Source organism: Aotus nancymaae, unplaced genomic scaffold (genome assembly GCF_030222135.1).
Source record: "Aotus nancymaae isolate 86718 unplaced genomic scaffold, 86718_ANA_hifiasm-v0.15.2.pri h1tg000021l, whole genome shotgun sequence".
Taxonomy (NCBI): domain Eukaryota; kingdom Metazoa; phylum Chordata; class Mammalia; order Primates; family Aotidae; genus Aotus; species Aotus nancymaae.
The window spans coordinates 26,817-89,157 of NW_026988433.1; the positions used below are offsets into that span (position 1 = coordinate 26,817).

Consider the following 62,341-nt stretch of genomic DNA (forward strand, 5'->3'; position numbering starts at 1 on the left):
TCACAGATAAGGCTGCTGTGAACATCCTGTGTGTGTATAGTGTGCACACTCGCCTTCATTTCTTTCTCCTGGTTCATGCCTAGGAGTGTCGTGGCCATGTCACGTGTTACATTTGTGCTGGCCTTGCTGAGGAACTACCAACCCTTGTCCTGAGTGACTGTGCCGTGCATCCGTGTTCTCCCTCCTGCTCCCCGCAGTCTTGTCTCCACACCCCAGGCCTGTTCCTCCTTTGAGATCTCTGCTTCCTCCACATTTCTGCTCACTGGCTCCATGGGCCTGCCCTGAGCCTTCTGTGCAGTTGCCCCTATGACCCACCAGTTGACCCTGCTTTCAGTGTAATATATTCATTCCCCTCCTAACACCCTACATACATGACAGCCCTGCAGAAAAAGAGTCTGTTCTGATGAGTATCAGGTATTAGAATGGTTCCTGATGAGGAAGAAAGCACAGCTGGGTGGATTTTGTTACCCAGTGTCCCCTTGAGACAGCCTATCCTTACACTGTCTCTTTTCCAGCCCTCCAGAGCTGGCTCCAGCCCCATCCGCCTTCCCCAGCCCTGTGTCTGCCATGGAGCTGAGCCAGGCCCTGCCCTCCAGCCAGGTGAGGCTTCCCTATGAGCACTGAATGATTCCCTCTTTACTCCTGGATCTGCAGCTCATAGTGCTGAGGAGAACTCAGCTGGTGCCACACCAGGCAAAGATGAACAGGGGCAAGGATGATTTGTGGCTGGACGTTACTGGACCTGGAGCTGGGGTGAGGGGTGCTGTCGAGCAATGTTCCCTCCTGAGTCCAGACTGGAGGGGGGTCTTCCAGAGGTCAGGAGGTGCCCAGGAAGGAAGGCAGGTCTCTAGCCTGGCACAGGCAGCCTCTGTGTTTAACCCTGTGTTGTCTTCCAGGTGCAGTGTTCCGACAGCCAGGCCTCTGGCGATGCCTTCTGGGGAGCCAGGATGCTCCTTGAGTTTTCAGGGAGCAGCCTGGGCTGAGCTGTCCTCAGGAGCCAGGCAGCATCCCAGGAGGAGTGTGTGTGGATGGTCTGGTTGTTCAACAGAAGGAAGGCCCCCAGAGTTCCACTCGGGGCTCTGCTGAAAAGCATTGAGAGATTCTTTCCCACTGTCATGTTTGAATAGTTTGGTTGGCAATTCCCTGTAATAGAGAAAGCATTTGAGAAATGTTCCTGAGATCAGAAGTCAAAGGTGGGTCTGTCACACTCAGGCAGAACTGGATCAGAGTCAGGCTTCTGTGCACTTGTGTGCAGGGAAGGCCATTCTAGAGGGGAGTGTTCTGCTGCTGGCTGCCTTGCCATCTGCCCGTACACAAGGCCCAACTTTTCCACCAAGTTTACTGAGTGTTCTGAGATTCCTGTGTGTAGGGGCTTCTCCCTTGAGTACTGGGAGGCAAACGTGTCAGGATAGCCCACACAGGGCACAGTAGGGTGGATTTTCCCTTCGGGTTGTAAATCACTGTGTCTATGACACAAATGTTGTAGTCAATTAAAGTTTAATGTTTTGAACTCCCCCTTTTATTCACTTAGCCATGTATTCTGGGCATCTGTCCATGTCAAAGTACAGAGATGAACATCATCCTTTTCACCTGGGGCCAGTGTTTGATGATGCGAGTGTACATTAATCATGCAGCCGTGCCTGACAGATGAACATCTGGGTGGTTTCTAGTGTGTCTGCTTTAGATGCAGCATTAGGATGGGCATCCCTGTCCTCTGCCCTTTGCCCTTCACCTGGTTATTAGGATAAATTCCTGGAAGCTCAATTTGTGAGTCACTTGTGGTAGCCCTCTGGCCTTGATTTTGGAATGCCTGTGCCTGACCTTGTGCCCACCTGACCATGTGCCCATCTCAGGGGAGACCCACACGTGATCTGGGCTGAGGTCAATAGCCCTTAACTCAGAGAATTCAGACTCTGGCCCTGCTCTCAGGAGCTCCCAAGCTGCTCTGTGGAGACAGAGGCACAAATACCGACTTTCCTGTGGGGTCATGGGTGGAACAGGAGGAGGAGCCATGGCTGGGAGACCTGACAGTGGGGATAGGGGGAGCAGGAGAATCTTGACAGTTGGAGAAGGGCACTGTGATAGGAAGGGAATGGGGTGGCACAGCAAAGAGAACAGGAGCCTTGGGGTCTGGAGGCCATCGCATTGCTCACCTGTGGCCTCACACATCCTTGGTAGTCCCCAGGTCTATAGGAGAAGCAGGCAGGTACTGGGACCAGCCTCCCAGGGATACTGCACTCAGAGGATGTGCTGCCAGCATGGTGGTATGAAGTGGAGGGCACAGCCACTTGCCTACCTGTAGCAGGAGAACCACCTCCATGTCCACCACAGGCTGACTCCCCAGACTCAGAGAGCAGAAGCAGCAGCAGTGACTACCATGCCTTGGGCTGCTGTGGGAGGAGGCACCACCTCTTGACCCTCCCAGGAAACATGCAGAGCCTAGGCCTATCTCAGCACCTGTGAGGAGGGGCTGCTGCTCACAGGCCGTTCCTTCCCGTCTCCTTGCTGGCTTTATCCCACATCTAACAATGGGATGTGGCCCCACAGCCTGTGCTGCCCTCATCCCATTGTAGGACCAGCCTGGGTCCAGTGGACACAGGTAAGGTGCCATGACCAGCTGGTGTGGTGTGACTCCTTTCTGTGCCTTCCTGTGGCACCATCTAGAGAATGAAGGGACATACGACTGTTCCAATGGATCGATGGCTGGGAGGAGGGGCCTAGAGAGGTGTGAGGGGTGGGGTCTGGCCAGCCCTGTGCTTTCTGGACTCCAGGGACAGCAAGGTGGAGGCTCAGGACAGCTCCAGGAGACTGAGAGCTGAGGCCAGGACTTCCCGACAGAGTGGAAATGACCACCCAATAGCAATGGTGGCCCATGAAGGGCCTTAATTCCCTGACTCACCCTCAGATGGGCTTGGGGTGGCAGCTGTGGTCTGAAGAGAGTAGTGGTTGGAGCAGAATATGTGTGTGTTCCTTTCTTAGGGCTGCTGCAACAAAGTACCACAAACTGAGAGGCTTAGAGCAATGGAGATTTGTTGTCTCTGAGTTGGGAAGTCTAGGAAACTGAACCATGCTGTCTCTGAAGAGGGGGAAGAGCTCTCCAGGCCTCTCTCCAGCTCTGCTTCTTTCTTGGCTTGTGACATCAAAGCTTCAGTCTTCACAACCGTCCTCCTTGTGTGCATTTTTGTGTCCAAATTTCCCCTTTTTATAAGGACAGTCATAGTGGACTAAGGGTGGCTGTAATTACTTCTCACATTTATCATCGCCAAAGACTCTCTTTCCATAGAAGGCCATATTCACAGCTATTGGGGGTCAGTACTTGAACATATGAATTTAGGGGCCATAATTCAACCCCAGCAGTGTCTCTGTCTCTGCTGGTGATCTCCATATCCCTGCTGGTGCCACATAACCATGGCCCCTCCCAGGGTGCCCCATCCTTGTACCTGGTGCTCCAGGCAGTTCACAGGAGGGCCTAACTTCTAGGTTTGGGGCTGGCATTGGGATCCCCTGCCCAGTAAGGGTTAGATCAAGACTCTTCTGCGAATGGGGTGCTGAAGTTTTGAAGGCAGGAAAATCCAGAGGTTGGTTCCTCTCTGGATGCTGAGCCAGAACAGGGGACCTCTCCTGGGGGCTCCAGTGCCTCCTGTGGTCTGGGCAGAAAGTACTTGCAGTCCTAGGCCCCTAAAGGCAAAAGCCCCTTGTGACTCAGATAGCATCCCTCCTGCTCTGCTTGCCTGCAGAGCCCCCAAGGTTTTGTGGGGAGTCTCCGTGGAGCTGAATCATCAGGGTTGAGGCAGGCCCTAGAATTGATCTTTAGCATACAGAGAGTGGGAAAGGTGTGGATCGAAGTGAGGTGCAGGTGGCCTCAGTTCTAAGAAAATACTACAATACTAGCCTGATTCTACTTCCTCGGGGAGCCCCAGGCTAGTGTATTTATAATAGGGTCTGTGTGGCTCACAAGGCTTTACAGCAGGACCTGGGCCATCTCATCACAGGGCAAGTACCCCCATAGCTGGGACACCTCTCCTGTGTGTCCTGGACACAGGTTTCTATGACTTACAAACTTTGAGTGGCACCTGGAGACCAGGTTTTGGGCTGAAACCTGAGTGTGAAGCCACTTAGAGGCTGTGTGATTGCAGGTGACTCACTCAACCACCTGAGCCTGGCTGCCCGCTCAGCACAAGGAACTAGCCATATCTGGTAGACTGCTGTGAGTCACCTGAGCAAGACACCTGCACATGATGGTAAGAAAACACTGATTTCTCCTTATTGAAATGAGACAACCATTGGAGACCATGTACTGAGGTATGAATTACAGCAGAGCAAATTTCAAAAGACCTTGTGTGCCCTGAGGAGGCATTGCTGATCACGAGGTGTCTGTGAAGGCATCAGAGGGAAGGTGACCTGAACCTGGAATGATGAAACAGCCATGGGTTTAGGAGATGGCAGATAGTGTAGCTGGAGCACGTCTGGAATGTGGTTGGCCAGGCCCGGGCAGCACTGGGCTGTGGAGGGAATTAAATGCCAGGCTATGAGGGCTCACCCTGGTGAGGGAATGTTGTGGACTAGATTTTACTTTTTTATTGTAGTAAAATTTACACAATATAAAATTAACTTTTAAAAATGTACACTTCTGTGACAGTTCATGCACAATTGTGTAGCCACCACCTCTTAGTTCCAAAATATTTTCATCACCCAAAAGGAAATCCTGTCACCATTAAGCAACTATTATTCCATCCTTCCACTGACCCCTGACAACCACTAATATGGTGTCTCTTTGGATTTACCTATTCTGGGTATTTCATATAAGTGGTATCATGCAGTATGCGACTAGCACAATGTTTTTATTTTTATCTTTTTAGTGGTGGGGTCTTGCTATGTTGCCCAGCCTGGACTTGAACTTCCTGGCTCAAGCGACCCTCCTGCCTCATCCTCCTGAGTAGCTGGGATTACAGATGTGTTCCCTGTGCTGGGTTCTCAGCACAAGGTTTCTGAGGTTCCTCCATGTTGTAGCAAGTGTCAGCCACAGCAGCTGCACCATTTTACAGCGATGTTCACATTTCTCCACTTCTTTGCCAGCACTTTTTAGTTTCTGGTTTGCTTTTAAAATAGTAGCCATTCTGGAGAAGATCCAAGATGGCTGATTAGGAGCAGCTCAGGACTGCAGCTCCCAGTGAAAGTGCAGAGGGTGAATGGACGCTGCATTTCCAGAGAGATTTTTATTGCCCACAGACCAGGAGATTCCCAGGTGGAGGAGACCCATGGGTCACGAGTGCGGCTGTTTTAGCCTGCTTGGCTGTTTTGGTCAGCACGGCTGTTTTGCCGGTGCCCTGGTGTGGCGGTTCTCTGTACAAAATACTCTGGACTGGGTGCCGTTTTAGCTGACCAGAGGAACTCTGGGAAGGCACAGTCGCCCATTCAGCTGATTAAAAAAGGGGACTGAAACAGGGAGCCAGACCAGGAGATTCCTGGGCAAAAAAGCGCCACGAATCTCAGCGTCGCTGTTTCAGCCAGCACAGTGGGTCGCCACATGAGAAATCAAACAGATCCCGGCGCCTTTTCAACAGGCTAATGGAACACCTGGGAGAGAGTCAACCATTCAACTGAAAAAAAAAAAAGGCTCTGAGGCAGGAAGCCAGGTGATCAGGCTTGGCTGGTCCCACCCCCACCAAAAAAAAAAAAAAAGAACAGCAATTGGAAGTGCTCTGGGTTGAGCGTTTCACAGCAAGCACAGCTGAACCCAGGACGGTCCAGCTCTGTGGGGGAGGGGCGTCTGCCATTACCGAGGCACTCCACCTCTACGGAGGTAGTCTGCCATTGCTGAGGCAGCCTGCTGTTGCCAAGGCAACCCGCCATTGCCGATGCAACCCACCATTACAGAGAGAGTCCGCCATTACAGAGGTGGGCCACCATTGCTGAGGCAGTTCTAACTATACCCATTTAAACAAGACTGCAGGGAAGTTCACATGACAGCTGGGCGGAGCCCACAGCAGCTCAGCAAAACCTCTGCAGGCAGACAGTGACTAGGCTGCCTCCTTGCTGGACAGGGCAGCCCTGAGAAAAAGGCAGCAGCACAACGGAAACACATAAAGAAAGCCCTAACTCCCTGAGACAGAACACCTGGGAAAAAAAGGGGGTTTATGAATTATGCTGTAGAAGACTTAGATGTACCTGCCCAGCAGCTCTGAATGAACAACAGAGCTCACAGCTCAGCACTCAAGCTCCTATAAAGGACAGACTGTTTCCTCAAGCAGCTCCCTGACCCCCATATATCCAAAAAGTCACCTCATAAAGGAGAGATCAGACTGATATCTGGTGGGTATCCTTCTGGGACAAAGATAGCAGAAGAAGAAACTGGTGGCAACCCTTACTGTTCTGCAGCTGCTGCAGGTGATCCCCAGGCAAGCAGGACCTGGAGTGGACCTCAGCAGTCCTACGGCAGAGGAGCCAGACTGTTAAAAGGAAAACTAAGAAACTGAAATAACTTCATCATCAACAAACTGGACGTCCACTCAAAGAGACCCAATCTGAAAGCCAGCAACTACAAAGATGACAGGTGGATAAATCCACAAAGATGGGAAGAAACCAGCGCAAAAAGGATGAAAACACCAGAAACCAGAATGCCTCTCCTCCTACAAGGGATCACAACTCCTCAACAGCAAGGGAACAAGGCTGGATGGAGAATGAATGTGATGAAATGACAGAATCAGGCTTCAGAAGGTGGGTAATAAAAAACTTGTGTGAGCTAAAAGAACATGTTCTAACCCAATGCAAAGAAATTAAGAACTTGAAAAAAGATTTGATGAAATGCTAACGAGAATGGACAACTTAGAGAGGAATATAAGTGAATTGATGGAGTTGAAAAACACAACATGAGAACTTCACAAAGCATACACAAGTTTCAACAGCCAAATTGACCAAGCAGAAGAAAGGATATCAGAGGTCGAAGATCAATTCAATGAAATAAAACAAGAAGGCAAGATTAGAGAAAAAAGGGTAAAAAGGATTGAACAAAGTCAACAAGAAATATAGGACTATGTGAAAAGACCTAATCTACATTTGATAGGTGTACCTGAATGTGACAAAGAGAACGAATCCAAGCTGGAAAATACTCTTCAAGATATCATCCAGGAAAACTTCCCCAACCTAGCAAGGCAGGCCAATATTCAAGTCCAGGAAATACAGAGAACAGCACAAAGATATTCCTCAAGAAGAGCAATCCCAAGGCACATAATTGTCAGATTCACCAGAGTTGAAATGAAGGAGAAAATGCTAAGGGCAGCCAGAGAGAAAGGTCGGGTTGCCCACAAAGGGAAGCCCATCAGACTCATAGAAGATCTCTTAGCAGAAACCCTACAAGCCAGAAGAGAGTGGGGGCCAATATTTAACATCCTTAAAGAAAAGAACTTTCAACCCAGAATTTCATATCCAGCCAAACTAAGCTTCACAAGTGAGGGAAAAATAAAATCCTTTGCGAACAAACAAGTACTCAGAGATTTCATCACCACCAGGCCTGCTTTACAAGAGCTCCTGAAAGAGGCACTACACATAGAAAGGAACAAGTACCAGCCACTCAAAAACATACCAAATGGTAAAGAGCATCAACACAATGAAGAATCTGCATCAACTAATGGGCAAAACAGCCAGCTAGCATCAAAATGGCAATATCAAATTCACACATAACAATATTAACCCTAAATGTAAATGGAGTAAATGCCCCAATCAAAGGACAGAGACTGGCAAATTGGATAAAAAGCCAAAACCCATCAGTGTGCTGTATCCAGGAAACCCCTCTCACATGCAAGAATACACAAAGGCTCAAAATAAAGGGATGGAGGAAGATTTACCAAGCAAATCGAGAGCAAAAAAAAAAAAAAAAAAAAAAAAAGCATGAGTTGCAATTCTTGTCTCTGACAAAATAGACTTTAAAGCAACAAAGATCAAAAGAGACAAAGAAGGACATTACATAATGGTAACAGGATCAATGCAACAAGAAGAGCTAACGATCCTAAATATATACGCACCCAATACAGGAGCACCCAGATACATAAGGGAAGTTCTTAATAACTTACAAAGAGACAGACTCCCACACAATAATAGTGGGAGACTTTAACACCCCATTGTCAATATTAGATCAACCAGACAGAAAATTAACAAGGATATCCAGGACTTGAACTCAGATCTGGACCAAGCAAACCTAATAGACATTTACAGAACTCTCCACTCCAAATCCACAGAATATACATTCTTCTCAGCACCATATCACACCTACTCTAAAATTGACCACATAATTGGAAGTAAATCACTCCTCAGCAAATGCAAAAGAATGGAAATCATAACAAGCAGTCTCTCAGACCACAGTGCAATCAAAGTAGAACTCAGAATTCAGAAACTAACTCAGAACCACACAGCTTCATGGAAACAGAACAATTGGCTCTTGAATGTTGACTGAATAAACAATGAAATGAAGGCAGAAATAAAGATGTTCTTTGAAAACAATAAGAAGGAAGACACAATATACCAAAATCTCTGGGACACATCTAAAGCAGTTTCTACAGGAAAATATATAGCAATAATTGCCCACAAGAGATAAAAGGAGAGATCTAAAATTGACAACCTATCATCAAAATTGAAAGAGCTAGAGAGGCAAGATCAAAAAAACTCAAAACTTGGCAGAAGACAAGAAATAACTAAGATCAGAGCAGAACTGAAGGAGATAGAGACATAAAAAAACTCTTCAAAATCAATAAATCCAGCAGCTGGTTTTTCAAAACGATCAACAAAATAGACAGACCACTAGCCAGATTAATAAAAAAGAAAAGACAGAATAACCAAATAGATGCAATAAAAAATGATAAAGGGGATATCACCACAGATTCCACAGAAATTCAAACCAGCATCAGAGATTATTACAGACAACTCTATGCACATAAACTAGGAAACATGGAAAAAATGGATAAATTCCTGGACACTTGCCTCCTCCCAAGCCTAAACCAGGAAGAAGCCAAAACCCTGAATAGACCAATAACAAGGTCTGAAGTCAAGGCAGCAATTAAGAGCCTACCACCCAAAAAAAGCCCAGGTACAGATGGGTTCACAGCCAAATTCTACCAGACATACAAAGAAGAGCTGCTACCATTCCTTCTGAAACGATTCCAAATAATCCAAAAAGAGGAAATCCTTCCCAAATCATTTTATGAGACCAACATCATCCTGATAACAAAACCTGGCAGAGACTCAACAAGAAAAGGAAACTACAGGACAATATCCATGATGAACATAGATGCAAAAATCTTCAATAAAATACTGGCAAGCTGATTGCAACAGCACATCAAAAAGCTTATCCACCATGATCAAGTAGGATTCATCCCAGGGATGCAAGACTGGTTCAATATATGCAAGTCTATAAAAGTAATTCACCACATAAACAGAACCAAAGACAAAAACCACATGATTATCTCAATTGATGCAGAGAAGGCCTTTGACAAAATTCAACAGCCCTTTATGCTAAAAACCCTCAATAAACTAGGTATTGATGGAACGTATCTCAAAATAATAAAAGCTATTTATGACAAACCAATAGCCAATATCATACTGAATGGGCAAAAACTAGAAGCATTCCCTTTGAAATCCGGCACTAGACAAGGATGCCCTCTCTCACCACTCCTATTCAATATAATACTGGAAGTTCTAGCCAGAGCAATCAAGCAAGAAAAAGAAATAAAGAGTATTCACATAAGAAAGGAGGAAGTCAAATTGTCTCTACTTGCAGACGACATGATTGTATATCTAGAAGACCCCATCGTCTCAGCCCAAAATCTCCTAAAACTGATAAGCAACTTCAGCAAAGTCTCAGGATACAAAATCAATGTGCAAAAATTACAAGCATTCCTATACATCAATAACAGACTTAAAGAGAGCCAAATCAAGAATGAACTGCCATTGTAAATGAGTTTTTTTATTTACAAAAAAACTCTTTGTAGTTTTTTTTGCTACAAAGAGAATAAAATACCTAGGAATACAATTAACAAGGAACATAAATGACCTCTTCAGGGAGAATTACAAACCACTGCTCAATGAAATAAGAGAGGACACAAACAGATGGAGAAACATTCCATGTTCATGGTTAGGAAGAATCAATATCATGAAAATGGCCATACTGCCCAAAGTAATTTACATATTCAATGCTATCCCCATCAAGCTACCAATGACCTTCTTCACGGAACTGGAAGAAACCACCTTAAACTTCATATGGAACCAAAAGAGAGCCCGCATAGCCAAGTCAATTCTAAGCGAAAAGAAGAAAGTGGGAGGCATCACACTCCCAGACTTCAAACTATACTACAAGGCTACAGTATTCAAAACAGCATGGTACTGGTACTAAAACAGAGATATAGACCAATGGAACAGAACAGAGGCCTTGGAGGCAACACAACATATCTACAACCATCCGATCTTTGAAAAACCTGACAAAAACAAGCAATGGGGAAAGGATTCCCTGTTTAATAAATGGTGTTGGGAAATCTGGCTAGTCATATGCAGAAAGCACAAACTCAACCCCTTCCTGACACCTTACACTACAATTAACTCCAGATGGATTAAAGACTTAAACATAAGACCTAACACCATAAAAACCATAGAAGAAAATCTAGGCAAAACATTCAGGACATAGGCATAGGCAAGGACTTCATGACCAAAACACCAAAAGCATTGGCAACAAAAGCCAAAATAGACAAATGGGACCTAATCAAACTCCACAGCTTCTGCAAAGCAAAATAAACAGTCATTAGAGTGAATCGGCAACCAACAGAATGGGAAAAAATTTTTGCAGTCTACCCATCTGACAAAGGGCTGATATCCAGAAATTACAAAGAACTAAAACAGATTTACAAGAAAAAAACAAACAAACCCATTCAAAAGTAGTCAAAGGATATGAACAGACACTTTACAAAAGAAGACATTCACGAGGCCAACAAACATATGAAAAAATGCTCATCATCACTGGTCATTAGAGAAATGAAAATCAAAAATACATTGAGATACCATCTCATGCCAGTTAGAATAACGATCATTTAAAAATCTGGAGACAACAGATGCTGGAGAGGATGTGGAGAAATAGGAACACTTTTACACTGTTGGTGGGAGTGTAAATTAGTTCAACCATGTGGAAAACAGTGTGGCGATTCCTCAATGACCTAGAAATAGTAATTCCATTTGACCCAGCAATCCCATTACTGGGTATATATCCAAAGGATTATAAATCGTTCTACTATAAGGACACATGCACACGAATGTTCATTGCAGCACAGTTTACAATAGCAAAGACCTGGAACCAACCCAAATGCCCATCGATGATAGACTGGACAGGGACAATGTGGCACATATACACCATGCAATATTATGCAGCCATCAAAAACGATGAGTTCGTGTCCTTTGTAGGGACCTGGATGAACCTGGAAACCATCATTCTCAGCAAACTGACACAAGAACAGAAATCAAACATTGCATGTTCTCACTCATAGGTGGGTGTTGAACAATGAGAACACACAGACACAGGGAGGGGAGCACTACACACTGGGTTCTGTTGGAGGGGAAAAGGGGAGGGACAGCGAGGGTTGGGGAGGTGGGGAAAGATAGCATGGGGAGAAATGCCAGATATAGGTGAAGGGGAGGAAGGCAGCAAATCACACTACCACGTGTGTACCTATGCAACAATTTTGCATGTTCTTCACATGTACCCCCAAACCTAAAATACAATAAAAAAAGATAAAAATAAAAAAATAAAAATAAAATAGTAGCCATTCTGATGGGTATGGAATGTTATCTCATTGTATTTTTGATTTATATTTCCATAATGGCTAATGATTCTGAGCATCATTTCATATGCTGTTTGCATATCTTCTTACAGAAAAGTCTCTTCAAGTCCTCTGCCCATTTTGAAATTGGACTTTTTGTTGTTGGGTTTTACGAGTTCTTTATATATTCTGGATACTAGATCCTTATTCGGTATATTATTTTACAATGTCTTTTCTCCCATTCAGTTGGTTTCATTTTCATTTTCTTATTTTTATTATTATTATTTTTTTTTTTAGACGCTCTATCGCCTGGGCTGGAGTGTAGTGGTGTGATCTTGGCTCATTGCAACTTCTGCCTCCCAGGTTCAAGTTATTCTCCTGCCTCAGCTTTCCTAGTAGCTGGGATTACAGGCACATGTCACCACGCCTGGCTAATTTTTGTGTGTGTGTGTGTGTGTACTTTTAGTAGAAATAGGGTTTCACTATGTTGGTGAGGCTGGTCTTGAACTCCTGACCTCAAGTGATCTGCTCACCTTGGCCTCCCAAAGTGCTGGGATTACAGGCGTGAGCCACTGTGCCTGGTCACTTTTCATTTTCTTGATAGTGTCCATTGATCCCAATGGTTTTTAATTTTGATGAAGTCAAATTTAGTTATTTTTTGTTTCCCATGCTTCTGGTGTCATGTCCAAGAAATCACTGCCAAATCTAATGCCAATAAGTACATGAAAAGATTTTCAACATCACTAGATATTAGGTAAGTGAAAATCACAACCACAATGAAATACCACTTCACACTTGTTAGAGTGCCTATTATAAAAAATGTGGAAGAAAAAAAAATATGGAGGCCAGTTGCTGCGGTTCATGCCTGTAATCCTAGCACTTTGGGAAGCAAAGGTGGGTGGATCACTTGAGGTCAGGAGTTTGAGACCAGCCCAGACAACATGGCAAAACCCCATCTCTATTAAAAATACAAAAATTAGGTTTGGTGGCACATGCCTGTAATCCCAGCTACTCAGGAGGCTGAGGAAGGAGAATCACTTGAACCTAGGAGGCAGAGGTTGCAGTGAGCTGAGATGGTGCCACTGCACTCCAGCCTGGGTGACACAGCGAAACTCCATTTCAAAAAAATCAAACTATCTCGGTGTAGTGGCATGCACCTGTAGTTCCAGCTACCCAGGAGGCTGAGGTGGAAGGATCACTTAAACCCAGGAGGTTGGGGCTGCAGTAAACCATGATAATGCCTATGAAGTGAGAGAGAGAGAAAAAAACTAATATTGGCAAGTATGTGGAGAAAGTGAAAGCCTTGTGCACTGCTGGTGAACTGTAAAATGATGGTTGCACAATAATGGGAATGTACTTCATACCACTGAAGTGTACACTTAAAAATAGTGAAAATGACCTGGGTGCGGTGGCTCATGCCTGTAATCCTAGCCCTTTGGGAGGCCAAGGCGGGTGGATCACAAGGTCAAGAGATTGAGACCATCCTCACCAACATGGTGAAACCATGTCTCTACTAAAAATACAAAAATTAGCTGGGTGCGGTGGCACGCACCTGTAGTCCCAGCTACTCGGGAGGCTGAGGCAGGAGAATCACTTGAACCTGTGAGGCAGAGGTTGCAGTGAGCCAAGATTGCGCCATTGCACTCCAGCTTGGGCAACAGAGCAAGACTATATATCAAAAAAAAAAAATTAAAAGGGAAAATTGTCATATATATATGTGTGTGTATGTATATTTTACATGTAATATATGTTTATATTATATGTATATATATATATTTTAAAAATCACACACAAAAGTCTTCCTTGGAACTGGTCCTGAAATAATTTCATGTGTGATGAAAGAAGACACTTCTCTCCTGGAGTAGGAAGTTGCCTTTTTGTTCATGCTGGCACTGTACATCCCAGGCTCTTCCACACACTCCCAGCATAATTTCACCAAGCAGAGGGGGTACACTCTCCAAAGGCCCATTTGTGCCTGCTTCCATCATTATATCCTCCTATTGAACTCACTCTCTGCCCTCCACCAACCACCGTCAATCATAAATATGTCTGCTATCTCTGTAGTTTCTATTTTGCCATAACCTCATAGAAATAAGATCATATAGTATGTAGCCTTTTCATACTGGTCTCTTTCACTTAGCATATACATACCAGATTCATCCATGTCCTGCATGGCATTAGAGCTTTCTCTTGCTGAATAGGATTTCATTACATGGATGTACCTCAGCCTGGTTATTCACTCACCTACTGAAGGTTATCCTGACTCCTTAAAGTATTTGTCTATTAGGAAAAGAGCTGCCGAACACAAGTACATGATGGATTTTGTTTAGTTCAGACTCCTACGTTTTCAAAGCAGTTATCTAATACCTAGGAGTGTGATTGTTAGCTCATATTGTGAGGTTGTTTAGCTTTGGGGAAAAGTCAAACTGTCTTCTAAAGTGGCTACACTATTATGCACTGCACCAGCAATGAATGAGTTTGTTGCAATTGCAAATTTATTTTTAGTTTGTAGCCATTTTAGTGGTGTGCAGTGCTATCTCATTGTTTTAATTTGCTTTTACCTCATGACAAGTGTTACTGAGCACTGTTTGGTATGCTTATTTGCCATCTGTATATCTTTTTGGGAAGGTGTGTATTTGGATCTGTCCCCATTTTTAAATGAATTGTCTTTTTCCATTTTAGCTTTTTTTAAAATATATTTTGCATATAAATCCTTTTTCAGATTGCTTTTTTGAATGATCTTTTTGATTACAAATTCCAGTTATTCCTAAACTTTATTTCGAATATATAGGAAATCACTTCACTTTTGTCTACTGGCCATCTACTTTGCCTTTTATTATCTCTCTCCATTCCAATTAAGGCATGGAATGGTAGACTCTATTTCAGTTTTATTTTCCAAAATTATGGCATGGAAAATCCCTGAATTTCAGGGATTCACTGGGGACTGCAAGAGGGGGCACATGGCCATCACAAAACAGGAAGCATTAACCATCCTGGACTGCCTAGGTAGTAAGGAAGGGGTGCAGAACCACACCTTGTCTAGTCTGCTTGTAGTACCTGCATTCTGCTCACAGACCTCTGGGCTGAAACCTGAGCACTAGACCTTCCTTCTACTCAGGACCTGGGGATCACTAGGGGTTGCATCAGTGAGGAGCAGAGCTGCCATCTCCTCAGGACTGACCTGGGAACCCTTGGCAGCAGGGAAATCCACAGTGACAAATAGACCTACCTGCTACTCAGGACCTGAACACCCCTGGGGGGCACTTCATAGTGATGACCAGAATTTACTTCATCTCAGGACCAACCTGGGGGGTGCATCACAGTGAGGCCCAGAGCTGCATTCTCCAGGGGCCAACCTGGGGACCACTGTGGGCCACAACTACAGTGAAGACCAGAGTTTGTTTTTCTTCAAGACTGACCTAGGGACCCTTGTGGGGCACATCCACAGTGAGGTTCTGAGCTTCCTTCTCCTCAGGAACCCTGGGAAGTAAATCACAGTGGTAACCAGAGTATCATCCTCAGGACTGACCTGGTACCACTGGGGGGGGCGGTGCATCACAGTGAGGACTAGGCCTTCATTTTCTTCAAAACTGGAGACTCCATGGGGTGCATCCACAGCGAGTATCAGAACTTCCTTCTCCTCAGGACCTGGGGACCCCTAGGTGGGGCTACATCACATTAAGCACCAGAACTTCCTTCTCAGGACCAACCTGGGGACCACTGGCGGGGGATGCAACCACAGTGAGGATCAAAGCTTCCTCTTCCTCATGACCTGGGCAACACTAGGGGTGCATCACAGTGAGGTCCCGAGCTTCCTTATCCTGAAGACTCCTGTGGGGTGCATCCACAGTGATGACTACTGCTTCATTTTCCAGACCAATCTGGGGGATGTCACCTTACCTTTGGGATACGAGGGCCACAGGAGGAAAAGTGGGGCCTCTCTGAGACCCTGAGTGCTGAGAGATCTTTGCTGGGTGTTTTACTTTGCCCTGTAATATTTTGAAAAGATTTTAGAAAATCATACCTCTATTGAGGTTTCAACTGGTCATCTTTATAGCAAGCCAAACTACTTTTTATAAATGTGGGTTTGTTTCTGGGGAGAAATCCTGGTACAAAGAAGGGAGAAACACTGAGACAAAACTGGAACAGTCCAGGTCAAAGTTGGGGATGAACAAGCACCTGTGGGGTCACCCTGGATCCTGAAAGGGAAGGGCAAATGTGCACCCTATATGCTTGCTTTTACCAATTTTTTTTTTTTTTTTTGACGGAGTCTCACTCTGTTGCCCAGGCTGGAATGCAGTGGCGCAATCTCAGGCAACTTCCACGTCCCGGGTTCAAGCAATTCTCCTGCCTCAGCCTCCTGAGTAGCTGGGATTGCAGGTGCACACCACCACGCCCAGCTAATTTTTGTATTTTTAGCAGAGACAGGGTTTTTCACCATGTTGGCCAAGCTGGTCTCAAACTCCTGACATCAATGAATCTGCCCACCTTGGCCTCCCAAAGTGCTGGGATCACAGGCGTGAGCCACGGCACCTGGCAACCCCTGGCTAATCTTTTTAAAAAGTTTTTGTAGAGACAGGGTCTCCCTATGTTACCCAAGCTGGTCTCGAATTCCGAGGATCCAGCAGTGCTCCAGTCTCAGTCTCCCCAAGTGCTGGGATTACACATATGAGCCACTGCACCTAATTTCAAAGGAATCTTTTTACTTTTATCATTAAGTATGACATTTGTGTTTTTGGAACATATTCCCTATCAAGTTAATTTTTATTCCCAATTTAATACTATTTTAAAGTCATCTATAGGTATTAAATTCCATCAAGTGATTTATCAGCACATACTGAGATAACCCCTATGAGTTCTATCTGGTAGTGAAGTTAATCAGAGTATTTTCTAATATTAAATCTTCCAAACATACTATTATATTTTTTGAGACAGGGTTTCACTCTGTCACCCAGGGTGGAGTACAGTGGCACGATCTTGGCTCACTGCAACCTCTGCCTCCTGGGGTCAAATCCTGCCCCAGCCTCCCCAGTAGCTGGGATTATAGGCACCTGACACCATGCCCGCCTAGTTTTTGGTATTTTTAGTAGAGATGGGATTTTGCCATGTTGGCCAGACTGGTCTTGAACTCTTGACCTCTAATTATCTGCCCACCTCGGTCTCCTAAAACGCCGGGATTACAGCTGTGAGCCTCCGCACCCAGCCCAAACATACTGTGTTTCCATTAGGATCAGGTTTAGCCCAATTTAACAGCACCAACTCCCCTCCAACCCCAAAGAGAAAAGGTGTCTTAAGATAGTCCATTTCTCTTTCATGTAAAAGATACCAAGATGTAGGTAGTCTAAGGCTGGCAAAATACCTTCCTGGTTATCAGAGTTACATCACGTTTTCTGCTGCACATTCTAGCAGATGGCCTACATCTTCAGGATAAATTTAAGTGCTATGATAACTGCTGAATCTCCAAACACCTTTGGAGATTAAATGATGCAGATAAAAAAGAAAAAATGTTAAAAGACACAACAAGGGGGCTTTCCCCAGTTGTCTGCTTACCTTTTTTTTTTTTTTTTTTTGGAGACAGAGTTTCACTCTTGTTACCCAGGCTGGAGTGCAATGGCGTGATCTCGGCTCACCGCAACCTCCGCCTCCTGGGTTCAGGCAATTCTCCTGCCTCAGCCTCCTGAGTAGCTGGGATTACAGGCACGCGCCACCATGCCCAGCTAATTTTTTGTATTTTTAGTAGAGACAGGGTTTCACCATGTTGACCAGGATGGTCTCGATCTCTTGACCTCGTGATCCACCCGCCTCGGCCTCCCAAAGTGCTGGGATTACAGGCGTGAGCCACCGCGCCCGGCTGCTTACCTTTTTAAGGAACCCTCCCACTACACCTCAACAGCTTCCGTTTCCATTAGTCAAAACTTAGTAGCATGATCACACTTAGCAACAAAGATAGTGATAGACAGAATGATAGATAGATAGATCTTTTCAAGTGGTCACACTGCCATTATAAATTATAGTGATTCTGCTGGTAATGAACAAAGGATGGATTCACTATAGTCTGTTAAACCTAAAAATATCATGACTTTCTTGTTGTTAGCTATACATTGGTTTGCGGTAATCCCACTTAGAATTGTTAAATTTATGTTCACAAACATGGTTTGCAAGTCATTTTTTCTCCAAAATTTCTATTTGGTGGGAAAGTTGTAAAATATTGGGATTATCTCTCCTTGGTTTTTCCTTATAACTAATAACTATTCCTGAAAAGTCTGGAATGTCTTTCTTTTCTGGGGTGGGGTAAAGGTAGAGGGACTAGGTAGATTTACAAACCAGTAATTCAATTTCTATTCTGTAAAATTTTCATTTCATTAAAAACTGTAAGTCCTAATCAAGTCTTATTCTTTCCCATAGTATTTGATTGCTATCCTCAATACCGTCAACATTTCTGGCTTCTGCCAGGCAAGGCTACATGTAGCTTTTCATCTGAAAAAACAACAAACTAAAATCTGACCCTAGGTACTAGTCAACTGAACATAAACTTTCTCTTATGAATTTATTCTGACTTCTTTGGTACATCAGTAATAAAATACACCTTTACAATATTTCCCAGATTGGGGGATACACTTTAGCAAATATCTGCAATTCTTTGTTTATATAAGATTTCTCTTCCCTTCTGTGAATCATCATTCTTCACCCCAGTTATCTTGAGATTGGATTCTGTATAATGAGCAGAACACACAAAAACATAAGGCATTTGGAAATCATTAAATTCCTCCCTTTCAAGGATAAAAGTTTCTTTGGGGTTCCCTCCTCTAATAGCGTACACAGCAAAAGGTGTTTCAGAAATATTTGCTGTGTTGAACCCTTATATTCCAAGATAGCCCTAATCTAACTGGCAGGGTCCCACTCATCCGATTAATGCCAACTCACATAGACTTGATGAGATAGTGAAGAAAACTAATTTTGTGAGTAGGCAACTGGCAGAATTTATCACCACTCTGACTCTGTAGCTACACACAAGTATTTTAAGCATCATCTTAAATTTAGGTTTTAAGATCATTATTCTCCACGTTATAGATGGCATCAAAAGCATTCCCCTCTTGACCACACTCCAGAATTGTTTGAAATTTTTCAATGACAAAAACTTATCCATTTCCCTAGAGGCTCAGTGAGCATATGATGCCAACAATAAGTTTCATGACTTCATAGCATAGGCCATGTTCCTCCCATGGAATATAAATGGAGACTTGAAAGACTTCCATTCTGTCTTGGGAAATAACCATTTCCAAATATCCACATATCCTTGCAAGCTCTCTCTAGCCCCCATTTCTGAAGCAGTCTGATTTAGTAAGCTGTATGCAATATGCACACACAATGGCTAATGCAATCAAACAAGGAATGCATTAAAAGCACACTCGGTAGTTCAGATTAAAGGACAAGTGAACAAGGTTAAGAAAATGACAGTAACAAAAGCTGTTCTGGGAACCTCTATTGAAATAGCTACTTATTACATCAAGATGCTACCATAGAACGGAAGCTCATTTTGCTTTTCTGTACTTGAAAAAGCCATTAACAATGTACAGTTGAGTCTCAGCTGACCATAGCGATCATGCCAAATCCTTGGCAGGGCATCTTGAATGGTGGTCCTATCACGACTGCATACGCTGTGAGGGAATGTTTCTCTAAAAGGAAATCAAGACGTTCTCACCAGTGAAGGCAGAATAGATTCCAGGCTACACAAACACATAAAATGTGCACTATATTGATTGCTACAAAGAGGTTGCTGCCAAGACTGCTTCCAAAGGGTAGAAGATAACACAAGAAAATGTCTGCAATGTGGAAATGCATTCTTAATAAGCCATTATCCTAGTAACAAGTTGCATTTGATAAGACACAAAGAAACAATGTTGGTATGCAGAGCAGAAATCTCTGTAAGATGATACTGTATTTACTTTTGTCTGTCTCACAAATGGCATTCACAAGTAAACTGCCAAACTGCAAAATCATATTATGTAGTACACATAGGAAGGTATCTAATTATCCCTGTAGGCTCTGGGATGTATTTCTTATTGTTAACCTCATTACTAGATTTGTACATTGAAATAATCTGTATCTTATTATTTATAACTGAGAATTTTCTCGAATCTCTTCCTGAAATTCTAGAACATAATTTCTCTTAAAATGATTCCTAGTGGCTCACACCTATAATCCCAGCACTTAGGGAGGCAGAAGCAGGCAGATCACAAGGTCAAGAGATCAAGACCATCCTGGCGAACATGGTGAAATGCTGTCTCTACCAAAAATACAAAAAGTAGCTGGGCATGGTGGCATGCACCTGTAGTCCCAGCAACTTGGGAGGCTGAGACGGGAGAATCACTTGAACCCAAGAGGCAGAGGCTGCAGTGAACCAAGACTGCGCCGCTGAACTCCAGCCTGGTGACAGTACGAGACTCTATCTCAAAAAAAAAAAAAAGATTCCTAAAGGAAATTGTTTTTCCTTAGAATGAAGCTTCTGATACAAAGTGAGGTCAACAGTCTATATATATATTCACCCCAAGGGATTTGTCATTTCTAGATTTAAAACTTCCCTTATAACATAGTTCCTCCAAAGTATAAGCTTCCAGTATGTAAAATGTTTGTACTTTTGTTAATTCTGCCATTCATTAGCTCAATAATTTCTCTCATTAAAATCCTGTAAACTATGAACTTCAAAGACTATTCTATATTCCTTTGGTTCATGAAGTTTCCTCTTTGTCAATCTTATGTTAATAAAACAACTTTACAACATTCGTTTAACATGGTTCCTCACCTGTATGAACGTTTTTTTAAAAAAAGATATGATTTGATGCTGAAAATTTTCAGAGGAGTTAAATTCATAGTTTTCCTGTGTATTTTCTACTATCTATTTTCACGTAAAGAACAGCTTTCTGTGGATGCCTTTCCATATGCTGTGTATTCACAAAGTTTCTATTCAGTATGAGTTTTCTGGAGGATAACAAGATGACTCCACTTATAGAGTTTCTCTTTTGTATACTTTTGTTGGTATCTCTTGTGGATTCACTTTTCAGAGTTTCATAGTATCATCAATGTTTGTCATCTATATGAGTTTTCTGATGCATAATGAGCTGTGACTTCCAACAAAAGGCTTTCCCACATTCAGTGCACTTACAGGGCTTCTCTCCTGTATGTGTCCTCTGATGTGCACTGAGAATTGATTTTTGAGAGAACATTTTCCCACATTCATTGCACCCATAGGGTTTCTCTCCTGAATGAGTTCTCTGATGCACAGTGAGCTGAGAATTCCTAATGAAAGCTTTTCCACATTCATTGCATTCATATGGTTTCTCTTTTGTGTGCATTCTCTGGTGTACAAGAAGCTGTAATTTCCCACTGAAGGACTTCTCACACTGACTGCATTTATGAGGGTTCACCGCTGCATGAGTTCGCTCATGTACAATGAGTAGTGATTTCCAAATGAAGGCTTTCCCACATTCATTACATTCATATGGTTTCTCACCTGAATGAGTTCTCATGTGTATAATGAGGTATGACTTGCTGCTAAAAGCTTTCCCACATTCACTGCACCCATAAGGCTTTTCCCCTGCATGAGTTCGTTGATGTGAAATCAGCTGGTCTTTCCTATTAAAGGCTTTCCCACATTCACTGCATTCATAGGGATTTTCTCCTGTGTGAATTCTCTGATGCACAACGAGCTGTGAATTGAAACTAAAGGATTTCCCGCATTCACTGCACTCATGTGGTTTCTCTCCTGTATGAGTTCGCTTATGTATAATAAGGTATGACTTGCTCCTGAAGGCTTTCCCACACTCACTGCATCCATGTGGTTTTACTCCTGTGTGACTTCTCTGATGTACAATGAGCTGGGACTTCAAACTAAAGTTTTTTTCACACTGACTGCATCCATAGGGTTTTACTCCAGTGTGCACTCCTTGATGTACAATGAGCTGTGACTTGAACGTAAAAGCTTCTGCACATTCATTACAACCATAGGGTTTTTCTCCTGTATGCGTTCTCTGATGTACAATCAGGTTTGACTTTGTATTAAAGGCTTTCTGGCACTCACTACATTCAAATGGTTTCTCCCCTGTATGAGTTCTCTGGTGTATAATAAGCTGTGATTTTAAGCCAAAAGCTTTTCCACATTCAACGCATTCATAAGGCTTCTCCCCTGCATGAGTTCTCTGGTGTGAAATAAGCTGGTATTTCCGACTGAAGGCTTTCCCACATTCATGGCATTCATAGGGGTTCTCTCCTGTATGAATCCTCTGATGTATAATGAGCTGTGATTTAAAACTGAAGGCTTTCCCACAATCATTGCATTCATGGAGTTTTTCTCCTGTGTGAGTTCTTATATGTATAATAAGGTATGACTTGCTCCTGAAGGCTTTGCCACATTCATTGCATACATGAGGTTTCATTCCTGTGTGACTTCTCTGATGTACAATGAGCTGTGATCTCAAACTGAATGCCTTCCCACACTGAATACACCCATAGGGCTTTACTCCTGTGTGAATCCCCTGATGTGTAATAAGCTGTGAACTGAATGTAAAAGCTTTTCCACAATCACTACAAACATAGGGTTTCTCCCCTGTATGGGTTCTCTGATGTACCATAAGGTTTGACTTTGTATTAAAGGCTTTCTGACATTTGCTGCATTCATATGGTTTCTCTCCTGTATGAATTCTTTCATGTATAATGAGCTGGGATTTTAAACCAAAAGCTTTTCCACATTCATTACACACATACGGTTTCTGTCCTGAATGAGTTTTCTGGTGTGAAACAAGCTGGTCTTTCCTACTGAAGACTTTACCACATTCATAGCACTCAAAGGGATTCTCACCTGTGTGAATTCTCCGATGTATAACAAGTTCTGAATTGAAACTGAATGTTTTTCCACATTCACTGCATTCATGTAGTTTCTCTCCTGTATGAATTCTCTGATGTACAATGAGGTATGATTCACTACTGAAGTCTTTCCCACATTCGTTGCACCCATAGGGTTTCTCTTCTGCATGAGTTCTCTGATGCACTACAAGGTATGACTTGCTGCTGAAGGCTTTCTCATAATAGCTGCATCCAAAGAGTTTTTCTCCCATATACATTTGCTGTAACGTAAGTTGTGATTTCTTATTGACAGTTTTTCCAGATTCATTACTTCCACAGTATTTTATTCCAATAATAGTTTGCTCATGTTTAGAATGGAGGAATGATTCCCCATGTACCTGAATCCCATTAGGATTCTTTTTAGCATAATTACTAGTGAAATCTATATATTTCAAATTCTTTCCATGCGTGCCACATGTATGAGGTTTTTGTCTCGAAAGATAACTTGTACTAAGAAGACGTAGTTTTCCAAATGCAGTGCATTCAAAGCTTTTTGCCACACTTCTCAGTTTGCCTTGGTTTTCCTGATGCCATTCCATAAGATCATCAATTTTCCAGACTTTGTCTAGAAATGAGAACAATTAGTCGTATGTTATAAATAGTAACATGATTGTGTTATAGTAGAAAGTTGCCTATGAAAATGCCATATCATGAGGTTTTTTTAGTTTCAGGTATCAGATCTGAATATAAATAAATTTTCAGGTATAAAAACACTCAAACCACTAGACACTGAAACAAATAAACACCAAACTGAAGATAGGCATGGTAAACTGATAAGAAGTTTAAAAGTTTTGCAAATTGGATAAAAATGGCAAAAGAGGCACAAAGAACAAAGAACATAATATAAAGATGTCACAAGGGATCTATGAACATTAGATTTATTCAAAAAATAATTATCAAATACGTACTATGTGCCAAACACTGTGCTAACTTCTAGAGAAATGGCAGAGAACACTGCAGATTACTTCCCAGTCCTCCTGGGAATAACATCTCAATACCTAGACATAGATAAAAATAAACTGAGGGAACATCATTCCTTAACAGGACAAGAAGCAGTTCTTAAAATCACTCAGATAAATCAAAACAATAACAAGCTTCCTATAGTGTAACAAAAATTAGAATGGCATTAGACTTCTCATTAGGAAAACCAGAGGACAGAAAAAAGAGCAATGAGGAACAAAGTCAAAACACTTTCAGATGCACAAGTCTCAATGTTTATATCACATGTACCTTTTTCCAGGAAGCTACTCTCGAGTTGCTCCAAGAAAAGAAATGACAGGGGATATAGACAATGAAATTTAAAAGGAGGTCCTGGAATAAAAATTACACAGCAGACCTTAAGAAAAACTAGGCTACTCTGAAGCAAGTCAGAAAAACTTAGCAGTCAATATCACCAGGAAGATAAAAGGAATACAATTAATAATTTGGCTGAAAGTACCAGCCAAGAATACTCAGATCCTGAAAGGAACGTCTGGAGTTAAATATATGATGAATACATTAATGATAACAAAATTAAACAAGCAAAAAATTAACTACAGAAAAAATACAAATTTATAAACAAAAATTAATCACTGTATACTTGCATGATTTACCTGCAAACAGAAATTACAGTCAGAACCAACATATAAACTGAAAACAAATCTAACCAAAAATATGAAATTAATATATCAGAGTGATGGAGGCATGGGAGCACGGCAAGAGACATGCCTCCATTAGGAGTATGTATATGATGGGAAGGTATGGAGGGAAGAGAGTGAAAGAGGTAAATCGCCTTTCTATACTGAGCAGTCATTAAGGGAGACGGCCAAGGTGTAGCAGAATAAGCTGGTTATTCAGAAATGTGGAGGCAACTGCCATGAGTTAAAAAGAGACTGAAGGTGTTGTCTCTGGCAGGCACTGGAAAGACAGTGCACAGGACAGTCAAAAGCTGCCTGAACACAAGAATGAAAATGAAAGACACAAAATAGACAGGAGATAAGACAAAGGATGAAGTCCTTTGTCACATCAGGAAATATCTGGAGGTTGAGTAGAAAACAGATAGATGCCCCAAAATACTAACCAGGTTAATGAAAGAAAAGGATATTAAAAGAGAGCAGCAGCAAGTCAGGCTCAGAGACAGCAGATCACACGATCTCAACATCTCACTCCAGGTTTACTGTGAAAAATTGCAAGTAGTTTTCCTATTAAATCGGATCCATTGGCCGGGCACGGTGGCTCAAGCCTGTAATCGCAGCACTTTGGGAGGCCAAGGCAGGCGGATCACAAGGTCAGGAATTCGAGACCTGTCTGGCCAACATAGTGAAACTCCATCTCTACTAAACAATGCAAAAAAATTAGCCGGGTGTGGTGGTGTGCACCTGTAATCCCAGCTACTCGAGAGGCTGAGGCAGGAGAATCATGTGAACCCAGGAGGCAGAGGTTGCAGTGAGCTGAGATCATGCCATTACACTCCAGCCCGGGCAAGAGTGTAAGACTCTGTCTCAAAAAAAGAAGAAAGAAAAAAAAAATCTGATCCATCTTACTCATTTTGTATGCAACCATCATTATATCTCCCCAAATATTAATTCCACACTAGGGCAGTGTCTTCCATTAATGCACTGACAGATACATATGAGCACTTTCAGCCTTCACAATGGCTTGACAGGGAGTGATGCTACCAAATGGTCCTATTGTAAAAACTGTCCCCAACAAAATGAAAATAGGCCAGTGAGTAATTACTCTGTGACCTAGAATCAGATTTGCTCCTGTGTTTGGCTGTCACCGTTTTTTTCTGTAGACTTTCAATCCTTGTATAGGATTTGGCAGTAAGGATGGATACTGAGACCATCCTTACTATCAAATCCTATAATTTATCCTTCCCTTCCTTCTGCTGCTGGGACCATACCCATCCTTCTCTGCTTAGTTCCTAGATCTCTGCATTCATCATTTGAAATCTAATGTATCTTCTCTAGAGCACACTCTTTGTAACAATAATGGCAAAAATAAGACTATGCTTGACACCTCAAGGTAGAGTTCAAAGAATTCAAAAAATTGGCAGGGTGTGGTGGCTCACGCCTGTAATTGAAGCACTTTGGAGGCCAAGGCAGGTGGATCATCAGAGGTCGGGAGTTCAAGACCAGCCTGACCAACATGGTGAAACACCGTCTTTAAAAAAAAAAAAAAGAATTGAAAAAATCAGGGAATACCAAACCCAGTCCTAAAAGACAGGCTTTTTGTTTTTTGTTTTTTTTTTTTTTTTGGAGACAGAGTCTTGCTCTGTCGCCAGGCTGGAGTGCAGTGGTGCAATCTGGGCTCAATGCAACCTCTATCTCCTGGGTTCAAGCGATTCTCCTGCCTCAGCCTCCCAAGTAGCTGGGACCACAGGTGCGTGCCACTACACCCGGCTAATTTTTGTATTTTTAGTAGAGACGGGTTTCACCATGTTGGCCAGGATGGTCTTGATCTCTTGACTTTGTGATCTGCCCACCTTGGCCTCCCAAACTGCTGGGATTACAGGCGTGAGCCACCGTGCCTGGTGGCTTTTTTTTTTTTTAAGAGAATCTCTGTCACCCAGATTCGAGTGCAGGGGAGCAGTCATCACTCACTGTATCCTCAACCTCACAGACTCAAGTGATCCTCCCACCTCAGCATCCCAAGTAGCTGGGACTACTGGCAAAAGTCATCATGCCCAGCTAATTTTAAAAAATTTTTGGTAGAGATGGGGTCTCACTATGTTGCCAAAGCTGGTCTTAAGCTCCTGGCCTCAAGTGATCCTCCCACCTTGGCCTCCCAAAGTGCTGGGATCACAGATATGAGCCACTGCACCTGGCCCAGGAATTCTTAAGCTTGAATAGTATTTAAAGATGATTCAAGACCATATTAAATATGATTCCTAGCTGTGGTCCAAAGGAAATCACTGGGAACCCAAATATACACCAACAGAATTGAGATTCTGAAGCTACAGAAAAGCAGAATGGAAGTTGTTAAGGTTTGAATGTGTCCCCTCTAAAACTTATGAGAAACTTAATCCCCATTTTGGTGGCATTAAGAGGAGGCGATTAAGTCATGCCCTCAACTTGGCAACACAAATGGACTCAGACAGTAGCAGTCTCCCCAGTGACCATCTCGTTTAGTCACAGATGATAATGGAAAAGGATTATGCTTGGAGAAACAAAGGCTCACCAGGTAGCTTATTTCACTGCCACAGAAAGAAATCCTGACAAAATCAGTAGCTACCACGTGGTGTTCACTGCTGCTGCTCCTCTGGAACTGGGGGACCCAATGCTAGTCCTATCGCTCTACATACGGATGGCTGGATGTGTTTAATTTATCTTTAATTACAGGTCTACAGACTCTAAAGAACTACTCCCAAGTCTGAATGAGAACAGGATCCTATGTATTAATGTAGCACAAGAATAAACATACTGGTTGCAGCAAATGTTTGAAGATGGATGGCTGGGAAGATGGGTGTGACGGGTGCTGCCGGGCCAAGGAAAGTGAAGGCGACAGTCCTGCTCGCCCAGTGACTCCTCTGCCCTGTTCCTGGCTGGCAGGAACCTGATTTTCTTCTACCTCCATCCTGGAGGTGATGTGCTTCAGTCAGGGAAGTGGGGACCCATTTCTATCCCCAGCCCCGCTTCCAAAAGTAAAGCATAATTTATCTGAGCCAACAGAGATAGTCCCATTTCCTTTTCAAGAGCCTTCCTCAGACAGGGGCATGTGACAAAAATTTAGCCTGTTGAACATGATCTGTCTGCTTGGGACTTCCTTGGACGAGTTTTCCTGTTTGACAGAGTCATCTGTGAAGAAACAGCCCTTTTTATTTCCTTGGCCACTGGTATATCCACAGGCATCTAGAAAGATGAAACGCAATAGCCATCGGAGAACCACTAGGGTAGACAGCCTAAGGAAAATGCCAACATACCTATATGGGCCCTTGGTGACTGAGTGAGTCAGTCACTTCGTTGATCCGGGAGCTGCCCCACTTCAGGGCTTCTTGTGATGTGTAGTAACAAATCACTTCTGCTTCAATTAGTTGGTCTGGGATTGACCAACAACTGCAGTTGAAGCAATCCGAGTACTACAGGGACTAACTGCTGATTTATGCTGCCATGCTAGTTACAGAATGGGGTGTTCAGGGAAACATATCTGACAGTGACACTGAAGACGAATTTGAATAAAAAGAGTAAAATGAATAAAGTTAGTTAAGCACAACAATCCAGACACGATAATACTGGCCTTATTTTGAGTGGGAATTGAGAAGATGAGGGCTTTAAAAGACCTCTTTTTAAAGGACCAAAATGCTAACAGACTGCACCAAAACTAGTAAGGGAGCCCGGCACAGAAAGGAAATTCAAGGTGACTTTCCCCAGTGTTGGGAAAAAAAAACTTAAAATTAAAAGAAGAGTAGGATAAACAGAGAGAAGAAGGATGAAAAGAAGGGGGTATGTAGGTGGCTATGGAGCAGTGGGACAGATGATTCTAGTTTCTGAAAATGAGGCCAGGGAGTGTCACAAGGAAGATGCCAGTGAATCAATCAAAACCAGGACCAAAGGGCAGATAAAAGATCAATGTGGCTACCAGTTACCAGTAGAGGAAAAAAAAATTTTAATTTTCAGAATGGAAGTTGTTAAGGTTTGACTATGTCCCCTCTAAAACTCATGCTGAAACTTCAACCCCTTTGTGGTGCCATTAAGAGGAGGTGATCAAGTCATGCCCTCGTGAATGGATTAGCGGCTTCTAAAAGGGCTTGGGGGAACTATCTCAGGCTTTTCTGCCCCTCTTTCTGTTCCACAGTGTTCCTCACCTCCAGAGGATGCAGTAACAAGGCATCATCTTGGAGCACAGACCAGACCCTTACCAGACACCAAACCTGCTAGCACCTTGGCTTTGGACTTCCCAGCCTCCAAAACTGTGAGAAATAAATTTCTGGGCTTTATAACATCAGTCTGTAGTATTTTATTATAGCAACACAAATGGACTCAGAAGGCTTTTTGTTTTGAAATGAGGTCTCACTGTCCCCTAGGCCAGAGTGTAGTGGCACAATCATAGTTCACCACAGCATCAAATCATCAAATTCCTGGGCTCAAGCAACCCTCCTACCTCAGCCGCCCAAGGAGCTGGGACTACAGGTGCACAATACCATGCTCAGCTCATATATGTCTTTTAAAAGTTACACTATATGAAGGAAATTCTTGGATTCAAAAAAGCAAGAGAAGCCCAGTGGAACATGAAGGGAAAAGTGCCTGGTCATGCAGCACAAGAGCAGGATCCATTCAGGTCACTGCAGGGTCATTGACACTATCAAATGACAAAGCAATGTGCTCACAAGGGCCAGAGTGATCATGTTAAAGCCACTAGCATAGAGAAGCACAAAGGGGTAGAATCTACTACCAGGTTTCAGAAACAAGGAAGATGAGACTGGTTGTTGACTTTATGTGTAAGAAATTTAAATGTAGGGCCGGGCGTAGTGGCTCATGCCTGTAATCCCAGCACTTTGGGAGGCCGAGGTGGGCAGATCACGAGGCCAAGAAATCGAGACCATCCTGGCCAACATGGTGAAACCCCATCTCTACTAAAAATACAGAAAGTAGCTGGGTGTGGTGGCGCACACCTGTAGTCCCAGCTACTCAGGACACTGAGGCAGGAGAACTGCTTGCACCTGGGAGGAGGAGGTTGCAGTGAGCCAAGATCGTGCCACTGCACTCCAGCCTGGCTCCTGGCAACAAAGCAAAACTCTGTCGCCAAAAAAAAAAAAAAAAAAAAGACAAAAGAAAAGAAATTTAAATGTAATTTTCAAAATATAGAAAGAAAAGAGAAGGGGCATGAAAGTCACATCAAGTGAGGGAAAGAGGAAAGTCTTGCTAAAATGCATAATGAAATGAGTCTATCACCAAGACAGAGTAGGGAGGAAAATAAAGATGCCAATGAGAAGAATAAAAGTACATGTTGCCAGGCGTGGTGGCTCCTGCCTGTAATCCCAGCACTTTGGGATGCTGAAGCAGCAGGATCACAAGGTCAGGAGCTCACGACCAGCCTGGCCCACATGGCGAAACCCCGTCTCTACTAAAAATACAAAAATTAGCTGGGCATGGTGGCATGCACCTGTAGTGCCAGCTACTCAGGAGGCTGAGGCCGAATTGCTTGAACCCAGAAGACGGAGGTTGAAGTGAGCAGAGATCAAACCACCGTACTCCAGCCTGGGTGACAGTGCCAGACTCTGTCTAAAAAAAATTAAAAAAAAAAGAGTGCATGGTAAGGCCGGGCATGGTGGCTCATGCCAAGGCAGGGAGATCACCTGAGGTCAGGAGTTTGAGACTAGCCTGGCCAACATGGCGAAACCCCGTCTCTACTAAAAATACAAAAATTAGCTGAATGTGGTAGCACACAACTGTTCCCAGCTACTCAGGAGGCTGACACAGAAGAATTGCTCTGCCAGGAGGCAGAGGTTGCAGTGAGCTAAGATCGCACCACTGCACTCCAGCCTGGGCAACAGAGCAACATTCTGTTTCAAAATTTAAAAAAAAAAAAAAATAGAGTGCATGGTGATACATGAGGGAAAGAACAAAGAAGAGGAGCACATTGCATTAGAGTTCACGCTAATTCTGAATAAAGAGGAAAACATTTGTCTCCATCACTCACTTGGACAGCACTGATTTGGAATTGGGGCTTGTACCATACACAGCTCTTCTCCTTGTTCCAACTTGAAGACGATGTCAGGTTTGGTGTGTTGATACCCTATAAATAGAAAATCACAGACAACCTGGAACAATCAGCTTGGCATTCAGGGATTCTGAAGAATGGGGAAGATTTGCTTTGGAGGTAGCATGAGGAAGCTGCCTTGTTGCAATTTGGCAAAGTAAAGACCATTCAACTGGCATACTGCCCAATGGGGAACTAAGAAAATCTGGCCTTAAAATCTAAGTCCAAAATCACTGGGTATTTTACAGAAGGCCTCCAGTTTCCAGCAACCAAGGAGAAAAGCCTGGAGACTGAGCACACCCCTCCTCAGGGAGGCAGCACTTACCGAGGGATACCAGGTTGCTATAGTTCTCCAACATCACACTCCTGTACAGGCACTTCTGAGCTGGGTCTAGCAGCTGCCACTCCTCCCAGGTAAAATCCACAAACACATCCATGAATGACAATGGTCCCTAAAATACAATATTGTCATCCAATCTCAAGTTATTTTACTAGGTTTGTGGAAAAATAGCTGCTTAGGATGTCCATTATTTACGTTCAACTTTGTGAGAAAACAAAAATTGTATTGAAAATATCCATCAATATGCATTAAATCAGTCATCTTTCATTCAACATCTGACAACTAGGATAACCTCTTTTTAAACTTCTGCTCTATCCTAGAAACCATCTATACAAGAGTGCTCAGACATGGGACCTTCAGTACTAAAGGCAGGACAGTCAGGCAAACAAGTTCAACTGATCACTCTACATCTGCAATACAGTTACTGACCTCTAGGTGCCAGGAATATAAAAATGAATGAAATAGAGTCCTGTCCCCAAGAAGCACTCAGCACTGCAGATGGAAGGAAAGTTACATATGCAAATGCAACTGGAAGTCAAAGAAGCTAGGATAAAAGAACACAGAGTACAATGTGTACACAAAGGAAGAAGTAAGCAATGCTATTTGACAGTGTCAAGTGGAATCTGTGAAAGGGTACTCTAGGTACCCAGAAGAGAAGACACATTAAAACTCTGTAGACTGGCCAGGTGTGGTGGTTCACGCCTGTAATCCCAGCACTTTGGGAGGCCGAGGCGGGTAGATCACAAGGTCAAGAGATCGAGACCATCCTGGTCAACATGGTGAAACCCCGTCTCTACTAAAAATACAAAAAATTAGCTGGGCATAGTAGTGCATGCCTGTAATCTCAGCTACTCAGGAGGCTGAGGCAGGAGAATTTCCTGAACCCAGGAGGCGGAGGTTGTGGTGAGCCGAGATCACGCCATTGCACTCCAGCCTGGGTAACAAGAGTGAAACTCTGTCTCAAAAAAAAAAAAAAAAAAACAACTCTGTGGACTAAGAAGGTAGCTGCTCTATGGGATAAAAGACCTAATCACAAACATACACAGATGGTAAATGAGCATATAAAGCGTGCTCAATACCACATGTCATTAGGGAATTGCAAATCTAGACAAAAATAAGACACCACTACACACCTATAAGAATGGATAAAATCCAAAAAACTGACCACCAAATGCTGGAGAGAATGTGGAGCAATAGAAATTCTTATTCATTGCTGCTGGGAATGAAAAGTCCCTTCAGAAGATGGTTTGGCAGCTTCTTATAAATCTAAACAGTCTTACCATGTAATCCAGCACCCACACCCTAGGTACTGAAAACTTACGTCAAAGCAAGAACAAGAAGACACACAGGACAAATGTCGATGTGAAAAGAAGTTATAATTACCGAATTCACAAATATGAAACGACTACTCTATACTCATAAATTTGATAAGTTCGACGAAAAGGGTGGAAGACACAAATTACCAAACTCATTCGAGAACAGATAAACTTAACTGATAATTCCATATCTATTAAAGAAATACTGGGAGGCCGAGGCAGGTGGATCACAAGGTCAAGAGATCGAGATCATCCTGGTCAACATGGTGAAACCCTGTCTCTACTAAAAATACAAAAATTAGCTGGGTGTAGTAGCTCACGCCTGTAGTCCTAGCTACTTGGGAGGCTGAGGCCGGAGAGTCGCTTGAACCCGGGAGGCGGAGGTTGCGGTGAGCCGAGATTGCACCACTGCACTCCAGCCTGGAGAAAGAGCAAGACTCTGTCTCAAAAAAAAAAAAAGACGTAAAATTTGGCCGGGCGCGGTGGCTCAAGCCTGTAATCCCAGCACTTTGGGAGGCCGAGGCGGGTGGATCACGAGGTCAGGAGATCGAGACCATCCTGGTCAACATGGTGAAACCCCGTCTCTACTAAAAATACAAAAAATTAGCTGGGCACGGTGGCGCGTGCCTGTAATCCCAGCTACTCAGGAGGCTGAGGCAGGAGAATTGCCTGAACCCAGGAGGCGGAGGTTGCAGTGAGCCGAGATCGCGCCATTGCACTCCAGCCTGGGTAACAAGAGCGAAACTCCGTCTCAAAAAAAAAAAAAAAAAAAAAAAAAAAAGACGTAAAATTTGTAGTTAACAGCATACAGATTGGAAATAAATAAATAAAATTGTCCTTTATTGTAGAGAGAGTAAGAAGGAAACTGAGGATGCCAACGAAAAGATTAGGATGACACGATTGTTTATGAAGAAAATACCAAAAAATCTAAGAAAGTTCCTAGAACTAACTAGTGAATGTAGCAAGGTCACAGGATACAGGCTCAATACATAAAAGCTGGCTATATGCCTATATAACAGCAATAAATCATTTGATTTTGAAATTAATTGGCTGGATGCCGTGGCTCACACCTGTAATCCCAGCACTTTAAGAGGCTGAGGTAGGTGGACCACTTGAGATTGGGAGTTTGAAACAAGCCTGGCCAACATGGTGAAACCTCGTCTCTACTAAAAATACAAAAATTAGCCAGGTGTGGTGGTGCACATCCATAGTCCCAGCTACTCAGGAGGCTGAGGCAGGAGAACTGCTTGACCCAGGAGGCGGAGGCTGCAGTGAGCCAAGATTGTGCCACTGCACTCCAGCCTGAGTGACAGGGCAAGACTCCGTCTTAAAAAAAAAAAAAAAGGAGAAGAAATTAAGAAACTGATACTCTTTACAACAGCAACAACAAAACAGAAAGAACTTACATATAAATCTAAAATATCTGTGTAGGATCTGTATGCTCAATATAAACACTGATTTTTAAAAATCAAAGATCTAAATAGTGGGGGACCTTGTGTTCATGAATTTGAACTCAATCCCTAATGTACTGTAAATCTAAAAGTGGAAGGTAAAGTAATAAAGTAACAACAAAAAAAATCTTCATGAGCTTAGGATAATAAAAAGATTTCTTAAATAGGACACAAAATACAATTCAAGGTGAGATTTGGAAAAAGAAAAAAAAAATAGGACACAAAAATCATTAGCAATAAAAGAAAAAAAAATTGTAACCCAGAGTCATTAAAAGTTAGAAATATCTGTTCATCAAAAGTAAGCATTAAGAGGGTAAAAGAGCAAGCCAATATTGGAAGTAAAAGCAGCATCCCAGGTAAAAATTTGAATGCAGACTTCATATTACGTTTGTTTTAAACTTTCATGTGCGTGAATCATTGAGTCTTGTTAAAATGAAGAGTCTAGTATTGATGGCATTGAGATGAACTCTGATAGTCTGCATTTCTAACAGACTTCCAGAACGATACATACTTTGTAAACACACATTTTTTTTTTTTTAAAGGATACACATAAAACACAAAATAACTTTTTGGGGACGGGGAAGGAGATGGAAATTGAGTATGAGGAAATAAGAGAATATATAAATAAAGGTGGACAAGGACCTTACATGAACCAGAGATGATAAAAGGACCATGGGCCAGGCACAGTGGCTCATGACTGTACGCTCAGCCACTCGGGAGGCTGAGGCGGGAGCACTGCTGGAGCTTAGGAGTTGATGACCAGCCTGAGCAACATAGTGAGACCTCACCTCCTCTCTACGAAAAGTAAAAATCATCAGCCAGGCATGGTGGCACTTGCCTGCTGTCCCAGCTACTCAAGAGGCTGAGGCAGGAGGATCACTTGAGCCTGGGAGTTCGAGGCTGCAGTGAGTTATGATTTTAACACTGCACCCCAGTCTGGGGGACAGAGCAAGACCCTGTCTCAAAAAAAAAAAAAAAAAGCAAGGGGTGGGGTTCTTCAACTGAACTGAGGAGTGATTAACTTAATCCTTTGACCTAAGGATCTCCATCCCTCTCCACACCGAAATAGAAAAATAATAAAGAAAACACTAGGAATAAACAAATGAGAAGCTTACCCAGGACTTGGTGATTTGGGGCTGCTCTTGGGAAATAAATAGACACTCTAGAATTTTCTCTGTCCTGTGACTCTTCTGCTTCTTCCTGGGTGTTCCAGGGAGATGCTGCAGATCAGGAGTCCCTTGGCCCAAGATGGATTCCTGATCTTGGAGTTTTCTGATACTATCCCATGAACTGTTTCGTTCTTGGAGAGGTGGGACCTGTGGACTCAAAAGCAAATTTCCTTTAGCCAGCATAATTTCCTCTGGACCTCAACCTTGGTCTTCTTAGACTGGTGAATCATGCTCACACAGAGGCTGCACTGCATGTTCTGTAGACTGTGCACAGTGCCACTACAGGGCAAAGGTGAGACAAAATGCACACGGTGAATCCAGCGTGCAGGTGACAATTCCACCCACAGACCCCTGAAGGTGCAGTGACCACACTGGAGATTCACTAAATATTTACACAACTTCTGGGCAGCCACTTAAATGAGAAAATGATGCTAAGTGCTAGGGAGTAAACGAGTCCCAGTTTTAGGTGATTACACTTCAGTATGAGGTTTCTGAATGAAACAGCATTTCAATCCAAGTTTCTCTTTCACCATCTAGATATCCGTGAACAACTCACTTCACCTCTCTGAGTCTTCCTTACTCCTAATCAAAACAAAAGAGACTTAACAGAACAATGAAATAATTTTTAAAACCATGATATTAATTATTTAAAAACAAAAACAAACTAGGTAACAGGGTCGCACGATGTGGGCAGATGTGACCCACCGCAAAAGCAGTAAGGGAGCGGGAGCTGAGGGGAGATTCTGAGGGGTCACTTTGCTGTAAGATCCCCAAAGTCACCAACAAACATGCATCCCTAGGAGGACAGCACCCTCCCCCGGTGGAATCTAAGCAATCAAGAAACGTTTTTCTTTTTTTGGAGACAGGGTCTCAGTCTGTCACCCAGGCTGAGTGGTGATTACAGCTTACTGCAGCCTCGACCACCCATGCTCAAGTGATCCTTCCACCTCAGCCTCCCGAGTAGCTGGGACTACAGATGAGCAACACCATGCCTAGCTCATTTTTTAAATTTTTTTTTTTGTAGAGATGGAGTCTTGCTATGTTGCCCAGGCTACACTTGAACTCCTGGCCTCAGTTGATCCCACCACCTTAGCCTCCCAAAGTGCTGGGATTACAGGCATAAACCAGCACTGAGCAAGCAAGTCTTACAAGAAACAACAGGCTGAATTCCTCTCACGATCAGAGCTGCAGATGGCTGTGAAAAAATATTCCTAAAGTCACTAAGTGACCAAACAGTGCTGCGGCCATCTAAAGAAAATCTGAGAACTAATGGGCACATAGTTCCTTCCAGAAGCAGATCCTCACTCCGAGGGAAAGCTGTCAGAGACACAGACCAAACTGAAGAGCAACAGAAGAGAGCAAAAAAGACTTAGGCAGAGAGAGGGAGCTCACAGTGGGAGGAACAGGAGAGAGAAGGGCCAGACAGAAGAAAACAGAGAAGACTGTGAGTAAGAGGGAGGCAGGAGAGAAGGTTTACACAGTAAGAGGGAAGGATTCAGAGAAAGCTCATTACAAAAATTATTTAACAACAAAATACATCAGGCTGGGCATGGTGGCTCACGCCTGTAATCCCAGCATTTCGGGAGGCTGAGGTGGGGGGATCACCTGAGGTCAGGAGTTCCAGACCAGCCTGGCCAATATGGTGAAACCCCGTCTCTACTAAAACTAAAAAAACTAGCCAGGTGTGGTGGTACACCTGTAATCCCAGTTACTAGGGAGGCTGAGGTGCGAGAATCACTTGAACCTGGGAAGAGGAGGTTGCTGTGAGCCAAGATCACACCACTGCACTCCAGCCTGGGTGATGGAGTGAGATGCCATCTCAAACACCACAAGAAAAACCAAATGTATCACACACATGTGAGAGAAACACATTAGAAAAGAAGGCACGTTTAACTTCAGGAAATGCAGGGTAAGAGGCAGAAAAGAAACGGCTTCCTGACAAGGCTCAGCACCAAGAGTTCAGGTCATGTTTTGGCCCTTCATGATAAAAATAGAGGCAGAACCCTCAGACAGCGAAGCTCGAGAAAGATGTCCTGGCTTGTCCTGGCCTCCAAACAGCGACTTCCTGCCACAAAGCAAATGGCGTCTTAATAGGCCGGTTTGGGAGAGCAGCGGGGATACCCTTACTACGTTATTATGAAGGAAAAAGAACCAAATGAGGCTCCGACAGACAATAAAAACATATCCAAAATATCTGACCACACAAAAACTGTAACGTAATATTTTAAAATGCAGTAAAAGAAATTAGAAAAACAAAACTTTGAAAGGATATATAAAAAATAAAACAGCCTAGAAAGTAGATGCTTAGACAACTGAAACATGTGAAATGAAAAATATCAGGACAAATAAATTAGGGAAAAAAAATCAGAAATGAAAATTAAATTAGGAGGAACACAAAAAAGCACCAAGGACCTAGAAGGCAGCACAGGTAAGAAGTGGGAAAAGCCTAAAAGAAAATGGAATAAAAAATTAGAAAAAGAAACAATGAATGAAATGACTTATGAAAAGTCTGTCACAGAGGCATTCTTATAACCCAAGTATCTATGACTATGGGACATCTATGCAGCCACTATACAGGTGACAGAGATAGGGAAGAGGCAGCCAACAGCCTCTGTGTACCAGTATTGGTACAATATAATGATCAATATATACCCTTAGTGATAGTGACAAGGGAAAATGGTACCTACGGAAAGCTAGCGTTTGTGTAAAAAAAGAAGGGGGATTCCAAGCAGATGCACATGCGTGTGTTTCCCACATAAATGGGATCATACAACGTCTAGTCTTCTGTGGCCGGCTCTTTTCACTTCACATAATGCTTTTGAGGTTTATGCTCGTCACAGCATCTATCGATAGCTTGTTCCTTTTGTTGCTGAACAGTATTCCATTATGTTTCATCATTCACCGGTTAACGGACATTAAGATAATTCCCTGGACGCCGGGCGCAGTGGCTGACACCTGTAATCCCAGCACTTTGGGAGGCCCAGGCGGGTGGATCACAAGGTCAACAGATCGAAACTATCCTGGTCAACATGGTGAAACCCCGTCTCTACTGAAAATACAAAATAATTAGCTGGGCACGGTGGCGCGTGCCTGTAATCCCAGCTACTCAGGAGGCTGAGGCAGGAGAATTGCCTGAACCCAGGAGGCGGAGGTTGCGGTGAGCCAAGATCGCGCCATTGCACTCCAGCCTGGGTAACAAGAGCCAAACTCCGTCTCAAAAAAAAGAAAAAAGATAATTCCCTGGAGACCAACAGCTTCTCTCTTGGAGCCTTCTGTCTGTACAATGAGCACACTCTACCCACTCTGCATTTCACTCTACATTTCAGGGTCTAGGATCCTAGAATCTCTGACTCTTGAGAAATCCTCAACCTACATACAGAGACTAAATACAGTGCACAGGCCAGAAAAATGCACATAGAGCCAGACTGTCTGGGTTCAAGTCCTGGCTCTACATTCACCAGGGGTGCCACCTGGCCTTCCAACTACCCCTTTCTGGGCCTCAGCATCCTTACCCATCAAAGGGGAATAACGGGATTCACCACCTGGGGCTACTGTGAGGGTTTAAGGTAGTAATACCTAATAAAAGATTCAGCACAGAACCTCATACACAGTAGACGCTGAGCAAGGAAGGCAGCAAATCACACTGCCGTGTGTGCACCTATGCAACAATCTTGCATGTTCTTCACAGGTACCCCAAAACCTAAAATGCAATTAAAAAAAAAGAAATGGCAAAAGAAAGCAAAACAAAACAAAATCCCCAGGAATACGTAATGAAAATCAACCACAATCAGTAAGATGAAAAGCATATACTGTTCCTCAGAAAAGAGGACTCATAACTCGATCGAGACAGAATTTAAAAAAGGAAAAAAAAGGAAAAGAGGACTCTACCTTCAAACATCCCTGAACTCTGGCCAGTCTCCATTTATCCCACCGCAGACAGAATCCCTGCTCTCTCTGGTCTGAACCACTGCAGTCACCTCATCTCAGCCTCGTTTCCCACCTCCTCCTGTGTCTACTCCTGCCCACCGACAACCTGTCCTCTACTCAGCACTCAGAAGGGTCTTTGGAAATCCTAAGCAGATCGTGTTGCTCCCTTGCTCAGCACCACATCCACTCCCCAACCCCATGGTTTCCTAGCCTGATGTGGCCTCTGGCCATCTGTGTTCATCTGCTCTCCTCTCTCTCACTCCCTACGCCCAGCCACAAAGGCCTTCCTTCCAGGTTACAAAGGCACCAAACTTCTGCCTCCTGGCCTTGGCCCTGGCTGTTCCCATCCTGGATGCTCTTCTACCTGCCCTTCCGAAGGCTGGCTTGCTACTGTAACTCAGACTTAGCTTAGATGTCGCTTCCTTAGTGGGGGTCCTCCCTGAGCACCCAAGCTATAAGTAGCCCTCACTCATTCCTTCACATTAACCAACTTTAATTCTGTGTGTTACGAAACTCTGATATTTTCTTTTTACTTGTGAGTCGTTTCTTCAACATTTATTTGGCATCTGTCTCCCTCTCAAGAGCATGGATTCCATCGGTCTCATTCACCATCACAAGCTGGCACCTAGAAGGAAGCCTAGCACATAGTAGGTGCTAAATTAATCATCAGACGAATGAATAAATAAATGAATACTTCAAAAACCAAGGGGTATGATTTGTGTTTATTAGGGTGATCTTTATCTTGAGAGGGTATATACTGCAGTATTAAGAACTCAAGAGTCTGGAGCCTGGTTGTCTTGGTTTTAATTCTGTCTTTCTTCTGCTACTTATTGTCTGGTGGAGGACCCTTGGGCCCCTTTTGCCCACCCCCCCCCCGACTCAGGCCCCGGCCACATGGAAAGTACCTAACTTCCCGATATGGAAAGCCCCTCCTCCCTCGCAAGGAAGGTCCCTTATCTCACTCCGTCTACCGTCCTGGCTCGGCCCAAACAACTTCAGCTGACGCAATTCCAGCAACCTTCCCGCCCGGCAACCGACCGAACCAATCACCATCCGCCTCATCAGCTCTCCAGTAACTTCCCGCCCGACAGCCAACCTGACCAATTGCCACCCGCCTGATCAGCTCTCCCACTCCCCCAGTCCCTCTACCCCTATAAAAACAGCAGAACAAAGAAAGCCGGCGCGAGACTGCTGACTCTTCCCCCGTTACGAGTCCAGTCCGCCCAGAGACTCTCCTGTAAGGCCGGTGCCTCCTGGGGAGCCGAATGGACATGCCCTTCTCTCTCTGTGCCTAAAAACTACATCATCATACTGAGCACATTGCTCAGCATTTGCCCTCTACATGCAGGCTCCCCTTTCCCATTTCCGCATTCCAATCTCAGCCTGCACCTGCCATAAATTTTGAAAAGGGCCTGCCAAGAGCCTGCCCTATGGTAGCTTCCCCGTACATCCTCGGCCAGCCCCTCGTCCGTGCTCACTCCCTTCATACCCAATGGAAATGCCCCCGCTTTGTTCACCTCGCCCGTCCCCAGTCTTTTAATACCCAATAGAACTACCTTGTCTTTGTTTCCCCCGTAGTCAATCAGCTACCTCTATTCCCTATAAAACCCCACGCCCCAAGAAGAGAAGCGCGACTTCTCTGGCCCCTTCTCGGACCATAGAACCTTGCCCGGGAGCCGAATAAATTGGCTTTTAATTTCCTCACTCCGGTCTCTGTTTCCTCATTAAACTCAGAGAGAAATCTAACATTTGGTGCCGAAACCCTCTGCGAGACCAGGAGCCTTCCGCCTCGAGGTAAGACTTCTATTACCCACAACTTTTCCCGCTAGCTGCTCCTCGGACTCCCTGCTCGAAAACGCGGCCGCGTCAGGGACTCCCCCTCCCCTCGTTTACCGCGGGCCCCATAGCCCCGGTCTCGTTTCAAAGACTTAAGTGTGCCGGAGACGTCCGTACACTTTTGTCTTTCTCCCCGTAAGGGGTCACTCAGGATCAGAGTTCTTCGGGAGACGTCCCGTTGATCCTGCATCCTCTCATGCTCGTTGGTGTTCGGTGGGACGGCTCGGGACGCTGATCCGCCCTACCGACCATCTCCGCAGCGGCGGCAGTTTGGATAATTAGGAGCCCTTTAAACCTCTGGGTCTCAAACTTCAACTTGCTCTTTCGCGAGCCGGCTCCCGCTTGGGTACTTTTCCTTTCTTCTGCTCTTGAGAGTGTGCCTGTGTGACTGAGTGTATGTAAAGTCCCACGAGACGCGGCCAGAAAGGCATCAGACTGCTCTCCCATTGGCGGGTGGGGGGGGCACCCGCCCTTTGTTCGATACTCCTACATGTGGTTCTGTCTTTACTGTCGATTCACCAGCTTTGTTAGACTCCTGCTGGCCGATATACACTGGTTTCAGCCTGCCTCCCTCGGGGTAACAGATATTCTGCAGTGGATAACTGACCATTCCTTGCAGGGGACCTTCATTGAATTCTTCCCTCTGGAAATAACTCTGTTCTCTTTTCTCCTCCTACTGTTTTTCTACAACGGAAACCCCACTCCCCAGCTCTGCCCCTTTCACTTCCCTTACCTCCTGCATGTGGCAAATTGCTTTAGCCGTGTCCCTTTTTATTTTCTTTCTCATTGTTATCATTGCTGTCTGTAACTTCTCTAATCCGCCCCCTCCGGGAAAGCAGCTTTTCTACCCGTGCTGGGTATAATTTCTCTTCGTCTCCACTTCTTGCTCTTAAGCCACCTAATAGCTTAAAATATGGGTAATCGGATATCCCACCCAGATCCCCAGTCACCATTAGGGTGCCTGGTCCGAAACCTGCCTAAGTTAGGTCTTTCTGTAAAAAAGAAGAGGTTACTCTTCCTCTCCACTGTAGCCTGGCCACAGTATCCCCTGGACAACCAGTCCAAGTGGCCTCCGGAGGGCACCCTTGACTTTAGTGTCCTGACGGCATTGGACAACTTTTGCCAAAGAAACGGCAAGTGGGCAGAGGTCCCCTATATTCAGGCTTTCTGGCATCTCCGCTCCCATCCTGATCTCTGTTCTTCTTGCCATATCGCCCAGGTACTTCTGGCCAAGGACGCTCCTGAAGTGCCCTCGGCCCTGTCGCCGACTTCCTCCTCTTCCTTTTCAGACCCTAATCTGGCCGAAGAACTCTCCCTACCCCCAATTCAACCTGCGAAATCCCCGCCTTATGCCAACTCCCAATCGCCCCCTCCTCCTTCTCTCCCAAGTTATCCCCAACTGGCCCCTCCTCCTCCTCCTCTTTCAAGTGACTCTCAACCGCCCCCTCCTCCTTCTCTTCCAAGTTATCCCCAACTGGCCCCTCCTCCTCCTCTTCCAAGTTATCCCCAACCGCCCCCTCCTCCTTCTCTTCCAAGTTATCCCCAACTGGCCCCTCCTCCTCCTCTTTCAAGTGACTCTCAACCGCCCCCTCCTCCTTCTCTTCCAAGTTATCCCCAACTGGCCCCTCCTCCTTCTCTTCCAAGTTATCCCCAACTGGCCCCTCCTCCTCCTCCTCTTTCAAGTGACTCTCAACCGCTCCCTCCTCCTTCTCTTCCAAGTTATCCCCAACTGGCCCCTCCTCCTCCTCCTCTTTTAAATTATTCCCAACCCCCTTCTGCGCCTCCTCCACTGTGTTCTGACATGACCTCTCCTGTTAGTGCCCATACTCGCTCACGCAGTGCTCCCAGCGCCGGAAGCTCCCTTCTTTGTCCTCTCCGTGAGGTGGCTGGAGCAGAGGGCGTTGTTCGAGTGCACGTTCCCTTCTCTCTTACTGATCTGTCCACCATTGAGAAACGCTTAGGGTCATTCTCTGCTGACCCTACTACTTATATCAAGGAATTTCATTATCTCACTCAGGCATATGACCTAACCTGGCATGACACTTATGTCATCCTGTCCTCTACCCTCACACCTGATGAGCGCAACCGCATCCTTGAGGCAGCCAGGGCACACGCTGATCAGGTACATCTCACTGATCCTCAAATGCCCGTGGGTGTGGTTGCAGTCCCTGAGGCAGATCCAAACTGGAACTATCAAACTGGTCAGAACGGCCGCCACCGCCGAGACCAGATGCTGCAGTGCCTCCTGCTGGGCATGCAGAATGCATCCCAAAAGATAGTTAATTATGATAAATTGCGGGAGATTACCCAGGGTCCGACTGAAAACCCAGCTGCCTTCCTTAACCGACTCACTAATGCTATGGCCCTCCATACTCGGGTAGACCCTGACTCCGTGGCAGGGGCTACCCTCCTGGCGGCCCATTTTATTTCACAGTCAGCACCAGACATAAGAAAGAAACTGAAAAAGGCGGAGGAGGGCCCCCAAACTCCCATAAGGGACCTGGTGAACATGGCATTTAAAGTCTTTAATGGCCGAGAGGAAAAGGCTGAGGCCACCCGGGTGGCCCATTTACAGCAACAGGTGAGCCTCCAAACCCAAGCTCTTGTAGCGGCCCTAAGACCAGCAGCTTACCAAGCGTCTGGCGTAGGGGGCTCATTAAGACCCCCCCAAAGGGGTCCCTCGAGACCTGCCCAGACTGCTTCGAAGATCCCGCCCGGGCCCTGCTTCAAATGCGGCCAGGAGGGGCACTGGGCCCAACGGTGCCCCTGTCCACGTCCGGCCCCTGGGCCCTGTCCTATCTGCAAACAGACTGGACACTGGAAGGTAGACTGCCCGTCCCGGACTACAGGCTCGCCCCCTGCACCTCCATGCGAGGGGCAGGCCGGTCCGAAGGACGCAGTCCCTTCGTTTGAGCTCCTTGGCCTCATGGACGACTGACGCGGCCCGGACTCGGAGACCCCCATCACCCTTGCCGAGCCCAGGGTCATTCTACAGGTAGCGGGTAAGTGTATTTCCTTTATGATCGACACGGGGGCTACCTATTCTGTGTTGCCTTCCTACTCAGGACCAAGCATACCTTCCCAGGTCTCAGTTGTGGGAATAGATGGAAGGCCCTCCTGTCCTAACCGGACCCATCCCTTAGCCTGTAACCTCGAGGGACATCCGTTCACACACTCTTTCTTAATCATACCCTCGTGCCCAGTCCCCCTACTAGGACGAGATATCCTCCAGACTTTAGGGGCTACCCTCCAACTCACTGGCCCCTTACAGTCGACCCCATCCTCCACCCATCTCTTGGTAGTAACTTTAAATGGCGACACACCCAGTCACAGCCCCTCGCTTCAACCCCCTATCTCTCCTGAGATAGTTCACCCCTCAGTCTGGGATACTTCCAAGCCAATAGTTGCCACACATCACACACCAGTCAAAATATTTCTCAAGGACCCCACCCATTTCCCCTCCCGTCCTCAGTTCCCCATTTCAAAAAACCACCGCCAGGGTCTAAAACCTATAATTTCTCGACTTTTAACCCAAGGGCTCCTTATCCCTACCAGTTCTCCTTGCAACACCCCTATTTTACCGGTCCAGAAGCCATCTGGTGACTATCGCCTGGTCCAAGACCTGCGCCTAATCAATGAAGCACTGGTGCCCCTCCACCCAGTGGTTCCCAACCCTTACACCCTCTTATCCCATGTTCCCTCTAATACCTCTCATTTTACAGTCCTTGACCTCAAGGATGCCTTTTTTACCATCCCCCTACACCCGGATTCATATTTCCTCTTTGCCTTTACTTGGACTGATCCGGACACTAACCTCTCACAGCAGTTGACCTGGACAGTCCTGCCCCAGGGCTTTAGAGACAGCCCTCATATATTTGGACAAGCATTAGCGGCTGATCTAACCTCTTGCCCCCTGCAGCCTAGTCTCCTCTTGCAGTACGTGGATGACCTGCTGCTTTGCAGCTCTTCCCTCTCCATGTCGCAGCAGCATACTGCCACTCTCCTTAATTTCCTTGGGTCTAGGGGATACCGGGTTTCCCCCTCCAAAGCACAGCTGTCGGTCACCTCGGTAATCTATTTAGGTATTCATCTAACTCCCCAAACTAAAGGCTTAACAACCGACCGTCGGAAGGCACTACTTGCACTGCAGCCCCCGGAAACGGCTGACGAAATCCTCTCCTTTCTAGGATTTGTGGGTTTTTTCCGTCACTGGATTCCTAACTTCGCCACTTTGGCTAAGCCCTTATATGCGGCAGCCAAAGACACTCCCACGGGACCTCTCTCCCATCCAGGGGCTGTGAAGCAAGCCTTTAAAATTCTGCAGGCTGCCCTGTCCATGGCACCTCCTCTTCAATTGCCAGATCTTACACGTCCTTTCCACTTGTTCACTGATGAAAAACAGGGAACAGCAGTGGGGGTCTTAAACCAACCTCTAGGCTCCATCTATCGTCCTGTAGCCTATTTGTCTAAACAGCTCGATCCCACTGTCAGAGGATGGCAGCCGTGCCTGCGAGCCCTAGGAGCGGCAACAGAGCTGACCAAGGAATCCCTAAAGCTTACCTTAGGCCAGCCCATCTCAGTGTTCTCTCCTCATCGACTTACTGACCTTCTCTCTCATAAATCCCTCATGCATCTAGGACCCTCCCGTTTACAGGAGTTTCATCTACTCTTCATTGAAAATCCTTCAGTAAGCCTCCATCACACCTCCCCCCTTAATCCGGCTACTTTGCTTCCTCTCCCATCTCACTCTCCCTCCCCAGCCCACTCCTGTCCTGAACTCATAAACACATTTGCCAAACCCAGAGAAGGCCTAACCGACCTTCCTCTACCTAACCCAGACCTCACTCTATATGTAGATGGGAGTTCCATAACAACAGCTGAGGGACAGCGAAGAGCAGCTTACGCAGTAGTTACAGATTCAGCTACTCTCGAGGCTGGCCGACTTCCTGATGGAACCACCTCGCAGAAAGCAGAACTCATTGCCTTAACCCGAGCTCTCACGCTTGCACAGGGAAAGCGAGTGAATATTTATACTGATTCAAAGTATGCTTTCCTTATTACCCATTGCCATTCTGCCCTCTGGAAAGAACGGGGATTCCTCACTACAAAGGGATCTCCCATAGTCAATGCTACTCAAATCTCTAATCTCCTGAAGGCCCTACTGCTGCCCAAGGATGTTGCTGTCATTCATTGTCGAGGGCACCAGCCCCAGCAAGATGCTGTTTCCCGGGGCAATGCAAGGGCAGATGCAGCAGCTAAATCCTTAACTAATATCAGACCAGCCCCGACTCCGGTTCTCTTCCTTGCCACAGCTACACCGCCAGTTTACTCACCCTCAGAAAAACAGGCCCTCATATTAAAAGGGGGAAATGAGTCAGACCAGGGCTGGATTTTCCTGGATAACAAAATCGCCCTTCCCCGGGCACAGGCCTCAAAGATAATTGCTGAAATACATCGATCCTTGCATATAGGACCCAAGGCATTATATCGCTTTGTACAGCCCCTTTTTTCCCTACCGGGCTTGCAACAGACAATAGAGCAAGTACACAAAGCATGTGCCACTTGCTCTAAAGTCTCCTCTCAGGGTGGCTTAAAGCCACAGTTCCCTACTCACCAGATGCGGGGCAAATTACCAGCTCAAGACTGGCAAATTGATTTTACCCATATGCCCTCTCACAAAAAGCTTCGCTACCTCCTAACTTTTGTAGATACCTTTTCTGGATGGATTGAAGCCTTCCCTACCTCCAAGGAGACTGCGGACACGGTGGCCTCCCTCTTAATTCAGGAAATCATCCCTCGCTTTGGCCTGCCTGTAACCATCCAGTCAGACAACGGCCCAGCATTCATCGCTCGGGTGGTCCAGCAGGTTGCCGAGTCCCTTAACATCTCTTGGAAATTACACATCCCTTACCACCCTCAGTCGTCGGGTAAGGTTGAACGGGCTCACGGCATCCTCAAGGACCATCTGGCCAAACTCGCCATAGAGGTAAAACTCTCTTGGCCCACACTCCTACCTCTCGCTCTGACCCGGGTCCGAGCTACCCCACGGGAGCCAACAGGTCTCAGCCCCTTTGAATTACTGTACGGTCGGCCTTTTTTGGTCTCTCACAATCTCCCAGCACAACCACCCCCTCTGGCTTCTTACCTCCCCTACCTCTCTCTTCTCCGTCACTTACTCAGGGAACACGCAGACCGCACTCTTCCTGCAGTTCCAGGACTGGAGGACTCCCATCCTGCAGTGCCTCTCCAGCCAGGTGACAGCGTCCTCCTCCGGGAACTCAAACCGGGGTCTCTGCAGCCCAGGTGGTCAGGACCCCACATCGTTGTCCTAACTACCCCAACTGCCGCAAAACTTTTAGGCCACAACCCTTGGTACCATGTGTCCCGCCTCAAATTGGCCCCTGAGGATCGTCAGTGGAGGTCCGAAACCTTGGGCCCCACTCGCCTACGCCTCACACGGGGCCCTTGCTCATTATCCTCTGACCCTCCAAACCTTTCTCATCACAGTCATTCTAGTCCTTCCCCTTAACGCCAGTCCTTACTATGTCTGGCGGTTCTACCTTCAAGAGTCCTGGGCAGATGGCCCCACCACTAAAACTCATTACCTCGCCCAAGCAGACTGCCAACCCGCAGGGTGCCAGTCAGCTATAAAGTTCGAATTCCCGCAATCCAAGTCCAACACTATTAGGAGTTCTAAAGATGCCTTTGCCCTCTGTTTCCTATATCAGCAAACCCAGGACCGCTGTCGTTTATGGAATCAAACCTATGGTGGGTGCCCGTACGCTAACTGTGTCATACACAAGCCCTTTCATACTGAAGATGCCCCACCAAGTGATATGCTCCTTTTAGACAACCAAGGTAAAGTGTCTCTTATTATCCATGACCCCTGGAACATCCGCTGGGAAAAGGGCACTACAGGCAAAATATACTCCTGGTTTCAAAATAGCCACCCCAGTGGTACGTGGCTAATATATCGAGTCTATACCCGCACTCTGCCCATAGAAATAGACCGACTTAACTCATTGAGCAACACCATCCGACAAAATGAAGCCACCTTAACTGACCAAATCGAGCCCTCTAGTAACACTCCCCAGCCTTTCTCATGGATAACACTAGTACGACAAGGTGCTAACATGTTGAGCTTAACTGAAGCCGATAACTTCACAGATTGTTTTCTACGTGCATCTCTTAACCAACCCCCCCTAGCTGCAGTTCCCCTCCGGACCGGATTCAACTTGTCACGAACGCCCACAGGACCTGACACCACCTTAACAGGGATCCCATTATTCAAAATACATTCCCACTCTCTCTCTCTATGTTATGGAATAACTAATAACCCCAGCCTCAGGTGCAACACCACAGTGAATGTAAAATCTTCCCTTTATGCGCCCCCAGGAGGATACTTTTGGTGTAACGGAACCCTAACCAAAGTTATCAAAACGTCCTTTACGTTCCCGTGCGTGCCCGTCACCCTAGTCCCACAGTTAGAAGTGTATGGGCAAGCTGAGTTCCTATCCCTCATCGTACCCTCCCCTAATCACCAGAACAAACGAGCAGTCTTCCTCCCAATAGTAATAGGCCTCTCTTTAGCAACCTCTCTGGCAGCAGCTGGGATAGGAAGTGGAGCTATGGGTTACAGTGTCACTTCGGCCGCTCAGCTGGAGGACAAGCTCCGGGTGGCCATTGAAGCATCGGCTGCCTCTCTGGCATCTCTCCAGCGACAGATAACGTCACTGGCCCAGGTAACTCTCCAAAACCGGCGGGCCCTAGACCTGTTAATGGCAGAAAAAGGGGGTACCTGTCTGTTTCTCCAGGAACAGTGTTGCTATTACATCAACGAAACAGGCCTAGTAGAAGAAAATGTCAATACTCTCCACCGCCTCCAGAAGACCTCCGAAGGAAACAGAATGTACAAGTCTCTTTCTTTAACTGGTGGCAATCTCCCATATTTACCTGGCTGGCTCCCGTTGTAATTCCCTTAATCATAGTTTGTCTTTTACTAATGTTAGCCCCGTTCTTTCTCAGGTTTCTTCAAGCACGCATAAGGGAAATTTCCAGGGTAGCCGTAAACCAGATGTTACTTCACCCCTATGTCCGAATCCCAACTGAGGCACCGGCCAACTGACCCCCCAACTTCGCCCCTGTTCAGCAGGAAGTAGCCAGAAAAGAAGCGACATCCTATATCATCAAAAAGGTCGGAATGTAAGGCCGGTGCCTCCTTGGGAGCCGAATGGACATGCCCTTCTCTCTCTGTGCCTAAAAACTACATCATCATACTGAGCACATTGCTCAGCATTTGCCCTCTACATGCAGGCTCCCCTTTCCCATTTCCGCATTCCAATCTCAGCCTGCACCTGCCATAAATTTTGAAAAGGGCCTGCCAAGAGCCTGCCCTATGGTAGCTTCCCCGTACATCCTCGGCCAGCCCCTCGTCCGTGCTCACTCCCTTCATACCCAATGGAAATGCCCCCGCTTTGTTCACCTCGCCCGTCCCCAGTCTTTTAATACCCAATAGAACTACCTTGTCTTTGTTTCCCCCGTAGTCAATCAGCTACCTCTATTCCCTATAAAACCCCACACCGCAAGAAGAGAAGCGCGACTTCTCTGGCCCCTTCTCGGACCATAGAACCTTGCCCGGGAGCCGAATAAATTGGCTTTTAATTTCCTCACTCCGGTCTCTGTTTCCTCATTAAACTCGGAGAGAAATCTAACATCTCCAGTAAAGCCTGAACTCCTCTTTCATCTGGTCTAATTCAGTCGCGCCTTGGGGTCCAAGTTACGAGGGTCCGGGCAGGTCAGACACTTATGTGCTGTGTGATCTTGGCAAATCACTTATTTTGTCATGATTTCCTCATCTGCAAAGTACGGCTTAACATCAGTGCCTTCTTCATGAGGCTGCTGTAAGGATTAAAGTTAGTATCTACAAAGTGCTTAGACATGTGGCTGGAACGTGATAAGCACTCTGTAAATGCTGACTAGTATTAATGAAGTTGGAAAACCCTTTATGTAAGTCCTCCGTATTTCCTATATTACCACTGTAAATAGAAAAATTTACTTATAGATACTACTTATAAATTAAAAGCCTCTTGATTTTTAGATTGATTTTGTATGAAGGTACCTTACTGGATTTTCCTCAAACTACCATTCTCTTCCCATTGCTTAACTCTATACTCCTGTTCCTACTGCCTCATTCCCATTTCTGCTGTCAACTGCTGGTCTCACCATCCAGCCCTTCACCATTCTCCCTTACCCATCACACATATATATATTCATACTCTGCTGTAGAAAGATTGCCAGCAACAGTCACCACTACCATTACCACTAAATTTTTTTTTTTGAGCCAGAGTCTCACTCTGTCACCCAGGCTGGAGCACAGTGGTGTGATCTCAGCTCACTGCAACCTCCACCTCCTGGGTTCAAGCAATTCTCCTGCCTCAGCCTCCCATGTAGCTGGGATTACAGGGGCCCACCAACATGCCTGGCTAGTTTTTGTATTTTTAGTAGAGACAGGGTTTCGCCATATTGCCCAGGCTGGTCTCGAACTCCTGACCTCAGGTGATCCACCCACCTCAGCCTCCCAAAGTGTTGGGATTACAGGCATAAGCCACCATGCCTGGCCCATCACTACTAAATTCAATTTAGGTTTTTATGACTGCTATGGTTTGAATGGTTGCATCTGTCCAAAATTCATATTGAAACTTAAACCCCATTGTGGTGGTATGAAGAGGTGGGTCCAATTGGCTGGGCGTGGTGGTGTGCGCCTGAAATCCTAGCTGCACTCCGCCTGAGCAACACAGCAAGACTCTGTTAAAAAAAAAAAAAAAAAAGAGGTGGGCCTTTAAATAGTGAATAAGTCATGATGACTTTCCTTCACAAATGGGATTAATATCTTCTTAAAAGAGGTTTCAGAGAGTCTGCCTGGCCCTTCCATCTCTTCGGCCATGTGAGGACACAGCATTCTTCCCTTTTTTCCCCGTTCCACCATGTAAGGATATAGCAAGAAAGTGCCATCTTGAAAGCAGAGAGCAGCCCTCATCAGATACCAAATCTGCCAGCACCTTGATCTTCAACTTCTTAGCCTCCAGAATTGTAAGAAAGTAGTATCTGTGATAAGTTACCCAGTCTGTGATATTTTATTACAGCAGCACAAACAGCCTAAGACCATGATCTAGTGTTACTTGATCTCCCTCATACATGTCACTTGACAAGCATTTGTTTCCTGAACTGTGAATTACATGTCTCTCCCCTATTTTCTCTCACTGTTCTTGGGTTCCATCTCAGTCTCTAACACCTCTTCCCCTGCTTCTCTTGTCATTTCCCTGACCACTGTCCTCAGCTCTCTTCTTACGGTACATACTCTCCTTGAGCTACTTTGGCCACACCTAATTTGTGCAACCCCATCCAGATCTTTTTCTTGAGAAACATGCCTGCCCATTTCCCCACTAGCAACCTCTACCTAGAGGGTACAATCTATATAAAACTGAAATCTACCCACCTCTACCAAACACAGTTCTGATAGTCTTCCCTTACTCAGCAAATGGTGACACACCCAACCCAGGCCCACAGAGCAGAACTCCTGTTGTCATCCCTGGCTTTTTTGCCTCTCTCTTATCACTGCACCCAACTAGTTATGCTTCTGCCTCTTTACCTCCTCTCCTTTCTACTTTTTTTTTCCCTGAGATGGAGTCTTGCTCTGTTGCCCAGGCTGGAGTGCAGTGGCACAATCCTGGCTCACTGCAACCTCTGCCTCCAGAATTCGAGTGATTCTCCTGTCTCAGCCTCCCGAGTAGCTGGGATTACAGGCATGCACCACCATACCCAGGTAATTTTTCTATTTTTAGTAGAGAAAGGGTTTTGCCATGTTGGCCAGGCTGGTCTCAAACTCCTGACATCAGGTGTTTGGCCTGCCTCGGCCTCCCAAAGTGCTAGGATTACAAGCATGAGCCACTGCACCTGGCCGCCTCCTCTCCTTTCTCAAAACCACTAATTTACTTAAACCTTTGTATTCTCTTACCTGCTGCAGACTGTAGACTGTTCTACCCCCAAATCCTTTGTGAACACACTTCAATAAGTAGCTCCTTCCCCCGTATCAGTGGTCCCCAACCAGGGACCAGTTTTGTGGAAGACAATTTTTCCATGACAGGGAGTGGGGTGGAGGTGGCAATGGCTTTTGGATAAAATTGTTCCACCTCAGATCATCAGGCATTAGTTAGACTGTGCTATAGCTGGCCTGGAGCCAGAACCTGAGCAATGCCATTGTATAAGACAAAGCTGTGTCTCCAAAAATGAGTTGTAATAACTGCCCCATTCTCCTTGCAATAACTGCTGACTTGGGTTCTGTAAATAAGACTGCTAGTCTGCTCTGGATAATGTCCACCAGGTGAAGTTGTTTACCTTTCTCATCAGTAACTGACAGAATTGCTGGCCTTTGCTTATCAGGATACATGGCCCAAGCTAATTTCATCTTGGCCCCTGTGAACTAAGATCTATAAATTCCACTGCTACCCAGACAATGTGTAAACTAATGTTTATCTTGACTTTTGTGAATCATTTATGTAGCAATTAGAGTGACAATAAGCCCCTGAGCCCTCAGAATGTCCGGAGGCCCCGACCCCCGTCCCTGCCCAGGAGGTGACTTACAGAATCCACCAGCCCTCGGAATGTCTGGAGCCCGTTGATCCACCTCCCCGTTCATCACCCCAACTCCCAAGGTGGTTTTTTGGGTATAAAAAGACTTTGTACCCTCCCTTTGGGGCCACGGGTTAGAGAGATGTGAGTCCTCCATGGTCGCCGGCAATAAAGACCCTGCAATTTGGCATACTTTTGTCTTGGTGAATTATTTTAATCTCGCATCCCAATACTACATTATTCTAGAGGCCCCAGCGAGATATTCTCTCATCACCAGACAAAAGCCATCTCAGAATCTCACCCGGGTGGCCGTTTCTGCCTCAGGGGCCTCTAGGGGAGGCGCCCCCTGAGCTATCTCAGGGCCCCGGAGCGCCACCGAGGAGGCAAAGCGACTACATGGCCGACATTCACCCAAAATTCCTCAGGGTCCTAAAAACCTCCGGAGGTAAGTTTGGTCTGGGAACTAGTTCAAAGGAAGGGCCTGAGTCGGGGGACTGACGAGTCATTGCAACTCTGACCTGGCAAGCCTCACCGAGACGTCGCTTGAGGCTTCTGGTGGCTGTCATAGTGGGTGGCAGCCTTTGGTAGCTGGCACAGTGGGTGTCAGTCTTCGTGTGGCTGGTGCAGGGGGTATCAGCCTTTTGGTAGCTGGCGCAGTGGGCGTCAGCCTTCGTGTGGCTGGTGCAGGGGGCATCAGCCTTTTGGTAGCTGGCGCAGTGGGCGTCAGCCTTCGTGTGGCTGGTGCAGGGGGCATCAGCCTTTTGGTAGCTGGCGCAGTGGGCGTCAGCCTTCGTGTGGCTGGTGCAGGGGATACCAGCCTTCTGGTAGCTGATATAGTGGGTATCAGCATTCGATTGTTTTCCGTAACCTCTGTGTGAGTGAGAGAGTGAGTGTGTATATATGTAGTCCCACGGCTGAAAGTTACGGGGCTTGTGTGGGCCTTCACCCGCGGTTCCACGGGGGCGTCATAAGGCATAACGGTGATTCACCTCAGAGCTGTCCTACCCGGACTTCCATCCTGAGGTGACCAGGCCTGGGGGTTATACAGGTACATCTTTCACTAAGACGCCCCTGAAATATTCCTCCGGGAACGTGGCCGGGCAGGCATCTGACTGGTCTCCCATCTGGGGGGCACCCACCCTTTGTCTGTCGCTCTTGTATGTGGTCCTGTCCTGTCTGTAAGTTTGTCAGTTTTATTAGACTCCTGCTAGCAGACATTCACTGGTTCAGGCCATCTTCCCTTGAGGTAGAGGATGTTTTACAGTGGTTGATGGACCTCTGGATGCAGGGAATTTTTATTAATTACACCCCAGCAGAAATTACTTTTTCCTTCTTTCTCATCTTTTTCTTCTATCACTGAGGCCTCACTCTTTCTTCTTTCGCCATGTCGCAGATAGTCCTAGCTCTAGTTGTCTTTATTCTCTTCCTTGTTATAATCATTGTGGCCTGTAAATTCTCCCAGCCACCCCCCCACCGGGAAAAGAGTACCTGTGCCTGTGCTGGGTCTGATTCCATGTCGGGGAGGCAGTTGTGCCCTCGACACCTCGGAAGTAGTTTCTTTGGGGCCGTAGGAAACAAAGCCCTAAATCAGAGTCTACAAGTGTTCTTTCTCAGGCTGGGGTAGAAAAACTGGTAACTGCCTATTCTGCCAGAAAAGTGTCCAATGTTATTATGGGTGGTGCCTAATGGTGCATCACAGAGTAAGAGAGGAGAGGAGAGAGGAGAGGAGAGAAGAGAAACAGAGAGGAGACAGAAGAGAGACAGAGAGGAGAGAGGGGAGAGTAGAGGAGAGGAGAAAAGAAACAAAGAGGAGAGAGAGAGGAGAGAGGAGAGGAGAGGAGAAAAGAGAGAGAGAGGAGAGAGTAGAGGAGAGGAGAAAAGAGAGGAGAGAGGGAGAGAGAGAGAGAGGAGAGAGGAGAGGAGAGGGGAAAGGAAGCAGAGAAGAGAGGAGAGAGACAGAGAGAGAGGAGGGAAAAGAGGGATTCAATGTTTTTAGGGTCCCTGTGTACAGGTAACCAAAAAGTCACAGGGGCGGGAATCTCGCAGCTGGCCTAGAGGCTGCAAGCTCCATTTTAAACTGACACAAAAAGCATTTTTTTTTTTCTCTTTCTCTCCTGTCAGCCGGAAGCCCCACCCGGGTGTGAGGCAGGCCACACCGCCTCAGGGTGCAGTATTTGCATCCCAAATCTAGCTTTAAAAAGCTTTCTAACCCTTTATAATTCAAGTGACTTGTTAGCGCAGTTAAAATTGGCTCTCTGCAACAAAACTTTTCCATTTGAGTTGGCTTAAAACAAACAAACAAACAAACAAAAATAGCTAATACGGGTTCCAGATCCCCAAGAGACAAAAGAAAGAGAAAAAAAAAAAAAACTAAATGGGCTCGTAAGAGTCCCGACCATGCCCCCCCATCTGATGCATGATGGAAAATTTTAAAACAGTGTTCTCTAGCCAGTATGGTGTTAAGCTAACCCTACAGAGGCTTCGGACCCTCTGTGAGTTAGAGTGGCCAGCCTTTGGGGTAGGCTGCCCAGATACGGGGACATATGACCTCAAAATAACTCAGGCTGTCTGAGACATCGTGACAGGGTCCCCGGGCCACCCCGATCAATTTCCATACATTAATCAATGGCTAGAATTGATCCAACACCCTCCTCCTTGGCTTAAAAAATGTGCAAAAATGGGCCGGACTTCAGGTTATGTCAGCAAGCCCACAGAAGAGCCCCTTGGCACCGGCTATTCTTCCAGCCCTTGCTGGGGACCAAGAGATGCCTCCACCATATTCTCGGCCCTTGGGGACAGGGTCCCGACACCCCTCTCTGGACAGTACTAATGATCAGCCCTTGTCTCCTCTCCACACTTGAAGCGGGGCCCCACACCCGCCAAAGCTGCTGCCCCTCCGGGAAGCACCTCCCGCAAATGGCAGCAGCCGGGGCAGCCCCTTCTTTGTTCATATCCCTTTTTCCTCTAGTGATTTGTATAATTGGAAGGCCCAACACCCTCCATTTTTTGAAAAGCCCCAGGCACTCACAGAACTCCTGGAGTCAGTTTTACAAACCCACCGTCCAACCTGGGACAATTGTCAGCAGCTACTCCTGGTGTTGTTCACCACAGAGGAGAAAAGTAGAATTAGACAAGAAGCCCATAAAGCAATACTTAAGATGGGGGGAAGGTCAGTAGAAGACCGCCAGGAGCAATTAATGAAATCTTCCCTTCCACCAGGCCCCAATGGGACCCAAACACCCCAGCGGGCCTGCAGGCTTTGAACAATTTTCACCGGTACTTGTTAGAGGGGGTTAGAGGGGCAGCCTGGAAACCTACCAACCTCTCCAAGGTAGGGACCATGACCCAGGGTCCACAGGAGTCCCCAGCCACCTTCCTTAAGTGACTGCAGGATGCCTACTGCACCTACACTCCGATTGACCCTGAGGCCCCGGAGAAAGAGGGCCATCAACCTGGCTTTTGTTTCCCAATCTGCCCCAGACATAAAAAGAAAATTGCAAAAATTAGAGGGGTTCCAGGGAATGAATTTAACTCAGTTGTTAGAGATTGCCCAAAAAGTCTTTAACAATAGAGACACCTTAGAGGCTAAGCAAGATAAGAGAGTTACTAAGGCAGTGATAGCAGCACTCCAGGAAACCCGAGTTATCTCATGAGGACCAGGAGACCAGCGGAGAGGCCTCGGGGAAGAAAGGCCCAGATTAAGGCACAACCAATGTGCACTCTGCCGACGAGAGGGACACTGAAAAAAATGAATGTACTTAATCCAGTAGCCTCCAGATGGCCAGCGTGCCTAAGAGCGGTGGCAGCAACAGCCCTATTAGTCAAGGAGGCAGACAAGCTGACTTTGGGGCAGGAGTTACACGTAGTGGCACCCCACGCGGTGGAGTCACTACTCCGTGGAGCTCCAGGAAAATGGATGTTTAATGCCCGCATAGTCCAATACCAAGCCTTACTTTTGGACCAGCCCAGCATAAAATTTTCTAAAACCACAGTTTTAAACCCTGCCACATTGCTACCTGACAGTGAGCCAGAGGAGCCCATACATAACTGCCAACAGACAATAGATGTCCTCCATGCTGAGCGGCCGGATTTCACCGACGTCCCCCTGCAGAACCCAGAGGAGGTACTGTATACAGATGGCAGCAGTTTCATGGTCGATAGAGTCAGGTATGCCGGGGCAGCTGTGGTCACCTTAGAGTGGGTTATTTGGGCTCAGGCTCTTCCACATGGAACCTCAGCTCAAAAGGCAGAACTTATAGCTCTGACAAAGGCCTTGAGCTGGGTAGAGGGAAAAACTGTCAACATATATACAGATAGACGGTATGCCTTTGCTACTGCCCATGTACATGGAGCCATTTATAGAGAAAGAGGGATGCTTACCTCAAAAGGAAAAATTATCAAAAACAAAGAAGAAATCCTTGCTCTACTAGAAGCTGTATGGAAACCCAAGGCAGTGGCAGTAATACACTGCAAAGGACACCAGAAAGGAGATGCACCAGAGGCAAGGGGAAATAGGGCAGCGGACCTACAAGCCAGACAGGCAGCCTTGGGACCGGTGAAACCTCTAACTCCTCTCATGACCCTGCCGGCCCCAACCCTGCCCTCTACCCCTATATACTCACCTGATGAGGAAAACTGTGCTGAAGAACAGGGGGGACAACAAAATTCCACAGGATGGTGGATTCTACCGGAATCAAAGATTGTGCTCCCTGAGGCTCTAGGATGGACTCTGGTTAAGGACACACACCAGGCCACTCACTTAGGGCAAACAAAACTAACTGAGCTGCTGAGGGTCAAATACTGCATTCCACATTTATACGAGATTGTTAGGGAAACTACTACTCGTTGTGATGTATGTGCCCGCGTAAATCCAGGAGGCAGTAGGTCTAGTCAGGCAGGGATAAGGCTTAGGGGAGCTAGCCCAGGGGAACACTGGGAGGTAGATTTTACTGAAATAAAGCCCCCAGCGTGTGGCTAAAAATACCTCCTTGTGTTCGTAGACACTTTCTCGGGATGGGTCAAGGCTTTTCCCACTAGGTCAGAAACTACACTAGTAGTAACGAAAAAATTGTTACAGAACCTGGTTCCTCGATTCGGCTTGCCCCTGACACTGGGATCAGATAATGGCCCTGCATTTCCAGCACAGGTTTCTCAGGGCCTGGCCAAGGCCCTGGGCATAACCTGGAAACTACACTGTGCCTATCGCCCCCAGAGTTCAGGGCAGGTTGAAAGGATGAACCGGACCATAAAGAAAACTTTAACAAAATTTATTCTAGAGACCAGTGAAAACTGGGTCACCTGCTTCCTTTTGTTCTCCTCCATACCCAATGTACTCCCTATAAAAAAAGGCTTCACTCCTTTTAAAATTATGTTTGGGAAACCCCCTCCCTTACTCCCCAAACTTGCAGACGCCATACATGCTGAAGTCCATAACCATACACTCATTAAGTCCTTGCAGGCACTCCAGTCTGTTCAGTCCCAGGTGCACACGCTTATCAGGGAGACTCAGCCTACCCCAGCAGACCTCATTGACCAGCCAGTACACCCCTTCCAGCCCGGGGACAAAGTCCTGGTAAAAAAGATTCACCACCTCAGGCCTAACTCCTCACTGGAAAGGACCCTACATCGTAATCCTGGTCACCCCCACGGCAGTCAAGGTGGATGGACTGACTGCCTAAATTCACCACTCACACGTCAAGACCGCCCCCCCCCTCAAGGATGCAAGATGGGAAGCGGCTCCATCCTCAACGGACCCCCTAAAGCTAAGACTTTCACGCTCTTTGCGGTTATCGTCCTTGTCCCCTTAATTACCAGTGGGTCCTTACCGAGGGCTCCACTAGAAAATATGTTAGTTCCTCCTCAAATTTATCCAGGAAAGAATAGATTCAGTAAAGTTAATGGTCCTAAGATCCAACTATGGGCCCTTGTGTCAAAAAGAGAAAACCTATTAAAGATTTAATACGTGTTAAAAGAACAGGGTGGAATGTGCTATAGCTGGCCTGGAGCCAGAACCTGAGCAATGCCATTGTATAAGACAAAGCTGTGTCTCCAAAAATGAGTTGTAATAACTGCCCCATTCTCCTTGCAATAACTACTGACTTGGGTTCTGTAAATAAGACTGCTAGTCTGCTCTGGATAATGTCCACTAGGTAAAGTTGTTTACGTTTCTCATCAGTAACTAACAGAATTGCTGGCCTTTGCTTATCAGAATGCGCAGCCCAAGCTAATCTCATCTTGGCCCCTGTGAACTAAAATCTGTAAATTCCACTGCTACCCAGACAATGTGTAAACTAACGTTTATCTTGACTTCTGTAAATCACTTAGGTAGCAATTAGAGTGACAATAAGTCCCCGAGCCCTCGGAATGTCTGGAGGCCCCCACCCCCGTCCCTGCCCAGGAGGTGATTTACAGAATCCACCAGCCCTCGGAATGTCTGGAGCCCATTGATCCCCCTCCCCATTTGTCACTCCTACTCCCAAGGTGGTTTTTTGGGTATAAAATGACTTTGCACCCTCCCTTCGAGGCCGCGGGTTAGAGAAACGTGAGTCCTCCATGGTCGCCGGCAATAAACACCCTGCAATTTGGCATACTTTTGTCTTGGTGAGTTATTTTAATCTCGCATCCCAATACTACAAACTGAAACTTCAGGGTACAAAGTTGTCAAAAAAGAGACTGATGAAAGGAGGAAAACAGGAAGTCTGATGACAAGAAGCATTTCTGGAAAGCCTAACGTGCTCTGAACGAATCCAGCTACCTAGAACAGCGGCGGGCCGAGAAAACTCCGGAAGAGAGAAAGTGGGTAGAGGCTGGCATTCAGGGAGAGCTTTTCAAGAACGAGAGAAAATTCCTACTCACCCAGACAGAAGCTGTCCGGACCCTGGCGGCCATCCCTAGGGTCAGCTTCGTGTGCCTCGCCGGAGGTGACAGGACGCCGGAGGTGACAGGACGACGCGAGGGATGCTGGGAGAGAGAGCGCGGAGAAGAAAGCGGTCTCCCCGCAGTCCCCAAACCCAGAGCGGGAGGGTCCGAGGCACCCGGGCTGCCTGCCGTTCTTGGAGCCGAGACTCCTTCCCTCCCACAGCTACGGGATTCACAGTCTCCACCCGCCACCGACACGCAGGTTAGGGTCACGACCGTCCCAGGTCTGCAGCACGAGAGATTATTCTGTCCCGTCCCGCCACGTTGAAACTGGAGGAATTCCGCACCTCCGGCTCCTCCAGACCCTGACTGGGCAGCAGAACGGCAGCCAGAAGGGTTCGCGGCCACTCCAGTCTCAGGTGACCCGGTGACCACAGTGGGCGATGAACGCTACCCGCGGAACAAGGCTCTCACCGCCGGCGCCGAGCAACGGAAGCCGTTAAGGTGTCGCACAGGAATTGCGTCATTGAGAGTCGCAGGCGAAAACTATAACTCCCAGAGGCCTCTGCGAGGAGTTACTCCCACGCTGCAGAGTTCTGATCAAGGGCCACCGGGAGGGGGCGTGCTAAGGTGACCCGGAAGCTCAGGCTCTCCTGGCACAGTCCCTGAGCTCAGGCACTTGCAGGTTTTAAATTATAAAAAGAATTAAAATACTTGACACCAATGGCTCAGCGGTGAGAGGGTTGTAAATTAGGTTACAAGTGTTCTACTCCCTGCGTTACTGAAATGGTAAAAATACTATTTTGCTTTACACGTTAATAACACAAGCATTCGTAAAATTGCCATTACATGTTAACATAAGTAATATTTTAATGAATATTAAATATATTTTACAAAAGAAAAAATTTATTAAGGGGTGGTTTTGGTTTTGTTTCTTTTCTGACTTACTAGAAAGCTGAATTCTCAGATTTGCTTCTATATTTAATCTGTTGCATACGTTGTTTTAGTTAGAGTATGTAAAGATACAAGTCAAAGAAGGGATACTTTTGTTAATGTACAATCTGAAGCCATATAGGAGAACTTTTTCTACTCTTATTACATAAAATACGTTGGTCTACATTGCACTTTGAATGGATTCTTTTATCACACATGATTTTGTAACATCATGCATTGGCCAGTTCAAAAATATTGGTTCACCGAGTTTCGTCGATCTTCCAAATGTCAACACATTTCATTAAACAAAAAAAGTTATTAGATTGGTGCAAAAGTAATTGCGGCTTTTGTCATTACTTTTAATGGGCACTTTATTTTATTATTATTATTATCATCATCAAGACAGGATCTGGTTCTGTTGCCCAAGCTGAATTGCAGTGGCACGATCTTAGCTGACTGCAACCTTTACCTTTACCACCCGGGCTCAAGCAATCCAAGCCTTTCAAGTAGCTGGGACCACAGGCATACACCATCTGGCTAATTTTTGTATTTTTCGTAGAGACGGGGTTTCACCATGTTTCCCAGGCTGGTCTCGAACTCCAGAGCTCAAGTGATCTCCCTGCCTTGGCCTCCCAAAGTGCTAGGATTACAGGCATGAGCCACTGCACCTGGCCAGGTAGGGCAGTTTATTTTATTTTTTTGAGATGGAGTCTCACTCTGTTGCCCAGGATGAAGCGTGCTGGTGGGATCTGGGCTCACTGCAACCTCCGCCACCCAGGTTCGAGCGATTTCCCTGCCTCAGCCTCCCAAGTAGCTGGGATTACAGGCACCTACCACCACACTTGGCTAATTTTTGCATTTTTAGTAGAGATAGGGTTTCGCCATGTTGGCCAGGCTAGTCTTGAACTCCTGACCTCAGGTGATCCACCCACCTCCCAAAGTGCTGGGATTACAGGCATAAGCCACTGCGCCGGCTCGGGTAAGGCACTTTAGTTTTTATTCGGGGTGCGTGCAGTAGTGTGGTCTCCGTACAAGTTCTTCGGCTGTCAGCAGTTTCTGTGGCACCTGTGATTTCCTCGGTGGCTTAGAGAACAGTTGTTAGTGTAGACTGTGGTAGTTTTGCAGGAGACGGGGATTCCAGGTGGGCCAGCGTGTGGGCCCCAGGAGTGGCGGTGGTGGGCCAAGCATGCCTGTCGGTGGGGCTCCTGGCATGTGGCTATGCAGGAGCTATTGAGCCCCAGTGCAGGGTGAAGTATGGTAGGGTTTGGGCTCTCAAGTGGCACTGTGCTGCCGATACTTAGGACTCAGGGTGTGTGTGAGACTCAGTGAGTGCTCCGTCTCTGCAGCAATGCCATCATGTGGTTTCCAGGAACTTACTATGTTGGTCTTAGGGCCCGTGAGGGTTGAGGAAATTTCCCATGCTAGGATTGCAGGAGACCATGGTGGAAATGTGAACCGCTGGGAAATCTCCCACTCACCCTTTCCTCACATCGGGGTGCTTCTCTGGGTTCTCAGCCAGTCTCCGGCGGCTGAGCAGGCTACTTTGCTTCCCTCCGCCTCCTTGCCTTAGGTGTTTTCTATCACTTCTCTGTTGAATTATACGTCCTCTCTTAGATGATCTATTCAAATGTGATCACATACTTGCCATTTTCGGTTCTTTGTGAATGAGGTGACTACCACATGCCTGTAGTCAATCATCTTGAAGCCCACCCTCTAAACATAGGTTTTATATTCACTGGGAAACCAAAAATAGTGTGTGACTTGCTTTATAATCATGTGTTGCTTTATTGTGATGGTCTAGAATGGAACCTGCAGCATCTCCCAGGTATGCCTGTATTCTGTTCACTTTTTTCATTTACTTTCTGCTCCTCACACTACATAATTCCAATTGTTTTATCTTCAAGTTTGCTAATTTTACCTTCTGTCTGCTCAAATATGCTGTTAAACCTCTATAGTGAATGTTTCATTTCAGTTATACTTTTCATTTTCAGAATTTCTCTTCAGTTCTTTTTAATAATTTCTATCTTTTTATTGATATTGCCATTTTGTTCCTAGTTTTATGTGGGAACAAAATGAATTCCTTTTTGTTCTTTATCCCTATTTTCCTTTAACTCTTTGAGCATACACAAGTCCATTTTTCCACAGTCCTTTTCTAATAAGTTCAATGTCTGGGTAGTGAGGACTGATTCAGGAACAGACATGAGAAAAGCTTCTATTTCCCAAACATATTATCACAGCATTCTCCAGCACTTTTTAACTGAAAAGCTCTTCAGATCAGTATATGACAAAATTCATTAGAGTTTTAAAAAATCAATTAATTGCTTTGATGTGAGATGTAATTTCTATATTTGATATTTGTTAAATATGAAGATAGCTTTCAAATCCCACATTGGACACATGGTTAGTTTCACAACATTAACCATGAAAGATTTAAAAATAGCATGATTTGTGAACTCACTGTGTGTGCAGGGTATGTATGTTTATATTTTGGTTTGGAGATGAGATCTTTTTT

The 62,341-nt window shown here is 45.7% G+C and overlaps 2 protein-coding genes across 6 annotated transcripts in view; one reads left to right on the forward strand and one right to left on the reverse strand.

The window, feature by feature from the left end:
- Positions 1 to 983, forward strand: part of ANHX (anomalous homeobox) — a 14,528-nt gene extending 13,545 nt beyond the window's left edge. For both annotated transcript variants that reach the window (XM_064379503.1, XM_012475177.2), the window contains 2 exons: positions 516 to 600; positions 897 to 983. In XM_064379503.1, the coding sequence (XP_064235573.1) occupies positions 516 to 600; positions 897 to 983 (172 nt within the window). The remainder of the gene's footprint in view (positions 1 to 515; positions 601 to 896) is intronic.
- A 14,355-nt stretch (positions 984 to 15,338) lies between these two features.
- Positions 15,339 to 59,357, reverse strand: ZNF268 (zinc finger protein 268). Of its 4 annotated transcripts, none has more exons than XR_010343776.1 (6): positions 58,894 to 59,357; positions 34,594 to 34,794; positions 30,697 to 30,823; positions 30,312 to 30,407; positions 20,596 to 23,256; positions 15,339 to 15,781 (listed from the first exon to the last, which is right to left on the reverse strand). XR_010343776.1 is itself a non-coding variant. In XM_012475174.2 (6 exons), exons 2-6 carry the CDS (start codon positions 58,924 to 58,926, stop codon positions 20,870 to 20,872), a joined length of 2,844 nt encoding a protein of 947 aa, XP_012330597.2. In that variant the 5' UTR covers positions 58,927 to 58,998; positions 59,244 to 59,357; the 3' UTR covers positions 19,694 to 20,869. The 4 variants fall into 4 exon arrangements, 3 of the variants coding, with proteins under 3 accessions (XP_012330597.2, XP_012330598.2, XP_012330599.2); XM_012475174.2 differs by lacking the exon at positions 15,339 to 15,781 and having other exon boundaries at positions 19,694 to 23,256; positions 58,894 to 58,998; positions 59,244 to 59,357; XM_012475175.2 differs by lacking the exons at positions 15,339 to 15,781; positions 30,697 to 30,823; positions 58,894 to 59,357 and having other exon boundaries at positions 19,694 to 23,256; positions 34,594 to 34,667.
- Positions 59,358 to 62,341: the final 2,984 nt, after the last annotated feature.

What these genes read in the sequence shown, in the direction of transcription:
- ZNF268 (XM_012475174.2), bottom strand. Translation starts at nt 58,926, where the DNA reads ATGGCCGCCAGGGTCCGGACAGCTTCTGTCTGG. An exon ending in TAGCAACCTGGTATCCCTCG is followed by an intron (nt 30,408 to 30,696) that starts GTAAGTGCTGCC and finishes TTCTATTTATAG; the next exon opens with GGTATCAACACACCAAACCT. An exon ending in TCCAAATCAGTGCTGTCCAA is followed by an intron (nt 23,257 to 30,311) that starts GTGAGTGATGGA and finishes TCTCATTTCTAG; the next exon opens with ACAAAGTCTGGAAAATTGAT.